This window comes from Daphnia pulicaria, chromosome 1 (assembly GCF_021234035.1).
Source record: "Daphnia pulicaria isolate SC F1-1A chromosome 1, SC_F0-13Bv2, whole genome shotgun sequence".
Lineage (NCBI taxonomy): Eukaryota > Metazoa > Arthropoda > Branchiopoda > Diplostraca > Daphniidae > Daphnia > Daphnia pulicaria.
Genome location: NC_060913.1, coordinates 20,368,750 through 20,427,574, shown reverse-complemented (window position 1 = coordinate 20,427,574; position 58,825 = coordinate 20,368,750). Strand labels below are relative to the sequence as shown.

The 58,825-nt window shown below is 38.0% G+C and overlaps 1 protein-coding gene and 1 long non-coding RNA gene across 4 annotated transcripts; one reads left to right on the top strand and one right to left on the bottom strand.

The window, feature by feature from the left end:
• Positions 1–12,156: 12,156 nt before the first annotated feature.
• On the bottom strand, positions 12,157–13,591 carry LOC124321180. 3 transcript variants are annotated; one of them, XR_006914175.1, is made up of 6 exons: positions 13,480–13,591; positions 13,134–13,224; positions 12,971–13,061; positions 12,806–12,898; positions 12,634–12,726; positions 12,157–12,570 (listed from the first exon to the last, which is right to left on the bottom strand). It is a non-coding gene; the product is annotated as an uncharacterized LOC124321180 (long non-coding RNA). The 3 variants fall into 3 exon arrangements; XR_006914176.1 differs by having other exon boundaries at positions 12,634–12,903; XR_006914174.1 differs by having other exon boundaries at positions 12,634–12,898.
• A 19,007-nt stretch (positions 13,592–32,598) lies between these two features.
• Positions 32,599–33,863, top strand: LOC124320761 (charged multivesicular body protein 6-B-like). The gene is made up of 5 exons (XM_046783650.1): positions 32,599–32,887; positions 32,987–33,096; positions 33,171–33,294; positions 33,357–33,473; positions 33,531–33,863. The coding sequence occupies exons 1-5, from the start codon at positions 32,825–32,827 to the stop codon at positions 33,738–33,740; spliced, it is 624 nt and encodes a 207-aa protein (XP_046639606.1). The 5' UTR covers positions 32,599–32,824; the 3' UTR covers positions 33,741–33,863.
• Positions 33,864–58,825: the final 24,962 nt, after the last annotated feature.

The following is a 58,825-nucleotide window of genomic DNA, read 5'->3' as shown; positions in this document are numbered from 1 at the left end:
TCGAAAATATCGCGTTTCACTTACCGTTCTTTTACTACGGTCATTATTTTGTTGTCAAAGTTATTTATAATTTTTCTAATGTACAGTTCCTTGGTTCCGAAAAAAATCAAAAAGGAAAACATAACATTTTGCAGAGACTGTTTGTTTATTGTCGTTGTTTGAATTGATGATTTCCCATTTCAGTTCACCGCAACCATGCTTACTGAAATCAAGAAATGCTTATTTTCTTTTTATGTAGCTTGTTCTCTTTTTTTTGCGAAGTAGAATTAGATTTTTTGTTTTTGGTGAAACGTGATATTGTATTTATGTAAAAGATGCATTCGAAGTAAATTTAACTCTTTTTATTGCCAAAAAATTACCATTTGTTGGTTGTACGCAACACTAAAAATCTCTCGTGATAAGCGTAATATATTTTTGAACACCTCATTTTTAGTTTTCGTTCTTATGGGGGAAATGGCTCTTCTGACTTTACTCGTAATTTTTTATTCGTCGCCTTTATTTCGTCATACTTACCTGACGTCGTGTTCATTCAAGCAAGGACACGCTAAAAAATTATAAAATAATTTGATTGACTTGTCTGTAAAATATTTTTTCAAGAAACCCTTTTTCTATCTTCTAACTTAAATATTCTAACTTAAATATTTCCGTGTGATCACTCGTTGGGAGTGTGGGAACTTGTTTCTATGACGTATGCGTCCAATAACTGAGGTGTGTAAAATTATTAAGTTTTATATTTGCCGTTATAACAAACATAATTAAACATCCTGGAAAAAGCTCCTAGCTTTTCTTGTGAATGGAGGGGGAAGTGAGTGCTGTACCCTAGAGGAAATTGCTCAAGTTGAGGAACTGACTTGACTCCCTCCTAATATCAATTATTGTGTGAATGCTGGTCCAAGCTGTGTCTTATATTTTAAAAACATGTTTTGTCTAACTTCTTATTATCTTTGGCATTTAGAATGAAGGAAAATTGTGTATAACAGTTTGATTTCCTGTTTTTTTAGCAGTATTATCATATTTCTAGACCAGAAATTCTGGTATTTTGATAATTATTGTTACCACCCTTGTATGCTAAGTTAGAGAAGCAATCTTCTTCTTAGCGTAAAGCAAGTTAAAAACAGCTTCAATACCGGTGTGTTAATTTTATGCTATTTAAATTAACTTATTTGTTTTCGAAATACTACGAAATACTCAAAAATTTCCTCGTGCCTATTTAGTAATATCGAGTCGTTTGTGTAGTTTACTTATTTAGCTTTATGCATGCTCGTTGCATCATTTGTTGTATTGCTGGAATAGTAAGAGTGTAGTTGCAAACTTGCTCCCGTAGCAAAAGTTAATATTTGGTCAAGAATTTCTTTATTTTGATTTGCTCGAAAAGAAGCAGTACAAAAGTAATAACAAAACGTGCCCGTTACAAATAGCCGTCTGATGATAACCTTCGTTCTATATAAATGAATTTTATATCGTGGATAATAGCGCAGTGTGTCTAGGAAAAGAAAAACCACCAACTTCCAAAGGTTTACTTCCAACACCGCTTTTTCCACCACGTACTTTTGTCTGATCGGCTGCTTCACGGTGTATCAGCAACCCGAGAGTAAAAATAAAAAACAGGCTGGACGACGTACAACACCTTCCGAAAAGAGGCTCTTGAGGCAGATTACAAAAGATCACTGGGATACGACCTCGGAGGAAGATCTTCTTTTTGGCCATCCATGCTACCTATCATAACAAATATTGCCGAGACCCAAACGTATGCAAGATACGTCATATACAAGGGACATTCATTTTTACCAAAGGATAACAATAGTGAATGGTAACATTGTTTATATATTAATATAATTAACTTCCCTTTCAAAAATTATTAACAGTCGTGATCATATAATAATAATTCACAGGTGTTTGAAATCTTTGGCAAATTCGTTTTCGAAGTATTTGTTGGTGCCCGAGGGAAAACTAAAAATTCCTGGAATAGACACCGTTGAACTAATTATCGGTGAGGCTGGTAGCCTAACAGGTTGGCACGTCGAGGATTTGAATTTTGGTAGTGTCAATTATCCAGTATCTGGCAAACCTAAAATGTGGGTTGAGTAAGTATAATATAGCACCACAAATTGCACAAAAGTTCAATGATTAATCAATAAAATTTTTATTTTGCAGAGTATCTTACAAATACCAAAACCAGGTAAGAGCCCTTATGTAAGTAAAATATCCTGAACTGTTCAATGCTTGGCCAGCTGCAGATTTGTAAGTAGTTATATTTAAAAAAAAATATATATAACTCTTCTAAAAAAATACCCATCCTCGTTACAGACACAAGACTACTGGACTGGTTTTGCTACCGAAAGAACTGTTGCTGGCCAACATTCCATTCTGGACCCTGAAACAACTACCAGGCGACTATGTTATTACACTTCCGACACGACTTAATTTTGTAATAAATTCTGGCAAGCAATACAGCAGAAGCAACTAACTATGTATCTGAAGACTGGGTGGAGCACCGCAAAACTTTCCCTCGGGGAAACGCTTAAGGAAAAAAAAGTAAAACTATTTTTTTACGAGGGCAGGCAACTAAAATAATTTTTCGGCACCGATTGATTTTTCTTTCCATTTTTTACCCCTGAAATAAGCACTCTTTGAATATGAAGTATATTTTAACAAGAGATTTTATTTGCTGTAAAACACACAGCCACCAATAGGATTAGTAGGAAAGAGGAGAATGTCTTAATGTCTTGGAGAAGATTTTCTCTAAGATATTGGAGGAATCGATTGAAGCTTCATAGTTGTTTTTATTGTATAATGTGAATGCCGTGTAAGGTCTATTAAGAACTGATTTGTGAAGCTCCTGAAGAAGGAAATCTACATTCAGTGATGGCCCATAATAACATAAAACAAGTGCAAAATGCACAATTTATGGAACGTAAGGAATTTCGTCTTGGTCGTGGTGGATTTTATAATTTGCACCTGGGTACAACACAATTGAATTTTATGTAAATAACCTGGGTCTGCCCAGCAACTAATGCGTTTGTCTTACCCCGATTATCCACCATTAACATAAATTCCCTCGTATTATCTTTTTCCAGAGATTAGAGTATCTATAAATACAATAAATCATGATATTGACATAGCTTTCAAAATATTTTTAGATCGAAATCTAAACTGTTTTTTGGACCACAGAAATTATAACCAGGAATTTTGTATCCATGACTAGATACTGGTTATCGTTTTTTAAATTCATCATGCCCCCGCCGATTTTTTAGTTCATTTTGATGATATTGTCTTACCCATAGAGAAAATAGTTCAGCATTAGGAGCAATTTGTGTCGAATTTGAGTAAGAAACAATTTAAATCTTGTATTCCATATTCAAACATCCTTCCACGGGACTTTTCTGTTTCTTTTTTATCTTTTATCTAAGAAAAACCTTACAGTTGAGCAAGCATTAAAGTTCGTGCTTCCTTGTTTTTCCTTCTTCATTTCAGAAATAATAAGGTTCTGTTTTATACTAAGTCCATCTTTTATTTACCATACAAGTTTTGATAAACCAAATGCCATTATAACAGTTTCCATAAGCTTACTATGGCCATTTTGTTATTGATAAAATATCTCTGGCAAATCCAGTGGTTGGTTTACGAGTTGTTTCAATAACCATACTGAGGTCGAATTCTGAAGGTAAGCGCGACGGCTGACAAGAAGGATAAAGCTCTTTCTTTGTGTGGGTTTTTGGTTTGACCCACAGACTACGAAATAAAGACGGAAATCCCCTATAACTCTCTCTAAGCGATGCCTGAGCTTGCCGCTAGGGCGCAGGTCCATAGAGTTGGAGAATTTTTTTAGGTATATTCACTATTTTCCCCGTTTCCCTACTGATTACGTGCTTCACACACACACAGGATGTGCGAATGTTCTATTAGGTGCAATTTTTTGAATATTGCACAATTATTATCTATTGCATTTCACAATGACCCGTGAATTATTTCATATTTTATGAAGAACTCGAGGGTTAGTCTGGGTTAGTTTTAAAAATACCCCATTTCGTCCTTTTTCTTGGATCTTTAGAATAAATCGTGAAACACTGTTTGTTGTTGAAATACATAACAGAAGGTGCACGGTATGAAGTGCGTAGACGGTCGTTGAAACTTTGTGGCCGACGAATAGAATAATTCAATATTTTTACTTTTACTTTCTAACATTGAAATGTTATTCCGACATTCAAAATCGCAGTCGGGCATTTAAAAAAAATACCAATACCAAGATTTAAATGTTAAAATTGTTGTTATGTATAGGCAAGAAGTAAGACTAAATAACAATAAGACTGATTCGGTTGAAATTGTTTTTTTATTTCAATGTTTTATTTCAAATTCAATTAGAATTGTATCACAAAATTGTTAATCTATAACATCACATGTTTGGCCACATATCACAATGTTACAGTATATAATTTCCTAGCATATTTTCTTAATTTCTTCATCTTCATCCTCGCATGTTGCTCGCAGCGTTTTTTTCAACAATATCGATGAACCTTCCTTTCCAAAACACCGAAATCTCAAAGTGAGATACTGAAAAATGACGTCCGACATTAGACTAGTTTGATGCATTTGGCATCCAATTAATGGCAGTTTCGACCCAAATATCAATAATAGTATTGCCTCATATGCGTCTTTCATAAAGACGTGATCATGTTTGGCCAATTTGAGAAAGTTTTCCTCAACAACCCAAATAAGCTGGAACAGTTTGAAGGAGGAGAAAATCAGATAACCGCGCTTCTTGATTTCAGTCAGTTGAGAAGCTGTGAAGTTGGGTGGTAGTTCTTCTGGGCTAATATTCACAGTTGCGAGACAGTTTTGACAAAATGACGATTTCACCCGTTTACCTTTTTGCCTAAAAGAATGCACCATATACCCACAAATGTAATAGATGATGTCGCAGTCAAGAACATTGATTCTAGAGGAAGCAGGAGTATGTCAATCAGTAGAGTCATCAGCATTTTTGGTAGACGGGTCTGCATTTTGCGTACTGTCTACGAGAGCCATTTCACGCGTGATACCACTTAAAAGGATATCACGGAAAAAAATACGTTTTTCTTCCATCAGTTTCTTGTTTTTTCAGAATCTTTTCTTGATGCAGAAGCTGTAAGATGTCAAGATGACACTTCGTTCCTCAGCGTCGCAGTTTGCCCCACGCAAAACCTGTTTGGTCGTGTAATACATGGTCAGCAACCGGAATAATTCGAGAAATGATGCCGCAGTTGGTTTATCACCACACCGACCGCTCATTTGGATGGTACCAAAAAAGCGCTACAGAAATAATGTAATATATTAGCAAATAAGTCATGATTCTGACAACTGAAATAATTACCTCGATGCAGTATTGGTTCAATTTCCCTGTTAGAACATATTTGTAGTTCTCACGAAGAAGTTTCTAGACCACGTCTATCGTACTCAAAATTTTCACTCTCAAACCATTTAGAGTAATTTTGGAGAGAAATGGCTCATAGACTACTTCAGCCATATCTTCACATTCAGTTTCTGGGACGAAGATTCTACATCAACTGTTCCGGCCCAGGAACACCATTCTAAATTGATTTCGACAACGGGCGTTTCCTGCACCAAACTGCTCTTGTTAACTGACAGCTCCTCTCGTTCTTTGGAAAAATCGTTCAGGCAATCTCCAGATAAAAGCACTTAGTCTTCAAAGTCGTACCTCCACTATGCAATCGAACAATCTATAAAAAAGGGAGAAAAAATTTATTTTTAAGTTTCGAAAATTGTTGAGCAAAATTCAACACCTACATCCATTTTTCCAAAGGCTATTATAACGGCCTCACCTTTTGCCCAAACAGACAACACAGGCCCGGAGAGGATATTGCACTTGTCATAACGAAGACCAGTGTCACATTCCCCAGTCGTTTGATCACATTTTCCTCCCCTGCAAAAAGTATATTTTTTTTATTTTAATGTATGGCAACTAAAAAAGGAAAGATAATATTATGTAGCAGCGCTCATGGTAACACATTGTTTTGGAAGTTTTGAATTCAGCTTTCCAAAGTGGTTTAGCTTCTTCTATACTTATCATCCTAAACAACTTTCCAACATCAGCTAATGTTTTCTGCCTTAGTAGAAAGGACTTCTACTCACGTGATGGTGTAAATCCGGTTGTGTCACTCTTTGCAACTAATTGCACTGTTATCGGTTTCTATAGAAACAAATTCCACATTCAAGATATTCCTTTATCTATCAGAAAGTTTTGTAGGAAAGTGTCCGCAGTTCCAGTTGAGTGGCGGATGGTGAACTTCAAGGTTTTTCTTCTTTGTACTTTTTTGGGGGCAAATTCCAAATCCAAGATGCCAAGATCAAAATTACCATTTTCTTTGGCCCGATTTTCGATGCTTGCCAGGGTTTCAGTAAAATATTGGAATAGTATTTCTGTAGGTCAACTGGCATGCCTATAGAAGGCGGTTTAAAAATACCGTAACGTTGATATCATTGGAATCTGTGATCCCAACATTCTTCAGTCCAACTTTAGCATCTACAAAGAAAATAAAACATTCTTTAGTGAATGGCGGGATAAAACAGGATGAAAATAATGCAAATTTACCTCTAAAAAAGTTTCCTGTGTAATCAGCAGGAGGTGATACAATTGGAGTAATATTACGACCCATCACTGCTTCCATAATGGCTTTGACCGCCGCTTGATCATATTCAGTTTCCCCATTTAACTGACCAAGGTCTTGCTGTTCATCAGCACGACGATCACCGTGAATAAGTGCATCTAAGTTTTGAAGATGTTCGGCTAAACTAGATACGAATCTCTGCTCACCAGCTAATTCCAAGATTGAGAACTTAAGCGATTTCCCTAAAAAAATTAAAAAAATTAATAGATTATCATTCCTCAAATAACTCTGAATGGCTGGTCGGCGAACTGATGCTAAAGTCGGGGGAAACAATTCAACCTACTAAAAATTCAGATTCGTTGATAAACCCAATCGTAGAGAAAAACAATCTATTTAATTTTCGATAAAAATTAATTTGTTCTTTACATATGTATAAGGTGCCCCGAAACAGAATACTGACGACCAACACGATTGGTAGAGCAGAGCCAAGTTTTGCAGTGATGTTGTGTCATTTTAGTATGTTGGTTGTATGCTATACATTTTTCTGTTCGGATTGACCTCTTGTTTATTTCTCACTCACCATTAAACAGTATCAGACTGTTCCTTGAGGAGTTTGCCTTGCTTCTTGAGCGGCTTGCCTGCTCGAATGTAAAGACCCTCATTGTTGGTGAGGGAGATGTTTTTCAACTCTTTGTTTGTTTCAAAATCAAGCTGTTCAACTTCAACATCCACTTCAAAAAGCAGAACTACTGCAAAAGTGTCCCTGCTGAGTTCTTCTCAGTCTATGGATCGTTTAGATGAAATCAGCATTATATTGGTTCAACTCACACTGAGGAAAACACCTTAGACTTGGTCATCGCTCGCACGACCGACAGACTGATTTCGAACTCTGTTGTGGCATCCGAACTTCAGATCTATCAAGAAAATTTACATAGAGGCTTTTAGAGAGAGCCACATGGAGTTGCCACTTATGAAAGACCCAGCAACCGAGGAAGATGGGCTACTTGACCAATACATTGATGGCTTGGCTAGCTTTCTGGTAAAGTAATCTGGTAAAGGGTAAAGGATCTAAAAGTAAAAGTAATCTACTAATTTTCAATCTTATTTGCAGTTCAAGCATACACCGAGAAAATAGAAAGCAACGGTTGAACGAACAAGCTATTCGATTAATAGCCCTTGATTGGCCGATAAAAGGGACCGACTTGAGTCCAATTGAGAACCTATGGGGTTATTTAATTTTTAGTTTAAATGAAGCTCATTACAGTGACGGCATTCAATTTCATGCCAAAGATGCAAGAAAGAGTGATGAACTGTTTCTATTTGTGTCTGAAAAATGGAATGACTTGAATGCAACTGGAGAATATCTGGAAAAATTGGTTGATACCATGCCCGTCGTCTTCAAGCTGTAATCGATTAGGAAGTAGAATGGACCGAATTCTGAAAAATCTTTACTATTATTCCAGAAATTTCTTTCTGGTTTCTAAACCTTTTATTTTTATGTTTTAAATGCAACTGTTTTATTAAGAACGAATAAATGACTCATTGGTTTTCATGAAAAATGCTAATAAAATTTCCCTCGAAAATATCGCGTTTCACTTACCGTTCTTTTACTACGGTCATTATTTTGTTGTCAAAGTTATTTATAAATTTTCTAATGTACAGTTCCTTGGTTCCGAAAAAAATCAAAAAGGAAAACTTGACATTTTGCAGAGACTGATTGTTTACTGTCGATGTTTGAATTGATGATTTCCCACTTCAGTTCACCGCAACCATGCTACTATGGGGGAAATGGCTTTTCTGACTTTACTCGTAAATTCTTATTCGTCGCCTTTATTTCGTCATACTTACCTGACGTCGTGTTCATTCAAGCAAGGACACGCTAAAAAATTATAAAATAATTTGATTGACTTGTCTGTAAAATATTTTTTCAAGAAACCCTTTTTCTATCTTCTAACTTAAATATTCTAACTTAAATATTTCCGTGTGATCACTCGTTGGGAGTGTGGGAACTTGTTTCTATGACGTATGCGTCCAATAACTGAGGTGTGTAAAATTATTAAGTTTTATATTTGCCGTTATAACAAACATAATTAAACATCCTGGAAAAAGCTCCTAGCTTTTCTTGTGAATGGAGGGGGAAGTGAGTGCTGTTCCCTAGAGGAAATTGCTCAAGTTGAGGAACTGACTTGACTCCCTCCTAATATCAATTATTGTGTGAATGCTGGTCCAGCTGTGTCTTATATTTTAAAAACATGTTTTGTCTAACTTCTTTGTCTTTGGCATTTAGAATGAAGGGAAATTTTGTATAACAGATTTGATTTCCTGTTTTTTTAGCAATATTACCAGATTTCTGGACCAGAAATTCTGGTATTTTGATAATTATTGTTACCTAATTATTGTATGCTAAGTTAGAGAAGCAAGTGTCTTCTTAGCGTTAAGCAACCCAGTTAAAATCGGCTTCAATACCGGTGTGTTAATTATATGCTATTTAAATAAACTCATCTTTTTTCATTTTTATTTTTAGAAAAATTCAACGCAGCCAAAAAGAAAAACAAAGCAATAGATGGTGTGGATATATGGATCGAATATGGCCACTGGCGCTGATCACAATCTTTATGGAAAGCAACCACATAACGTCTACTCACCAACTATCAAGTGAAGATAAAATTGAAAGCAGTGACATCAAGTACACCAATACCATTTTTAAACTACCCACAAAGTTCTGGCTGGGAACTTCACAAATTCTTGCAAAATTTGTTATTGATTGACTGCCATCACTGTATCATTATGTTTACAATTCTATTCAACAGCAGGGTGTCGTGTAACAAAGCCATCTATTGGCTTTTACACATATGGTAGCACCTCACACCCCAGTTAACGTCAACCGCCAGTCAAGCCATTGATTATGGTAAATAAAAATGTATCAAAGCGTTGGATCAGTAACCGTCAATGGCCGTTCAAGCTGAGCGATTTTGAACTCCACAAGCACGTGATAGTAAAAAGGTAAACGCCGTTTACCTTTAAGGATAGAGCATCAGATATATTTCCATCCAAGGTATTTATTGAAAATGTCCAATAATTGGAAATTCCAGCGTAATTTCACGTTGGTGTGGATTATTATTCTTAAATTTATTGGCTTCGTAATTTAAGCTCGTGTTTTAATACAGTGTTGGAATTTATTTCTTAATTTATAATGCCTTTCCCACATTTCAATGCCAAACATTAAAAAAATTCATAGTTTCGTGAATTTTAATGGGATCGGGGTGGGGGTGTTACTAGTACGAAAAAGGTTTAATTACGATGGGATATGGATAAAAAAAAGAGTGATCCAGATAACAAAGTTTAACAAAGAAAATAGAACGTCCACGTTTGGATGTCATATGGAACAATATTTGGTTACGTCCACAGGCTGATCAATCCCGACGTCGCACGGTTGTGGATTAGGCTGGGCGACACCCGTCCTATGGCCGTCAGCTTGGAATTCTCACTCTAGTCGGATGTGTCTTCTATCCTATGCATAGGGGTGTGCTACCAGGGACATGGTCTAAAATGTAGTGTACACTGTAATGGTACTGTACACTAATATGACAGTTCATCTTTGACTGTGTTTCTCATTTTTGATTTTTTTCGTAGTTGCCTTTGGTGTTCCTTTTCCCACACAGTCCCCCGTCTCAGCAGTAGAAGTGGGGGATGCTGTTTCGTTCAATGCAGTTAACCTTGCTGGATGTACAGGTGCGCCTTCTTTTGGAGGAACTAGTGGAATCAGTGTTTCATCAGATGCATTTTCCAGCTCAAGTTGCGGTACAGTACTCTTATATGACAGTTCATGTTTGACTATGGTTCTCATTTTTAATTTCTTTCGTAGTTGCCTTTGGTGTAACTTTTCCCACACAGTCCCTCATCTCAGCAGTAGAAGTGGGGGATGCCGTTTCGTTCAATGCAGTTAACCTTGATGGATGTACAGGTGCGCTTTCTTTTGGAGGAACTAGTGGAATCAGTGTTTCATCAGATGCATCTCTCAGCTCAAGTTGCGGTACAGTACTCTTATATGACAGTTCATGTTTGACTGTGTTTCTCATTTTTAATTTCTTTCGTAGTAACCTTTGGTTTACCTTTTCCCACACAGTCCCCCATCTCAGCAGTAGAAGTGGGGGATGATGTTTCGTTCAATGCAGTTAACGTTGATGGATGTAAGGTATTATGCTCATTCCGTGTGGTCAACAAAAACATTTAAGGAAAATTCACACATTTCTGAAAAAAATTTCAAATTACAAGATTGAGTGCTTTGTTTGAAGCTAAGACGGAGGCTAATGCCAAAGGTAATAAATTATAATAATTTTTGTATTTTCATTTTTGGGTATTAAGTGCATTAATTAATGCTTGCGTCGAAATTTTTCAAATTATTATTTTACGTTGTAACTATTCTACGTCATTCTTGTAGCTCCATCATAAAATAACTAAAAAGTATTAATCTTAATTTATCTCCTTAATATAAACGAGATTATTCATGCCCTTGCGGTTTAATGCTCTAAATATATTTTAATCTAATTGATTTAAAGTAATGAATTGGCCAAAGGAATTTAAAAAAAAAATGTTCGTTAATTCTTTATTGTGAATCCGAGTCGTTGATCTTTTTTATAGTTGAACCGATTATTATCTTGTAAATAGATGAATTTTAAGTCGCTGCTGTTTATTTCACACAGATTGAGGAGCTGATCGGTGGCATTTGCGGCCAAGAAGTGAATCCAAAATACAACACAATTGTGTGGCATGTAAAAAAATTAACTTTTACACGCAATTTCCGAACACAGATTGATTTAACTTTAATTTGCAGAACACACCTGATTTAAATTCTGAAGAGTTGCATATTGGAATCTAAAACATACGTTGTCTAATTCCATGCGTCAGGGATTGCAAAGTTCAACAATAATTCCCTCGGGGAAACGTTAAAGGAAAAAAAAAAGTAAAATTATTTTTTTTTACGAGGGCAGGCAACTAAAGTGATTTTTCGGCAACGATTGATTTTTCTTTCCATTTTTTACCCTGGAAATAAGCACAATTTGAATATGAAGTATATTTTAACAAGAGATTTTATTTGCTGTAAAAAACACAGCCACCAATACGATTCCCTACTAGCACACTTACATAAATAGAATGTAACATGTATGTACATTAATGGATGTGCGACATAGATTTCGTACGTTCTCTGGACATAACCTAACCATCCAATTTACCCCTCCGTTCGATGTGGGATGCGTACGTTGTATGTATGTACGAAGAAGAACAATGATTAAAGGAATAAATTGGCCAACAACGTACGTCAATGTACATCCGATTCAAATCGGATTCTATATGAATCGGATGTACATTGAATCAAACGGTACATACCCTTTGTATCCAGAGGGTATGTACCGTTTTACATACCAGGTATATACAGATTCGGATTGAAAAATAATGAGTTTATATTTAGGATATTCGGATGTAAATTGAATGGACCCAGTACATTTAATGTGTATCGATAACGAACGAATAAAAACGCTTAAAAATTCTGGTAACCAACTTTATTAATTAAGGACAGACATACATGTTAATACACGTGAATGTAATAAAGTTACTAGGCAACTAGGGGTTTCTGCACGGCACGGCGCGCCAACTTGACATTCTTGATTCTTCAACATATCTTGATTTTGGATTTTGAATAATCCATGAGAAGTGATTCTTGATTGGTTGAAATTGAATTTGACTAAGTGGGGTAAGGCATGATGGTCCTTAACTCACAACTGAAACGACGATTTTCAATCCACACCATTGGGAAGTTGTGGATGATCAGACGTGCCTGCTGGGCGCTTCTTCGCTCGAAGTTTAGTGCGAACTTTTTCAGGAGCGCGGACGAAAAACTTCCTGGTCTCATGTTCAAACACCGCATCCTTGAGATCTACGTACGTTGCGTTCATTCTGATTCCCTCTGTAACGAAAGAAATTACAATTAATATAATAAGCGAAAAAGTGAATAAAAAGCATTGTCTACCTGATTATGAATTCAATCAATGAATGTTTTGAAACAACGTATCAGGTCTTGTTGATGAGAAGTTAAACAAGTCAGTACCACTAGCAATCTGGCCTACACAGGTATTCATAATAACAGTAAATAAATATCACCGGGTTTGAAATTTGAAATTAAACCAATAAAAATGAGGTACCTATTATGAATTCAATCGGTGAATAAAGTTCATTGACAAAGGTATCCAATGTTGACTTGAAGGTTATCGAGTCAGTACCATTAGCAATCTGACCTATACTTGGATACATAATAAGAGTCAGTAAATCTCACCACATTTGAAATTAAAACAATGTAAATGATGTACCTAGTATGAATTCAATCGATGAGAGTTCTATGACCAAGGTATCCAATGTTGACTTGAAGGTTATCGAAACCAGTACCACTGACAATGTGACCTATACTTGGATACATAATAAGAGTCAGTAAATCTCACCACATTTGAAATTAAAACAATGTAAATGATGAACCTAGTATGAATTCAATCGATGAGAGTTCTAAGACCAAGGTATCCAATGTTGACTTGAAGGTTATCGAAACCAGTACCACTGACAATCTGACCTATACATGAATTCATAATAAGAGTAAATAAATCTCACCACATTTGAAATTAAAGCAATGTAAATGAAGAAACTAATTATGAATTCAACAGATAAATGTCCAGTGACACAGGTATTAATGGTATTATATCTTTAAGAAATTTATCAAGTGAGTACGACAGTACCACTAAGAATTTTGTATAAGCATGCATTCATACCAATAATAAAAATACATTTTATACTGTCGTTTAAGTTAATTAATTGTGTTTTTGTATACCTGATTCTGAATCAACCGATGAATGTTCTGTAGTTCTGTGACAAATTTATAAGATCTATCAGAAAAATGGACAGGACAATGGCGACTTGTCCATGCTTTAGAAGACGCTTGCCTTTGCCTAAGACAGGAAAGACATTTATCCCTGAGAGATTTTTAAAATTCTTATTTTAAAAAGCCGAAGGCTTACCGCCTTTTAAGGGTGAGAGATTTGAAGAAACAAAAGTTCCGACAGCGCTCCAAATACCATTAACCATGAGAGGTCCCTGGGGAATTGGGCGGGGGAGACGAAAACGGTTTTTCGAATTTTGACGCTCTCGTGATCAACCGATCACGACGCGACCTATCGCATTCGACGGGGAATGACGTTTTATACATATAATGACTAATTTTTATAAGTATAAACGAAATTAACGGGGTGATAAAGGGTAAAAAATACAAAAAAAAGGGAAAACTTCTAAAACAAATAAAAGATAGCTTGCCAAAAATTTAGAGAATGCGATTGCTTCTAATTGAAAGAAGAACTATTCCTTTAACATTAACACAAATAAAAAAATTGTGTGATTTCTTCGTTCGCGAGATATTTGCGAAAGAAAAAGACACCTAGATTGACTTTTAGTTGATTGTTTGTTGACTAGCAGACGACGATAACTTTTATCGGTGTGTCGTGGGGGTACTGGGGCGACTAGGTATTCATTGGAATTCAATCGATCTAATGTAAGAATGTTTGTGTTGGATTAATTTCATCTTGTGAAACACTGTGGTTATCTTTAAAATTTTTACTATTTTAAGAATTTTGAACCAACACTAATTTGAAAAACAAAAGACGGAGTTTTTATTCCACACAAGAGGTGCAACAGTAAGAGTATAAGATGACAAACAGACAGAACAATACGAAAACTAAACTATTAAATTTCCTAATCAAGAAAAAAAACGAAAGGAGACTTTTAAAATCTCGAAGGTGCCACAAAGGGGCTTGATGGTTGCCAGATTTATGGTTTTCAAATTTGCTTTGAAAACTCGATTTTTCAACATAAATATGGAATTTTAATATTAGTAGCTTAAAAAGGATTTTATAAATATGGTTTTATAAAAGAGAGATATAAAATGTAAATGGAAATAAACCACACTCACGTCATGCAACGCTGTTGCATCAATTAATTGATGGTTTGAACGTTAACGTACGCAATTTGATAATTTAAATAACAATTTAGCCAATGCATGTTTTTTGGTACCATTTTTTATATACTGGCGTCATCCAACTATGAAGTAGTCAAATGAATCAGACTACATACAGATGTGTATGTGCACTTAACATTCGTTCTCTGTCCTAAACAGGACAGAAGAAGAGCTATTTTCATGTCCATATTTGTGCGTAAAAAGAATACTATATTCCATATCCAAACAGTATAACATGGATATACAAAATGGATTAATCGGGTCATGGATTCATAATCCAATTTCGGACATTACGAGCATGTACAATAGTGATCCAATCGCATTCACTGTTTTAACATCCAAGTTTGTATGTACCCATCATATCCATTGTAGGATAAGAAAAAAATTTAAAACTACATCCGCTATTGTACATTACGAGCATGTACAATAGTGATCCAATCGCATTCACTGTTTTAACATCCGAGTTTGTATGTACCCATCATATCCATTGTTGGATGAGAAAAAATTTTAAAACTACATCCGCTATTTTACAGTCATCTAACGTAATAAGAATATACAAAGTAGAATGTACGTTATTTATTTTATTACGTTCAATTTTGTACATTTATGTTATATACCGTGGCCATCCCACACGGATGAGTATGGAAAACGGATGGAAGTACATTCATGTTATGTTATTTGGATCCTATGTGTTAGTAGGGTTAGTAGGAAGTAAGATTTTCTCCAAGACATTGGAGGAATCGATTGAAGCTTCAATGCTTCATAGTTGTTTTTATTGTATAAAAAGTGCAAATAATTTCACGATGACAGCGGCTAAGTCAACCAAAGATGAAATTGAACAATGCATGTGAATGCCGTGTAAGGTCTACTAAGAACTGATTTGTGAAGCTCCTGAAGAAGGAAATCTACATTCAGTGATGGCCCCTAATAACATAAAGCAAGTGCAAAATGCACAAGTTATGGAACGTAAGAAATTTCGTCTTGGTCGTGGTGGATTTTATAATTTGCAAATCAAGAACACTCGCAAATCCCGTGTGTGTCAAGCACGTAATCCGTAGGGAAACGGGGAAAATAGTCAAAAAACCTAAATACATTCTCCAACTCTATGGACCTGCGCCCTAGCGGCAAGCTCAGGCATCGCCCAAGCTGTTCCATAAGCAAATTCCATATCCCCCCTCTACGAAGTTCATTTAAGATTTGATAAGTGGGAAACCCCGCGAACGACGATAAAAAGAGTTTACTCTAAATTAATTTGAGATTTATTCAACATTGTCAGGTCAATCATTTGTCGTTAACTTGTTTGCTTGAATAAATGGCATTGTCTTCATCACTCTTTATCAGCGCATCGGCCGTCTTCGTATAAGTTTACCTCGTTTCAATCTTCGTCTCAAATGGGAAAACATGTCAGCTGTTATGATTGTCCTTCCTATTTATATAAAGGAAAATCTCGTTAATAATGGAGTCGAAGAAATTTCAAATATCTCCAAATATTTATTAAATACCCCGTGGATATCGTCAATGAAACAGTGCTTCCACTTTCAGGGTTTTTGGACCCATTTTTTGTAAAGTTAGGGTTTAATAACCTTCTCCAATGTATCCAGTAATTTTTAAGGTTTGATCAGTATTCGTTTAAAAAAAAAGGCTCCAACGCTGCTAACCGGCTAATTGGAAGTTTATATTTTGCTATGCCTATGACAAAAAACCGCTAGTCTTCGCACTGTCAACACTGTCTGTCACTGTCTCTGCTTTTGAGTCGTGACCTGGTTCCTTCGAACAAATGTTTGAAAGTAATTCAGAAATGTAAACAAAAAATTATGTATAAAAAGCATACAGCATCGGCAAACATAAAAGAAAGTAAAATAACGGTTTATTTTTAATTCTGTTGTTTTTCAGGGTTTTTTTTGTTTTTTTTTATTGAAAAGAAAGTTAGGTTGGGTTTTCTGGCAATGTCCCGGCGTATCCCAGAAACAAAAAGTGGAAGCAGGTCGCGTCCAAAGTACAAAAAAGTTAGGTTTGGGCATGGACTACTAAAGCTAGAGGACGGACCTCACGTCCTATCCCGCCGTGTTATAGCTTGTCGGGTGGATTTTTAATCATATTTTTTTAAGAAGGGTCAATCGATAGAGATTTAAAAAGCTATTCTAAGTCTCCAAAGCACCTTTCTTGTGAAGATATTAAATTAAAAGATATTTGCGGTTAAATTTTGAGGGGAAGGGAGAGGTGTTCGTTGGTTGTCTCCACCTAGCGCTAAGAATTCTAAACTATGGTTTTTAGAAACAAACAGAATCCAGAGAATCACCAGAGAATCACAGATAGCAGACGCACTTAATCAAACCAAACCAAAACAAAACCAGAGAATCATAGAGTGGTAAACCAACAATCACCGCTAGGCGGCGACAACTAACGAACACCTACGTCAATTTCTAATTAAAATATCACCGAAATTAAATATTTACCGCATAGGGATAATTTAATAGACTGTAGCTCATTTTTGAAGCTCGATTCATTAAAGTAACAAACAAAAAATGGTAGCCGACATAGGATTTGACGAAGTGACCCGTCCTCTAGCTTTAGTAGTCCATGGTTTGGGTAGCCTAGATGAACCTTTAGACAACTAATTTTCACGAATTCCTGGCTTCCTATTGGTCGAATATTAGAAATCGATTTTTAATATGTTTCTTCTTGTCTTCGATGAAATATTGTTGCGCTGCCAAACATACTTAGAAAAGAGCCACTATTCTACCTGTCGTCTGCCAGAACATAAAACAGATAAACACTGAAACCATGGATGGTGTCCTAAATTTCCTCTTGTTTGAGGACTGTTGCATAGATATATATTTGTTCAATCATCCTACTATTCGGTCTCTATTTCAGTGGCGCGAGCATCATTCGCAGTTATTGCGTATTTAATTGCATTAAAATTTGTATAAACAATGGCACATATTTGAAAAAGCGCTGAGCTGGTGATGTGCTGGTTGTTATAATTATCCAACAATTTAAACAGTTTTCACATAACTCTCGAAAAGTTGTTTCGTGTCTTCGTGATATCTGTACCTGTTCCAGCATTTTGGTGCACAAATAAACCTGTACAGCTTCCTCACAGAGAACTTCGAGTAGGATATAGAGGTTGAGACCTCTTAAACTAATCCTTATGCCAGCGTGATTAGCGGGGTTTGTGTGCCTTGAATTAAAACCTTGAATTCTTGTCCTCTTTGGCGTCAGAAATCATGTTTTTGAAGGATGTTGCTGCTGTAGAAATTGTAGTCAATCTCGAAGAAAAGATTATCGACGGCTCAAGAAAGGTGCTATAGCAAAATTAAAATAGGTAATTAAGTAAATAAAATATCTCAGAGATGTAATAGACGCAGTAAGTAACCTGAGTTTATGAGCAGAAATTTCTTCGGTTTCCTTTAATGCGCTCTCTGTAATGTAGCCATAACCACTAAGTCGCACAAGAACAAACATATAAGTTCTTTCAAGGGTTGCCCATTTATACTCTGGCGGAATCGGTTCTATTGGACGGAATTTCTCATGATCAGGGAGACACAGAGCTTGAATAATATTGCTATGAATGATATCTTTCGGACACCCGTTCTCACAGTAGAAATATTGTGTTCTTCCTTCTTCATCTAAAAAATATAAGAATCGATTCTAATTTTACAATCATTAATCAATTATGGATAAATATATCACACACAGACAACGAAACCCTACGCGCCGTCGAACATACATAGTAAAATAAGGTAGTCGAGAGAAAAATGGTAGTGGGGGATACAGTAATACAGAGAGGACAAGCCATGGGATATACGCAAACCGGTCATTAAGGTGGCTAAAAAAAAGAAAAAATGCGAGAAAATCTCTGTTTGATAGTTGATCTAAATGTCAACTTACGAGTGCGCGTTTCTATTGTTGTGACATTTCGGGTTGCATGGAAAAGAAACTAAACTCCGATTCAACATGCGGTGCGAACTCTAGACTAATTTTTTAGGAGGCAGAATGTGTGTCGAGGAATTACGTAGTGCAGCTAAGCTAGGTAGTAAGACAATTCTAAATTAGGTAACTGTAGGGCAGTTCTTGAGTCTTTAAGACCGCTCATTCCTCAATTCTCAATCCCACTCCTACAACGAGCGTCGATTTAGCACTAGCTAGAATAGTAAAAAAACAAAATGGGGCGGCTTAAAAAAAGAAAAACACACGAGAGCGTGGACTGGACATGCGGTCATCAGCACAGATCTTCAAGCCATTGGAGTTACCGACCAGAGGAAGAATGTTAGACATCCCTCCCCCCTTCATCGTCTATCATATAATCTTCAACGTCATTTGACGGTTGTTTGAACCTGAAAAAGAATAAAATTGTTATCTTGTTATTTTTCTTTTTAATTGATCGCTCAAAGTTATATTGATTGTTATTATTATTATTATATTATATTATATTGATTGTTGGAATAATTATTTTTAGATTTATGATTAAGCGTTTAAAGAGATACTGATTGCTTAATACCTCATGCATGAAGACTGACTAAACTTTAGGAAGCCATAGCAAGCTGTCAATAAAAGTGTTTTTCATATAATCATACAGCTTTCGCACCATTATCCGCAACTCCTGGTTTTTAATACCACGGAAACACGATCTTGAATTTGTAAAGGCAGTTGGAATTTTGCCATTTTGGTAGGAGGTGCAGAGACATCAATTTCCTGCGAAATTACGTTGATATTAATATTAATTTATATTTTTATAAAAAATACTCACTTGTAAATCACCCGAATTACCGTATCTGAACGGTTACGGTATGCTCTTGTCCAACCTATCAAAGAATTTAAATATAGTTAAGTTACACTTGTTATTTATTGTCATTTTATTATTTAGTTATTTAACCTAATGATTTATGTTTCGAAAAATGCACCCAACAAATCCTTTTGTGTTCTGCTGGAAATGAGAACGAAGATTAAAGGCACCATTTTCTTTTCATTCTTGTAATGAACGAAGGCGTGAATCGTCCACATCTGCATGAATGGTTTATTGATGATGCTAAATGTACCATCCATGTACCATCTTTTTGCAATAAAATCATCCGTGCCAGTTTGTCTGTGTAACACAAAATGTGTTGTCGCAAATGTTACCCTTAATTTTATTTTTGTTATTGTTTAGATTGGTTAAATTGTTAAAATAGTTACAGATTTTATTTATAGTTATTTATGGTTACATTAAATGTTACTTATTTCAATATATTATATTATTACTTCTTCCGCTCACAAAGTCATGAACATGAATGATCCAGAATTCCATCGCCTGAAAGAAAAAATCCAACGTTTTCGGGTTGACCGGACGTGTCTTAGCTCTAGAAAAAGTCCCCTTTCTAATAAAGATATAAGTATGAATGATCGAAAACGGTATGAAATACCTGGCCATGTTGACTTATTTGCAAACTTGTGTTCTATTGCAAGGCAAAATTTGCTGCGATGGTGGGGTCAGTAATGGCCTTTGCAGATTTCCCATTACTTTTCAAGCCTTAACACTTAGCATCCATATAGCTAACTAGAGACTTATAAACAATTGCTTGTTTGGGACAGGAGGCAATGTGATCTCCTCGCTGGATGATTGTATTGCCTGGAAGTTGAATATGATGGAAAATATTAATGCAAGTAAACAAAATTTAATTAGTAAGTAGATACTTGATTGCAAAACTGAGCATTTACAAGGATTGAGATTTGGCCGAGGGTTACACCGGTAAAGAATACCATCACTCAATACCTTCCAGACCCCAAACTTGTATCCATGTTTTCTGTCAACAAGGATATTACTCAACCTAGATTAGTACAATAGCACGTTAGAACGATTATCAAAGTAGAACAACGGAGTTTTTCTTACATTCTTCCCCGCCTTTTTAACATTTTTTTCAATGCCTACCTGTAAGACGGTGGCGTTTATGTTACCGAGACTGTTGATGAGACTGGAGATTGTCTCTTCCCCTAAAGAAAGATTACTCTTCGTCACATGTCATTCTGATTCATCATCTCGAGGGCTTCCAGATAGAGATTGCCTCTCGGCGGAATGGTGATGTGCCCAAAGACGTTCTGGAGAAGGCGTGCCTGAAGGTGAACGACAACGCCGACGGCTTCATCTATCTAGAGTCACTTCCCCTTCACTCTCCACAACTTAAATGAAAATCATCACTTTGGCTCTATAAATCTAGTAAATAACCGCCTCAAGGCGAGCTTTGGAAAATGATCATCGAACCATCGTCAAAGTTAGCTCAAGTTCGTCAATGATCCCCTAATCCGTGCCTACTGCTACCCCTCGTCTCAGCTCTCTATCTTATCCACCATCAAGAGTTATCTGCTGGCATATGAAGTGGATCTAAAGAAAGCCTTGATATGCTTGGATGCAAATGCTGAGCTAACAATCAGACCTGGAACTCACTAGTTCTAGACAAAAAGGGAAACCTTGCTAACAATCTTTCATCTTACCAACGTATTCCTGCTATCCATATTCGACGACTGGATATACATTTTGGTCATGCATCGTACGTTGAATCTCCGTCTTAACATCGCACATCTTTCTTCGTCGACATCTAAATTTTATAAGATATCCAAACGTATATTAAATTATATCTGGCAACCGTTGATGTCGATAGTATTACATTTGGATGAAGGTAAAACACGCTGTTCGTTATGTTTTGGACTCTCCACCCTACATCCATTTTAGCCAAAATATGTACAGCCAAAATTTAATTTAATTTAAATAAAGATGGTCATCAATTAGATTTAATTCCCATTGTATTTCCCACTTACAAATATACAGCAATAAGTGTAAGAAAATTACATATTATTTACTGTGTTGATACAGGTTTGGTAGCAACAAGGAAGGTCAATGCAATATCCGAAAAGACAAACTACAGGCATTTTTTTCAAGAATAGACTGTTGTCGATGTGTTTTTTTCTGAAGATCGCATCAGCTTTGTCTTGATACAAAAATTTGGCTGACCATTTCAGCTGTTTCTCTTGAATGCCATACACAACTGTAAGGATACACAATAACACGATGAAAGTTAAGATCTAAAAATCTATTTTCAAATCTAGCATACCTTGTATTCATCCAACTGAAGTTTCATCGTCAGCAACGGCAGCAGCGGCGTTCTGTTTCCTTTTTTCCCGGGGACGTGCTTCACTGCGAATTTAATAAAATTTTTCAAGTCGCTCTTGTTCGCACCGGAAAAATTATCCGTATCAATCGTTTCTGAAAAATAAAATTTTGATTTGTAGTAATTATGAAATAGATGAAAGATAACTAAAAAAAATTCTCACTGAATACTGCTGCAGTAACTGTGGAATTTTGTAGGCCATAGCGGAAACGGTGCATAGCTCCATTATTCTAATGGGACACTTTATTGGCCACCTGGAAAAAGTATATTTATTTAGTCACGATACTGAGAGCTGATGAAGACAAGAAATAATTATTCTGAGCAGTTTCGTTTACTACTGCGGTGTTGGGTTTGCTGCCGGGTGGCACTATTATGTACCCATGAATCATCAGTTGGGTAGAATTGTTGTTGAGAACGTGGTTGAATGTGATTGCTGGACATAAGAGAACTTTCATGAAGATAGTCACCTGCTGGTGTATGGTTGTCAATTGAAGTGTCTCCGTCGAACAAATGTTCTTGAGTAAAAGACTGCTGACGAGATGGTGGCATTATCTCTGGCTGGTTCAACTGATTTACTCATGCAGCTGTTGGTTGGCTTCTTCTTATATGATTGACAATAAGTGGAAACGTATAGACCTGTCTATCAGGTACCGCAGAAGATTGTGGGGGTAAATAACATGTGACAGTTTAATCTAAATTGTACAAAAAAATTGGAGGTAAAAAAAAAGAACTAGAAAACCTACTTCTCGTTTTCATCTAAAGATAGCTAATGCCAAATTGGACACTAAATTTCATCCCGGTGGGTAAACCTTTCGTAAATGTTACCTTAGTTGTAAGCGTCTTAAATCCAAATCGCTGGTACTTTCTGCAAGACACTCCCTATCTGATTACCCGTAAATCCTTTTTTAATTCGTCAAAACTCTCAAATCACCTAGGCCCCACAATACCAAACTGCCAAGAGTCGACGAAATGGACGCCGACCTCTTTAACAAAACTTGAGCAGAAGAGCTAGCAGTTTTCGACGCCCTTCAAAAGATCCCGTAAGCGAACGACATTGATAGCTACTCCAAGTCCATCATATCGATAATAATTTAGAGCTCCAATCTAACTTAAAAAAAAAGAATTCAGAGACGCAGCCCCCGCTCTCTGGCCATAGAGTGGACAGAAGAGCTGGAAATATTGCGTAAACGCACCAGGAAAGCACATATATAATTATATATTGCATAAAAAATTGTCTCGCTCACGTCAGACGGACGATAGGCTGCTCTTCAGTAACAACAAAGAAGTGTTCCAACACTGCATTCGCAAGCAAAAATTGATTCTTTCAAGGAATTCATTGAAGAAATGAATGAAAACGCAAATAGTGCGTTCAAAGAATTAAAGAAAACGCAAAATTCAGCTCAGTCATCTGCACAATCACAAATGGAAAAAAATGTAAGCGGAATTCCAACAACGGCCTCAGCTATTATACTAATCCGCTTAAATGAATATTTATTCCTACAGCACCTCACCCAAGGTGAGGTCCTGATGGCATCAGTGCTGGAAAAGAAAAATGGAATTTATATTCAGCAGGGTCTTGGCGTGAACTTCTTTGCTTTGCTGTTGCTGTTGTTGTTGTCTCTATTTTTTATGGTGATTTTATTTTGGTTGGAAATGTAGGAGGTGAGAGAGGTGTCCAGGATAGCCAGAGACATTGTCAAGACGGAACTGCAGCATCACGAAGAGACTCTAGTGGCCTCCACCAGGGAAACCAAATTACATGACCCACCTCCCACCGCGGGATGGTGTGGGAGTATGTGAGATTTTTTTGCGGCCATTTACGAAGTAGAGGGAGGGGTACCTTTTTGCACACTCATGGTCTTCTACTGCGTTTAACGTGATTTCAGCTTGGATTCATTACTCTGTCTGTGCAGTTCGGTTCAATTTTCTCTCTCTAGTCTCCACGACGTTGATATTCGCAATCCGGATGGATATTTTTTTTATTGCCAGCCAATTTATTCGCCGATTACGAGTGGTCAAACTAAAAGCTAAATCTTCCGTCGTTGTTTCTTCGCTGTGCAGTTGTCTGTTTCGCTGTGCCTTTACCCCCCACGAACCATGGCTTTATCAAAAGGGGCTACACCGATACGTATTATAGATCATCCAAATCCAAGAACTGTTATTTGGCGACATTTTGGTTTCGTTCCACTAGATGATTGTGGTATTGTAATTGTAAACTTTGTTTTCATACATTCGACACAAATGAAATCTTTATTGGGATTACCGGGCTATTAAAGGTCCATTTAGTTAACTATCACCCGGAACTCATGGACACGTCAGTAAAATTTTTTCACGTGTTTTATTTATTTTAATTATGAAAATTTTCTCAAATAGTATTTTTTTAAATTTATTCTTCTGTTCCAATCATTTCGCCCATGAGCAATCTGATAGCGGAACGAAACGTATTATTGGAAACTAAACAAAAGCATGTTCATGGTTTATTTAGAAGTAATAGTGCGTAAATTTCAAATCAATCGCCCTTGCAAGATATTCCCGAGGTCAATGGAGAGTGAAGCCATGAAACGCTGGGGAGTAAGTTTCAATTTTCTTTTGCTATTTTCATTTGGCTACATCGCAATATTTTATATATATATTCACAGAAACTGATTGATGAGAAACGTTTGCCTTACATCCGTTTTATGAATCAATTTAATGCCCAAATTGATATCAAAGTAATGAAACTGGATGAAGACATAATACAGTTGAGGAAGGGTGAGCGGGTTTCTGCAGGCTTTTCTCAACAAAAGCCACAGAGAGAAATGAATAATGTGCCAGAAAAGAAAGAAATGTTCAACCCAATCATCTGGTATGTTAGATGTAAGAACAGACAATGTACTTGCTGTATTTTAATGTTTTGTTGTTCAACCATTACATATAGAATGGAATTGGCATCACACCACGAATTGTATCACAATTCCCAGAATTTCAATTGGCTTGAAAATTCGATTAAACAGAGGGAATACTCAATTGAGAAATGGCATTCCTTTGAGTGTTAAAAAGAAAACATAATATATTCAGATGTCTATAGATGATATTCAAACCAAAAAGGAGTAGACATGTAAAAAAGTCGTGCGTAGTTTACGTCGGTACGCCCCATTGCAGCCGATAGCAGAACTAAAATTTTTATTACGCTTGATACTTAACGTAGCTGTGTTGACAGAGCTACGTCATCTGTCTAAAGGGAGAAAAGTAAAGTATAAAAAAAGGGGGGACCCATACTTTCCTCTACTCCCCTTTCTTCCCTTGAGCCAATGGAGCAGTTACACATCCTGCGTTGCCAGGTCTGGAAATCTCAATTGTGTCCAAATTGGCCAATCAGCGTACAGCCTCTTTAAAACCCTGTACGCTGATTGATCGTTTTGGACGCAAATGAGATTTCCAGACCTGGCAACGCAGGATGTGTAACTGCTCCATAGGGTTGGTGCATGTATAAGGGATTCCTTTTAAATAAATATCATTAGAATAAGTTTTCACGCTGATTCTCATGTTTTTTTTTTTTTTTTTATTTTTTCAGAGCGATAATCTCTGTTCAAAGTTCAGTTAGGCTCCCCCCACTTTAAAACGAATCCCACGCCATTTTTGGTGGGCGGTACCTTTTATATGATGAATTTTGCTCTCCCCTCCCCCCCCTTTTCACCCTTTTTCGTGCTGCCTATACCCCCTCTTTTGCTCTTAGGGCCGAAAGGCGAAAGACGAAAAAAGGGGAAATATTTGTATGTTCGAAGATAAGTACTTTGCTCAGCGTTAAGTAATCTTTAGAAAAAATAAAATAAAATAAAATATGTTTACATAACAAGTACTATCAGCAACATACTCATCATTAAATTAGATTTAATCTACTTCAATTTTCACGTAACGTGTGATTCAGCTGATTTCACGCTATAAACCATGCAATTCCCGTGCATTCTCTTATTCCAATAAACTAACAGATAAACACATCTTTCATATCTTGAAACAAAACAATACATAACTAAGTTAACATGCAGATACAGTTTACTTTATTATAGTGAGAATATCAAAAGACATTTTACAATTGAATTGTGAGTGCGAAAAAATACTTGGTATTTTCGTGTTCAGTTTCACTCGGTGCTTTGTCACAACATGAATGAACTGACAATGAAAAAGTAATTGATTTTAAGAGGGGAAAGAATCGGCACATGGTGCGGCTTCAATCAAAGATCCTTTAAGAGCGGAATATGGAAGCGCATTGTCCTTTGATGATGGGTTGCTTTGGGTTCAAACGCCGCGGAGATAATCATAAACGATGTTAACCACTTCTCTTTTTGGCTACCAGTATTTTCTAACAACTATCTCCCTTATATAATAATGTTGGAAAAAGAATATTCCTCCATAGAGTTCAGTTAGTATTGCTAACTTAACAATACTAACTAATTTCCGGCTTTTATATACTGGCTATTTGTGTTTATTAGTGAAATTCAAATATTTGATTGTTATAAATACATTGCAAATTCATTTCTTACCTTTAATTGAATTTTTAATGAATTCAAAACCATTGTAAAGTCAAAACACAGACTCAGTCGCTATTTTCCATTCGTATTCATAAATGAAGTACTACATATTTCCTTTCCGGAGTGCAATAGCCACTTTTGACACTAGCGCGCTCCGGACTCCGGATTGTGATAGGCGTGACCGTATTCTATAGCTCTGGTCGTTATGGTGAATAATCAACTATGGTGCGTCGTTTGTAGCAGCGAAATATAGATACTTTTTTTCTTCATACACCCTCTTTGTCTGCTATACTCGTCTGCTTACAACATTGCCATGTATTCTATAATGACTTTTTTTTTAATTTGATGGTTAAATGCATGGTAAATGCTATACCCTATAGTTTCCAAAATAAATAAACCGAAATAATTAGAATTATTCTTTAATATTATTTTGTATTTCCCCCTTTTTGCAGTTTTATTCTCAACTAGCAATTATTAAACGAAGCCACCCAGCGGTCGAAAATATAACCACACGACGCATTCAATTTCCTCTTTATAGCTAGAGATGATCCCGTAGGGTCGGATAGTCTGGGAGCTGGGCCCCAAAAACATGACAATGATTTAGAAAAAGGTTTGAGGCTAAAATATGGTAAGGGGGGGGGGGGTATGACACACACGAAAAGCCACGTCTGTCGACTGGCGGCCGGGGCGTTCAAGCGTGACGCGATCCCGAAGTCGGCGTGAACGGTAAAAAAATCAACTTTGTTTAGCAAGCCCAAATTTTTTCTAGGAAGCAAGCTAATATTATGTTGATCAATAATCCCGCAAGACAGACGTCGAATTGCGGGACTATAATATCAACAGACCATCTTAAAAATTAAAAATACAGTAAATTTTTACACTTTAATTAGAAAATCCAATTTTTACATTAAAAAATAGAGCAACATTTTATTTATAATAATCCCGGTAGACAGACGTCGATATCTGAGGCCTTGGGGGCACCAGACGTCGGTGTGTAACGGTTTTTCACGAACTTTCACTCGTTATTTGATACCGGCAACGCTGTTTCTGATACCGGCAATGCTGTATCCAAGGCGCTTACTTTTAAATAACTGGCGTTTCTTGGGGAAGATAATGACTAGGAATTCATTAAAACTGGTTATTTAACACTTATAAATCAATTTAGTAATTGGATTATATGTTTTATTAATAATTAGCTGCTAAGGCAGCATACAGACGATATGGTGTCAGATTTTTTAACGTCCAACGACGGACCGATCCTCTATCCTCACTCCGTCGACCGAAATGATCTGATCTTTATTATAAATTATTTTTATGGGGAGAGAATCTTATCGATGCATAATTAGTGACAGTACCAGTCGACCCTCACAAATTCCCAATGACGTCCCTATTTCAATACGCGGGAAATAAAAAATTGATCGCCATCGTCGTCGTGACTGATGCTGGTGAAAGTTGCTGCCGGCATATATAACTCGCACATCAGATTCCTAGTCTAAGTTCTCCAGTACGTCTACATAATGGCAGCAACAACAACGACCATCTTCATTGAAAAAAAGGAAAAATACACGACGTCCACATAGTCGCTGGGGATAAATATCTAATGATTATAAGGGAAACCTCTTTTTTTTTTTTTTCAGTATATATCCCGACCGGTTCTCTGCTATGTTACTGTAATATTATGGCCGGGCTCATTTTGGCCGTCTGTCTGAATTCTCAAAGCTCGCAAAATAGGGAAGAGGAGGAGGACTACATCAGGAGCTATAGCGTCTAGCTATAGTCGTTATATTTTCATTATGTCCTATTTTCTATTAAGCTCCAATTTATCAGCCAAATAATTTAAATGACTGGGCACTTCAGCACTTGTCCGTCATGTCCTGGATGCATTTTACCGGGGCTCAAGTCTCTAGTATTATATAACAAAGTGCAAATACATAAGTGATCACGACCGTCAACTCTAAACTTTTTTATAGCCAGTCCAGCATCAGTCAACATCATGTAAACATTTAGTAAAGGCGCGATGCTGGTGGCGCTGGAAGGTATTTTGGCTGCTTTTGGGTCCTTCTTGTACTGTATAGATATTTGGCCAGCAGCGCAGTCCCTGTGATCTTGTCGAGTTGCGCTGATGCCAGTCGCTTCTATGTCTGTGTGGTGCTGCTGGGCGTGTATACAAGGCTACGTGAGTTGCCACACAGCCGAAAGTCGAGGATTATATTGTGATGATGAATAGATTCAGCGTTGCCATCAGAGCTAAAAATGTAGCCGGGCCGTAACTTTCTCTCCAAATAAATATCAGCTGGACGGCTGTTATATTACCTTTCACTTATTTCTTATTCAGGGTCCATCTGCAGCAGCATCGGATGGGCTATGTGCTGAATCGTTTGATGCTATTATCGATTCCGCTCCAGATAAATGTAATATTATTCTTGGCTGGCTGGCCTTATTGTACACCGTAGTAGCTACCCACTTGCGAAAACAGCAGACGGGCCAACTTATATAATCAAATAAATATAAGAAGAAGCATCTCAAACGGAGCCCTGGATTTGGGTGTCGTAAGGATCTTGTGTCTATAAATGGAGCGCTCCTTACATCAGCAGAAGGAAGGAGCCAGTCTCACGTTTGACAGTCCTTAGAGATATACAAGTACTATAGTCGTGAGTTGAGAGAGAGAAGACGGCCGCGGAGCATATAGGAAGCCGAACGACACGTCATTTCGTTCTGTCCCGCTGGCCAGCAGCAGCCAAACTCTCGAAGCGACGAGCTGGAAAAATAAAGAAGAGCTCACACAATGAGCAGGTTCACACAGCTATAAAGCTGCTCCTGCTATAGCTCCTGATGTCGTCGTTGAAGTATAGCTATAGTCGTTGAAGCTATGTTAGTCGTCGTCTCTTGGATGTTGCCGGATGTGGGGCTAGAAAAGTCCAGCAACCGCCAGAACTTAAGAATGAGGGTTGTTGCATGGGGCAGCAGCATACCAACTGTCCTCCCTGACCAATGCGCATCTGTTCCACGGCATCAGCTGGCCTTTTTTCTTTCTTCGCTTCCGCCGTTCAGAACACAAACCAAAAATTCCGGCATGAAAGAAAAATAAACTGCAAACGTAAACCTCAGCACCTAGTCGCTTTAGAACCCTAGAACCGACGACAGCAATTGATTATGGAAATTCACTCGACCAGAGGATAGAGGATCGGTCCGTCGTTGGACGTTAAAAAATCTGACACCATATCGTCTGTATGCTGCCTTAGCAGCTAATTATTAATAAAACATATAATCCAATTACTAAATTGATTTATAAGTGTTAAATAACCAGTTTTAATGAATTCCTAGTCATTATCTTCCCCAAGAAACGCCAGTTATTTAAAAGTAAGCGCCTTGGATACAGCATTGCCGGTATCAGAAACAGCGTTGCCGGTATCAAATAACGAGTGAAAGTTCGTGAAAAACCGTTACACACCGACGTCTGGTGCCCCCAAGGCCTCAGATATCGACGTCTGTCTACCGGGATTATTATAAATAAAATGTTGCTCTATTTTTTAATGTAAAAATTGGATTTTCTAATTAAAGTGTAAAAATTTACTGTATTTTTAATTTTTAAGATGGTCTGTTGATATTATAGTCCCGCAATTCGACGTCTGTCTTGCGGGATTATTGATCAACATAATATTAGCTTGCTTCCTAGAAAAAATTTGGGCTTGCTAAACAAAGTTGATTTTTTTACCGTTCACGCCGACTTCGGGATCACGTCACGCTTGAACGCCCCGGCCGCCAGTCGACAGACGTGGCTTTTCGTGTGTGTCATACCCCCCCTTACCATATTTTAGCCTCAAACCTTTTTCTAAATCATTGTCATGTTTTTGGGGCCCAGCTCCCAGACTAGGAATGCAACGGCAAATTCCGTACCTGCTCCCCGGCGGAACTCGCCTGCCAAAACGCCATATACATAGACAAATCAGATCACTGAGACAAAAAAAAAAAAAAAATGCTGCGACTAGTTGGGCGAGTAGCGCGTCTGCTATTTTAGTGCTATGCGCCGCCTGTCCGCTGTTACAGGCGGGTATCTACGCGAAAATAATTAGTTCAAAAATTTTGCGCTAGAACAAGCTCAACTAAGAGCGCAGGGTGCTAATCATTAAGTTGCACACGATAGTATCGATTGAGCGCAATTCATTTCATCGTATAATTTACGAAACGCGCAAGCCCTAAAATAAATATTTAGCGTTTTAGCCCTTATTAAAGCGCAGCGTTTTAAATTTAATTAACCGGGCGCATATCTAGCATTTTTTTGGCTTAATATTATGGCGCTAGTTTTTCACCGCTTAATTCCGGGCTGGCTAGACTGCCCCTTGTCGACGACACCCAGAGTAGCTGATCGTCAGCGACCCGTCGTTCCTTTATAGCCGTATGCCCTCGCTTCCAATAAATTAAAGATGGCCAACCTCCAACACCGGCAGCGGCTACTGGCCAGCACCACACAGGCGAAACATTTGAAAAACTCAGCGGCCACCGCTCGCAGCCATTTGCTATTGAGAGCGAAGAAGGCGCTTTCCCAGTTACATCTGGCTAAAATAAATATCTGCAAACCATGCTAAGTCACCTGAGTTTTTGAAATTTTTCACCTCGGTGTCGCTGGCCAACAGGGGCTACTCCAGCTCGAACCGCTTCCGGTGTTGAAGGTGGGTTATCTTCAATTTATTTATTGAGCAGCGAAGGCATGTGGCCGTAAATAGGAAAAGCCGTCAAAGATGGGCCGCTCCTGTTCATATGGGACAGATCAATCGTCGACAAATTCATCATTCTATATTCTGGGTGTCGTCGACAAGGGGCAGTCCGGCCAGCCCGGAATTTAACGGCAAAATATAAACGCAATTTATTTCAGCCGAGGATTTTCCTTCAATCATATTTTATGTGATGCGCAATTTTTAGCGCTTAACATTTATTTTAGCGCTTGCGCGTTTCGTAAATCGTAGTCGAGTTAATCACAGGAAGATCACTAACGTCATACGCGCTACGATATCGCTAGATCCAACGCGAACCATTTGACATTTTTCGCCCAAAAGGGCCGCCTAAACAGTGGACAAGCGACGATAAGCGCTAAGATAGAGAAAGAACTCGATAGCGACTAGCGCTAATATAAGGGACGGGCGCAAGCAACTCGTCAAGTCGCCACAATTGTTTTTCTTGTCGCAACCGTTAAATAACCGAAGCGCTGGCACGTTTTATAAATAATGCGATGAAGTGAATTTCGCTAAATATAGCGCTTCGCGCGCAAGTTAATCAAAAATAAATCACTAGCGCCAGGTGCGCTTATCTAGCGCGAAACATTTAATTTAATTATTTTTCTTGCGAGCCGCTAAAAACAGCGGACGGGCGATCGACAGCGCAAAAATAACGGACGGACCCGCGATAAGCGCCGAAATAACGAAAGGGCACGCGCTACTCGCCCAACTAGTCGCCACAATTATTGGTTTACTTTACACGCTCGTTTAATTAAATTTAGTGCAATGCGTGATATATGTAGCGTTAAATATTTATTTTAGCGCTTGTTCTTTTCGTAAATTATACGATGGAATGAATTGCGCTTAATTGATCCTATTGCGCGCAATTTAATCAAAAGTGCTCTGCGCTCTTAGTAGAGCTTTTAGTGCGAAACATTCAACCTTATTATTTTCGCGTAGATACCCGCCTGTTACAGCGGACGGGCGGCACTAAGCGATAAAATTGCGGACGGGCGGCACTAAGCGATAATTAGCGGACGGCGCGCGCTATTCGTCCAACCAGTCGCCGCAACGGCGCACCGGTTTTTTGTTGTCTCAGTGATGCGATTTGTCTACGCATAGGCGTTTTGGCAGGCGATTTGCGTCCGTGACCTGGTGTGGTATCCGTCTTCCCAATCGTAATCGTGGGTAACGTCCGGTTTTGGTGGATGCTGTGGCCGTTGCCGGATTCCACTTCCCGTTCGTAATATGCTTCTCTACATTTGCCGGGATTCGTAGGAACCGGGCGAGAACGTCCTCGCTTCTTTTGAGATGATAGGGCTCAGCGCTCATCCCTAGCCACAAAGGGGGAGAGTGAATGTGGCTATGTTTTGGACCGCTAGGTGGCTACCCGTTTGAATATCTTTAATGGGTTTTATGTAAAAAAGGAGGGAAAATAAAAAATAATATTAAAGAATAATTCTAATTATTTCGGTTCGTTTATTTTGCAATTAAAGGGTAGAATTTAAATTAAATTAAAAAAATAATCACAATAAAAAGAAAACATGGCAACGTTGTTAAGCAGACGACGATAGCAGAAAAAGGCTGGGGTTGACGAAATAAGTATCTGTATTGAGTGTATTCGCTCCTACGAACGGCGCATTAAAGTCAACTGTCAACTGACGCATTGGTCTTCTGCAGTGGACTCGTCTCGGCATTGTCTGCAAGAAAAAACATCTATTTCTATTCTAAAAAACTAATATGTGTGATATAAATAAATATCACTAGTGTAGTGCTATAAATCTAGGTGGCCATCTGTTCATAAATAATGGGAAACATATTTGGTAACAAAAAGACAACTCGGATTACTGAACAAGATAAAGCAGTGTTGGTGAGTTCATGTTCATAATTTCATATACAACAGAATCTGTGAAAAGTGTAAGAATGTGAGTATGTTTTCATTGGTTTAATCATTTTCATTTTGATGCAGCAACTTAAACAACAAAGAGATAAACTCAAACAATATCAGAAAAAAATTCTTACAGTTATTGAGAAAGACAAAGAACTAGCCCGGAAGCTTCTCAGAGAAGGGAAGAAAGAGTGAGCTTATCCTATATTGTTGCAAATACTTCCTGAATCACAAGTTATATGTACCTCAATATGTATTTCCTTAGGCGAGCTAAACTTCTGTTGAAAAAGAAACGGTATCAAGAACAACTAGTTGAGAAAACTGACAAGCAACTGGATACAGTTGAACAACTTGTTCATGATCTTGAATTTGCTCAAGTTGAAATGGAGGTAAAGCATTATTTTAATTTTTAATTTTATGCCTGTTTGAGATAATACTAAGCATTATTCAGGTTTTGAACAGCTTGAAAACTGGCAATGAATCTCTAAAGGAAGTCCATAAACTTTTCTCTATAGAGGATATCGAGCAAATTATGGAAGAAACTAAAGAAGGAATTAAAAAACAAAAGGTTCTAACCTTCAATCAAATTATGATAACCCAAAATTTCATAAAAAATTTTTTCCAGGAAATTGATGAAATCTTAGCTGGAGTCTTGACAGCTGAAGATGAAGAAGCCGTAGACATGGAGTTTGCTGAAATAATAAGGCAAAATCTACCGGATGTACCAGTGTCCGATTCCAATATTTCCGAAGTTGAACTGCCTTCTGTTCCCACAGAAGAACCAAAACCCAAGAAAGAGAAAATCATTCGAAAGCCTGTGCCATTATCAGCCTGAAATAATTATCTTGAGTCTTCTGTATATTATTTGTTTATCAATATTTTAAAATTCTCTTCTTCCCCAAACATTAGTTATTAGTTCTTAAACCAAAAATTTAATAATAAATCTATTTCAAGGTTAGTTTTATAACATCATACTATTTAAATTACTATTACATTACTGATCTTTAGGTCAATATAAATATTTTATATAAAAATAAAATTCATTCACTTGTTTCCCTCTAATAAGACTGATCGTAGTCTGGGAGTGTGAGGCAGTTTGAAGTATATTTTTTAGTAAAAGGCAGACAGGGCGGCGATCATAAATGATGTAACGCGACTTTCATGATTTTTTTACCCCTCCCTCTCGTTGTAACAAATTGTTGGAGCAGGATTCAAGTCCGAGATGCGATAGCTTAAATGCGTCACTGGTTCCACATTGTCATAAAGTGACAGACAGGTCCCATTGTCGAATCATTCCAAAGACATGTGTGCCGAAAGTAAATGTAACCGGTCATTTAAAATTCCGGTATTTGTGGTTATAGATCCAACGCTCCTATGTGTTACCACGACCTAATTTAGTAATTTCCAAACGACTTTATGTTCCAACGACATATTGGCAACGTACGGAACTAGTGACGTTTTTTAGGGGAATGCGTAGCCATCTAACGCTCAGTCTTATAGATATAATGATGCATACATGATTTCGTAGTTAGCAGCTTTTTTTGTTTTCATTTTGCAAGCAACGTAGGATTATGACTGTAGATGCCAAATACGGAGTCATTGTCGTAGGGAAATGTCATGAAAAATTGTTTTGTGATCTATCAGATTCTTCTTACAATGAATGGATCCAGTTGCCGGATTCCTTCTTCGCTGTTTTTGGTGCCCCCGGAAAATTGAAGGGATCCAAACGCGAAGCGTGAAAAGCGTTGGAGCGCGGAATTTTCCACCGAAATTTTGCCTTCGATTAAATTTTATGCGATGCGCAGTAAGTGGCGCTAAATATTTATTTTAGCGCTTGCGCGTTCCGTAAATTGTATGATAAAACTCATTGCACTAAATTAAGCCAATCGTTGTTACAGGTAAATCTGGCGCCATACGTGCTTACACAGCACAGTCTTTGATCAATCATTAGCGCCATGGACGCTACGATTGCGCTAGATCCAGAGCTAAAAATATAACATTTTTTGCACAGCGAGCCGCCTAAAACAGTGGAAGGGCAATAATTAGCGCTAAGATAGCGAACGGACTCGTGATAAGCGCTAATATAAGGGACGGCAGCGCGCTACTCGTTCAGTCGCCGCAATCATTTTTCTGGTTGCAACCATTTTGTAAAATTATCAAAGCGCTTGCGCGTTTCCTAAATAATGCGATGAAATGAATTGCGCTAAATATAGCGCATCGTGCGTAAGTTAATCCCGAATACATCACTATATAGAGCTTAGATAGAGCTAGATCTAGGGCGAAACATTTAATTTAATTATTTTTTCGCAATGAGCCGCCGAAAACATCGGACGGGCGACGCTTAGCGCTTAAATAGCGGACGGGCCCACAATAAGCATTAAAATACGGACGGGAGCGTGTCGATTGTCGCCTATAGGGCTATTATATTTAGGCTGTAGTAAGCGCGTACTAAACAAGTAACGTACTTACTTCTTTGTTCTTACTCCATGATGTTTGAAAAAAAATGTCCGGATTGCCAGCACCTGCTTCTCCGTGCTGCGTTGCCAGATAAAATGATTAAATAAAAAAGACCCCGAAGAGCCCTATATTCTGGGCACAGATAAAGAACACTCGTATTTATGTATGATCATGGGCATGGAGAGACCTAACCTCTCCATACCCCTGGTATGATTCTGGGTGTCGTCAACAAGAGGCAATCTGGCCAGCCCTGAATTTAATGGCGAAATATTAGCGCAATTTATTTCATCCGATGCAAGAAATACGACAGTAGAATTAAATTAAGCGTGTTTCATAAATTATATGATAAAACAAATTTGCGCTAAATTTAGCGTATTGACCGCAAGCTAATCGCAAAAAAATTACTAGACATACGCGGTTAGATCGCGGTAGATCTTACGCGAAATATTTCACTTTTTTTAACGTTAAATGGGTTACATGCGCGTTTTGTAAATTTTACAATATACTTAATAAATTTAGCGCATCGCGCACAAGGTAATAAGAAATTCATCATTAGCGCCATGCGTATACATATAAGCGCTAGATCTATTGGCTTGATTATTTTTCGCGCAGCAATAATATTTTAGATAGAAATTAAATTCATTCGTTTGTTTCTCTCCAGTAAAAGGCAGACGTAAGGGGCGTTCATATATATGCAACCAGATTTCATGCCGCCCCCCCCCCCCCAATTGTAACAAATTGTAACAAAAATTTGAGTCCTGGAGCCACAATGACATGGATTTACGATTTACCCCATAAGAATAACTTTTTTTAGGTTCTTAAAATGAAAGGCAACATAAAGTTAAGTAAAAAAAACCTTGTCTTGACGACGGGCGATGGGGCGTTTGGGTGGGGAAGGGATCAAAAATAGGAAAAATGATCGATTTTTGTGGAAATTTACCCCATAAGAATAAAGCCCCTTGGGCGCCTTCGGAATTTGGAGTTAGTTAAATTTTAGATCTAAGTTTGTAATTTAAGATATGGGTGGGATTGACCTAACGTTAAAAAAGGCCACTCTATTTTAACTGATTCTTACTATGGCTTTTTGAGGGGTTTGATATTTACTTAATGTAGCGCCATCTGTTATCAGATCTGGGAAAACCACAGCCGTCAAAAAGTAAATGGCCGCAAGTTCACTTTTTAAATAAATCGAAAAGGTTAAAAGAATCACATAGTTTCTATTTTTAGGTTCAGAAGTATCTAATAAGCTCTATACCTAACTTCTTCATGCCTTATAGTTAAAAACCAAACCTTAAAAATAACCTAAATCGTGTTTTTCGGATTTCCTAGATTCTGATTGGTCGAGAAAATTCCCAATAAAGACTTTCGGGCCTCGGGGTGCCTCTCTCAGCAGACTACTGTAACTTGTGCTGCATTAAAGGCCCCTAAACCTTCGGTAGTTTAGTAAACTAAATTCCTCAGGGATAAAATTTATAATTAAGCTTAAAATTTAGAGAATATCAAATAGAATTAAGTTACATAAAATCTGACATGAAAATCTGGGGTTATCATGTCATCAGATAGCGATTTGTAGCCCAACGGCTGATTTTTTAAACTTTGCCGTAAATGGCAATGCAGCATTCGTGGCGCAAATTCAAATTCTTCAGGAGCAAAATGATAAAACAGGTATACCTGACAATTTTATAAGCTTCAAGAATGTATTCCGGATTTTGTTATGAAACGCCTTCTCTGAAGACGTTGCTGGTTACAGAGTTAAAAATCTTAAAGTTAAAAAATTATTAGAAAATAAAAATTTAAACGACGTCGGACAAAGAGCAATCGGACTCATCATCGCTTGACACATCAGCGGCATTCTCGTCCATTTGGAGATATGATTTTTGATTCCTCTAACGAAGAAGAAATGGACGAGAATGCCACTGATGTGTCAAGCGATCGACCCTTTTGCGTGCTTTATCTATGTGGCAACACTGTGAATCTGCCACCATTTACAAAAAATTGTAAAAACAAGAATAGTATAACCATGGTGGAAGAGATGAATGGTGGAGCCACGGGATAGGGATTTTGCCTGTCAAACTGAAACGTATGCTGAGGCCGGCCACTACGGCGCCACCGTCGTTTCTCCCGGTTTCAAGAGCTCTTATGGCACATTTACATGTAAGGGTATTTGGAACATTTATTTTTTATAGTAAGACAGGTATGATCGTAAATGTACTTTAAAAAAAGTAAGTTTATTTATAGGACAATATTTTAAAATTATCACGGAAGATAATTCTCCAAGTCATAATGTAGAAATTTAAGTTTGAAATGTCGACGTTCGAGGCAGTAATAGAAGGGATGCTATTTAGAAACAAGGGAAACTGACAGTTGATGAAACAAGAAAGGGGTAGAGAAAACCAAAACATAGGTGATTAGATGGTTTCTAAACAGCATCCCTTCAATTACTGCCTCGAACGTCGACATTTCAAACTTAAATTTCTACATTAGGACTTGGAGAATATCTTTCCATGATAATTTTAAAATATTGTCCTATAAATAAACTTACTTTTTGTTAAGTACATTTACGATCATACCTGTCTAAGTATTGAAAATAAATGTTCCAAATACCCTTACATGTAAATGAGCCATAAGAGCTGTTGAAACCGGGAGAAACGACGATGGCGCCGTAGTGGCCTGCCTCAGCATACGCTTCAGTTTCATTGTATGGCGTGACTCCACCATTCTTCTCATCCACCATGGTATAACTGACAACTGCTTATAAAAAATTACTTCTAGTCCTTGTTCTTTTTTTATTTATATAATTGCATCTATGGATATTTTAAAACTTCTTCCCTGAATAATTGACAAGGCTGGTAAACCATTTTAAATACGTTGGGCTCAATTTTTAGAATTTCACCACACATTTGATTCAATTTCAGATTACTGACGACAATTAAGCTGCTTGAAGATCATCACTAAATTAAAGTCCATAGTTGATGGTTTTGCGCAGGTAGGCCTGGACTCTCTTCAGTACCTTCCAGTGCTCCATGCCAGGGTTTTGGGAAAAACACGAAGTTTGTCCAACGGCATATGAGATATCTGGTTGCGTCAGCTTAGCAAGATGCATTAAGGAGCCGACCCCTTAAAAAAACATTGACCATAGAGATAGTTTTTCCTTAGTACGAGGGCACATGGATGGTAAAAGTTTGACGCAATGGTCAACTGGAACGGTGATAGAGCTGTAGTTGGTCATGCTGAATCTTGCAAGAACTATTTTACAAAGTTTGGTTGAGAGTGGTGAATAGTCCGTTGAGTGCAGTTGCGTTCATTGTTGATCGGTCAGCAGGATTTAATAACTCAATAATTTCCATCAGAACTGAAATTGTGGTTGTTCAGGATCAGGTCGTCTTCTATGTGCAGGATGAAGAAGTTTGCTTCCTCATCTGGCTACCCCAGACTGAGGTGACGGTAGAAAATGCAGGGACAACATTTAAATCTTTTGAGGCCGAAAGCCAAATTCGTTAAATTTGACATTTCAAACACGGGAGGCCTAATTTAAGCCTTAAAGACTTTTGACAAGACGACACACCTCCTCTTCTTTTCCAGGAACAATGAAGCCTTCGGGTTGTTTCATGTGAATTTATTCTTCCCGTTGTCCTTAAAGGAATACGGTTTTGACGTCGAGTTAGATCATTTCAAGGTTCTTGTCTGTTGCAATGGCCATAATCATCCAATAGGAGTTGGTCTTCGCTAGTGGTTCATAAGTCTCGGTGTAGTCGAGACCACGAATTTGAGAGAATTCTTTGATCACGAACCTGGCCTTGTATCGTGGGGTAATTGTCTTAAAACTGGCTTGTACTTTAACACCCACTTGCCTACGATTGCTTTTTGGTCAGCTGGTAGTTGGCATAGTATCCAAGTATTGTTCTCGAGAGTTGTATATTCTTCATTTATCCCTTTAATCCAGAAATCAGTCTCTAGACAGTTTATGGCCTCGTGATAAGTCCCAGGCTCCGTTGGATTGAATATTGATTCTTGATTGACTGGATTATCGGAAAAAAATGATTTCTTTGGTGACTGACCGGACCTGTCTTGGTCTAATACGTGTATAAGTGTTGGACGGCAAGGTTGATTGGATGCTGCTGTTGACTTGAGGAACTTCTGCTGCAGCTGGAGTAGCATTGTGGGAATCTTGATCCATGACTATTTCGGTTTCCTGAGTAGCTTCGTTGTGAATCAGACGGTAAGTTCGAAGAATTGATCCTCCATGAAATATTTCTGTGACGGGGGGGGGGACTGCTTCTTCGATTGCAGCTACTAGACAAGCTTCGTCTTCGTTAGGAGCTTCATTTATGATTTAAACGTAAATTTCTATTGTTTCCGTCGATGCTTCTTTATTGCTATCAGCGAGCTGTATTTGGTCATTGTGGAGGAAAATGAGGTTGTGTTAAAAATGAATAATACAAAAAGTTATATGTGAATTTACCTTTAAGGGTGGCTGGTCCTTTGTTATATGGTCACGGTAAAGAATGGTTTCGTCGATTTTGACGTCTTTGCTTACTACGATTTCTTCTGTAGTGGGAATGAAGATTCTAGATTCGTTTTGAGTTGAGCATCAACGTCTGACAAAGAAACCTTCTTGACTTTTGGGTTCCAATTTTGACGGGTTTCTAATAAAAGCTTTTGATCCAAATATCCGGATATGGGTCTTGTTGGGTTTCCTTTCGTTCCAGTATTCATAGGGAGTAAGTTGAACAGTTCTTGGTAGAACCCAATTCTTTATGTGTGTGATCTAAGAGATGGCTTCCGCCTAAAAGCAAGCGGGTAGTCCGCTTTCAATTATCATATATCAGATTAGTTTTAAAAGGGTCCGGTTGAGACGTTTGCTGAACCATTTTGTTCTGGCGTGTGAGGAGCGTTGGCTTAATGACGAATCCATTGTTGGGCGAACCCAGTGTTCGGAAGATCAATTGAAAATAAAAATTAAATAAAAATCAATCAATAAAAAAAAAGAAAAAAAAAAGAAAAAGAAAAATCAATCAATCCATCACGATTTTTGATTTTGATTTAAATCACGATTTAAATCACTCGAAACTATAGTTGTATTAAATATTAACATGGATTTACAGATTGTGAATTATTTTAAGTAATACAAGTATTTCTAGCAATAAATCTTTAAGGCGATTTCTTCTAGCAGTTAAAACTAGAGGTGCAATACGAAATAGTCTTTCGACAGGTGCACTGGAAGGCAAGGCAGTGTTGAAAAACAAAAATTTTTTCTTCATCGCAGGGTGTCTATCGAGCATAGCAAGGCTCTTATCTTTGTCAGAAAGATAAGAATCTACCTCGTCTTTAGTGTGAGAAACATCGTTGTCGAAGTTGAGGGGATCATCCTCACTTTCTTCACTTGTTCGTGGAGACACCATAACGAAATTTACAATTCTTGCATTCAGACGATCCTTAGAGAACTTTTTTTCAGTGTCCGTTTTGAGCCAGGAAAATTTAATTTTCGGGTGAAAAACTGCTGCCAGAAGATAATCGTCATCTCGGAATAAATGTCCAAATCTATATTTAAATATGAGTTTGTATTATTAAATAAGATAGCTAATTGAAACAAATATTGGTAACCAACCTATCGCCAAGCTTTGTCAATATTCCATCTGGGAGTGGGACTAATTTATGAAGTTCCATTGCCTCCAATTCAGTTTTGATTTTCATTATGGAGGGCAAAACGAACCCTAAAAAGCAGTTTGTTTATCCTTGCAATAAATCTAAATAAATAGAAATTGGTTTCATGATGCTGACGTACTCCAAGAAAATCTCATAATCTTCATCGTCCAGCTGAGGAATAAAAAGTTTAGTGCACAAATCATTAAGCAGCTGTTTGTTAATGTTGAGAAGAATTCTCAAACAATCAAAGGGAGAATTCCATCGGGTTGTGCAGGGCTTTGGCAATTGACGACCAATTGTTACTTCAGTTAAATCAGAAGCCTTGGTGCTGGCACTTGCACTTTTCATGATGTTTGTGTTTTGGAAAAAGCCTTTTTGAAATCTCGTTGGATGGAACTTGAAATATATTCAGTGCTGTTTAAAATTTTTTCTTTGTCGCAGCCTGCGAGTAGAGCTAAAGTATGAGCCGCACATCGAAGATATAAGCTGGAGGCCAAATGTTGATTGTTGGCTGTTGTTTTTCTCCATACACATCAAAGTTTTCCAATATGTCAAAAAGTGAACTAATGGTGATTAGCGTTGCTTCGTCATCTTCACTTATTTCCATTTCAATAAGGTCATCTTCAGACTGATCGCCAACAGTGACTTCCGCAGTGTTTCCCATGGAAGGGGAAGACATATATTCTTTCATGGCCTCAACGAAGTTGGAACCGTTATCAGTTACTATGCTTCACTTTTCCTTCAAGTTGAAAAGTCTGTATAACAGAGTGCAGCAATGATACAATCCGGTCGTATGTGTGAGCCCCTATGTATCAATGATAGTTTATCAAATAATAATAAAAGGCCATCTCAAAGAATTGTCATCAATTGTCACCTTTAAACCGTTTTATGGCAATTGCACGTGAAACCCGGGTTAGATTGTTTTTTAGCCAATGCAGTGCCACTCCAAGAAAGCTGCGATTTTTCGAACTCCAAATTTCCGCCGCCGACAAACAAACAACGCTTACGGTGGAAAAAGATGAAATTACGTTTTCTCTAAATGAATTGAACTGATTTAAAACGAGAGTCTTTGCATGTTTTACACTCATCATTGATGATCTTTTGTTATGCTTTAAGAGCATTGCCCGAAAAAACATTGACTCAACCGTAGAAAGAGGTAAAGCATTCGCAATTATATAATCAATAATAGATTGGTGTAAACAGCCTTATACAGTTTCCGGTAATTTGGTTGATTTTCGTGCGAAGAACTCTTGTTTTTATCTTAAGAGCTTGTTTCTGCTCATCAGACAATCGCGTCTTGGATGGTGTCTCAACTCTCTTTCTCTTCTGAGCTTTGGATTTTTTTAATCTTGCTAGTTCTTCTATATACTTATTATATTCCTTTTTATGGGTAATTGAATGACAGATGTAACATTAATGCGTGACTTAAATATAAAAAAGTTTAGTTTTATCAACCTTAAAAATGGCGCTGCCAATTTGAAGTAGCTGCACGAAGCCCAGATGTTTCTATCCCACACACAACACACTTCCCTTTAATATTTTCATCTTTCTGTGGTTCGTTCTTTTTAAGTTCATCAGAGAACACATAGTTAATTAAAATCCCTATCTGAAACCACTGAACAACCGTAGCCTGATTAACACTAGCATTAGCACAATGGGCTCGCCGCGAGCCCATTGTCGTTTTCTTTGTTGACGTATTGTCCTATTCCATTGTCTGAACGAAGTGTAAGCATGTAAAAATCGATTTCGTTTAGGAGTAGAGTTTTCATTTAGGAGTTTTCATAAAGTGGACTGTCGTGTATCTGCTATAGTGGCCATTACAGGAGACAAAGTCACGGGCCCCTTCGATGTTTGGTGGCGACGAGACCTCATTCGTCCCAGTGGGTGATTCGCCGATCCTTGTTGCTCTGTTCCTTCTCGTTTTGAGAGGTGTCATAGAAAATTTGCCAAACTCGTAGTTGGAGCAAAGTGTCGCTGGGAAGTCGTAGTCACCATTGATGTTTAGTCCAATTGTCAGATCTTCTTTTACCATCTTTATTAAGGATGTGGGGTAGCTTATATGCTGAAGTCATGATGCCAAGTGATGATTGACGCTTGAAGATCTCTTCTAAGAGCGACGAGAGTGAGAGGTTGGATGTTATCACTCTGGGTTGAATGATTCTCGTTTTGTCTCTTCCCGGTGAGGATTAGAGCATTTTCAACTCCTACAGTTGGCAGACGAACCTAGGATTATGTCTTTGTCATACCCTAGTGTCTACCGAATGGCTCTTTTCTCCTTTGGATTCCCTATAGTAACGTAATGCATCCAACTTCTATCAATTATGGCAGTTCAGTCCAACAATGCCTTTAACGATGTTGGGCATCTTGTCAAATTTAATGGAGAAAATTATAGTGAAAATCGTTGCGAATTCTTGGCCATGATGGAACAACTCGACTTAAAAAACATGCTTGATGCCAACACAAATGCAGGGGATTAAATAGAAGCACGGGCAGCTGAGTTAAATTTAAAAAACCTCGTGGGTTGCTTCAAGTATTTGAATTTGAATAGTGATCTCATACTGCTCATATTCAATTTTTTGTTGTTGAAACCGTTACACAGTTTGCATGGTGTTAACACACTCAAACATATTTTAAAAAATTGCGTTAAGCTCTTACATAGTTTGCTTGGTGTCAACACTCTCAAACTCATTGTCAAGAATTAACCTTACATAGTTTGCTTGGTGTTCACACACTCAAACTCATGTTCAAAATTGCATGGGGTACTCACATCGTTTGCATGGTGTTAACACATTCAAACTTAAAGTGAAGATTATATACGTTGAATTTTTATATAAAGCCCAGTTATTTGTTCTCTCAAACATTAATTTATTTGTTTTTCTTTCATTTATCTTCTCAGACTCTGGTGAATGGAATTGTTACTAACCAAGCTTCAATGGACCGATGGAAGAAAAGAGACGTAACATGTAGAAACTACATAATGGCTACTAACTAACCCAGTTAAAAGAAGAACATTTATGGTCTAGCAAGTGGAAGAGAAATGTTGCTAAATATCGAGACCCAATATGACCCACACATTGGGTCATATAAACCACGCAGTTCATCTCGAAGCCAACTGTCTGAAAAGCTTATATAACTTCAAACATGATCCTGGAAAAGTCATTATGTGTCACATCAATGGAGTCCTGACTATTACCAACAAGCTACGTGAAATTGGGAAGACCATGACATGACAGAACTGCACATCTTCAACATCATTACATCTTCCCTTCCCGAGTCTTACGCCAGAGTACGGTCCAACTGAAAACTGTTACCTGAAACCGAACGAACTATTAACAACCTAACAAGTAAACTGAAGGCAGAAGAGACCATCATTGCCAGCTACCTGAAACCAGCTAAAGAAGACACGGCCCTCCCTGCTTCAGGGCAACAGACTGATCACAATGAAAGAATCGCAGGTATTTCTATACATATTTTCATCTTCTCAGTATATACTTTATATGTATAATATATATATATATAATATATTCACAATATATATACTATATTTTATCAGTTACCCAATGTCTATCACAGATAAACCGTGACCATCGTTTATGCCATTGACAAACTATCCAATGGAGGAAAGTACCTCCATAGAGTAAGCAGATGCAGAATCAACAAATTTCGTGGAGGAAGAGGAGGTATCAAAGGATCGTTGGGTCCCCCCAAACTCAGAGAAGGTGGACAAGAATACGAATGCCTATTCTGTGAAGTTGACACACACAAAACAAGAGACTGCATGAACATGATCAGAGCAAAAAAGGCAAGAGATTAGACCAAAACACAAATTAAAAATAAAAATTCTTGAAATAAATAAACTGTGTTTTGAAGTATTTTCTCGTCACCACTCATTTTTTTATCTTCTTTAAAAACCCCTCAGTAGTTTCCAAAAAGGGATTTTATCTTCCTTTGGTGTGAGTATTACACTCATAAGACCATCGATTATATTGAAATGAAACGGGCAAAAAAAGGAAGCTAGTGAATATGGGAAAAATCATGATGCTGATGCATCTTATCCCGCATTTGAAAATTTCCAAAACCGAAGTCCACTAGACTGGTTTGCAGACTCGGGAGCGTCTTGACACATGACACACAACAAAGCACTGCTACGAAATTTCTAACCAATCACACAACGTGCATGGACTTTTACCGGCATCAAGAACACAACACTTAATGTTCACGGAATAGGTGAGGTTCATTTAACCACACAGGTGATTCAGCCCAAAAGCCAATAGATGTTCAATGAACTAACGGTTTAATTCTAGATTGAAGGTGTTGAGCACAAACAAATATTGCAAGGCGTGATCTATGTACCAGAAATAGAAATACACCAATTTTCGATTGTGCATCGACTGAAGCTGGAATGGAAAAATCTTAAAAAGATAATCAAATGACAATCTTCATTAACAACGAATTAGTATACTATGTAGAAAGAACCGGTCTTACTCTCTACCATCTCTACACTAAGTCCAACATCGTATTCAATGATGTAGCGAATTTTTTCGATCATCTAGAAATTATTCCCATAGCACACCGACGCATGGGGAAAATCAATATGAGAACACTCCGGCGGATGCACCACAAAAATATTGTTGACGGCCTGAATCTAACCGACGTAACTCAAGTACAAAAGACCCCACCAATATGCAGCGGATGGGCTAAAGGCAAAATTCACCGGCTGTCATTTTCTGATGGGAGAAAAAAAAATATGCATCATCAGAGAATTAATTACATTCCGATTTTTGTGGCCCAATGTTTTATACATCAATTGGAGGCGAGCAATATTTTGTCATACTCAAAGACGACTTCAGTGGTTTTGTTGCAGTCTACCTCCTAAAGAAGGTATTTTCGTACTACCGATTATTTGATGCACTCGTCAAAACCCAGACTGGTTGTGATATATTGACACTGAGATCTGACGGAGGGGGGAATATGATAACAATGAGTTCAAAACTCACCTAACAGAGAAAGGTGTCAAACACGAAATGAGCTGCCCATACACGCCATCTCAAAACGGAGTTTCAGAAAGATCAAACCGCACTATTATGGAAGCAGCGCGTAGCATGCTACACTCAAGCAACTCACCACTTTGGCTCTTGAGTGAATCAGTCAAGTATGCTTCCTATATCTTGAATCGTGTACCATCAAAAGAAAAACGGAAAAACCCATTTGAACTGTTTTTTCGCATCACCCAACGTGTCAATTATCAAAATTTTCAGATCAAGAACTTTTATCTTTGCCTTGGGCAAAGAAAGGAAGAAAATTGATAACAAATCTCTGGAAGGCATTTTAGTAGGCTTTGATGAAGAAAAAAAGGGCTATCGAGTGTACGTCCCATTTGAAAAGAGAATAATTGTCAGTGCCCACGTCAAAATTGACGAGAACACAACCAGGATGCTGACATGAAAAACCTAGAGCACGGGATGAAAAATTCCTCGGAATCAGATAACGAAGAAAATAAAGAACAAGATATTCATGAAGTGGAAGCCGAGGAGAAAATGCCAATTGTTGAAGCCAACTTCCCACTAGGGGTGTTCATCCAGAAGCGGAACCCGAAAACAAGAGAGAACAATAAAAACTCCCACAAGAAAATCATGAAACTCCCTAACGCAGATCACACAGATCACGCAAAAAAAAATTAAACTCCTTGGCTTACCAACATCTGACGACGAGGCCATGAGCGCTATGATGATTGATCACGACCTTTCGAAGCCCTTCTCCCCGGCAAGCGTCCTAACAATTGATGATGACGTCACATTCCAATGAGTTACAAAGAAGCTGTATTGCTTGCTGCCCTGAAGCTTCTTTTTGGAAGGAAGAAATCAAAGATGAACATCACTTCCTCATGGAAAACAAGACTTGGACCATTGTGCAACTGCCAGTCGAGAGAAAAGCCATCAAATGCAAATGGGTTCTTGACTATAAACCGGGGTACAAGAATGTCGACTCCCGTTACAAGGCGAGGTGAGTAGCAGGTGGATAAGCTCAATTATTTGGTGTTGACTATCTGGATACATATGCCCCGGTGGTAAAACACGTACTATTCAATCCGATTAGTTCTTGCCATAATCCCCCTTAAAAATTTAGAAATTATTCACCTTGACATCAAGACAACATTCCTGTACGAAGATCTCCAAGAAGAAATCTACATGACACAGCCTGAGAGCTATGTTATCACTAGCAAAGAATATTATGGTGTCGACTATTGAAGCCGATTTATGGTCTCAAGCAGGCCTAACGCTGCTGGTACTAAAAATTCAACGAAGCAATTCTTTTATTAGGATTCAACCGATGCCTACATGGCCCCTGTGTGTACTATCGATTTACTGCGAAAGGAAAGCCACTATCATGGTCATTAACGTCGATGATGGACTTGTCAGCAGCAATATCCCGGGTGTATTGACCGAAATAATTGAGTTTCTGAAAACTCACTTCCAGGTATACGTTATTTACCTGCCAACCGCTTTGTCGGACTTAACATCTCCCGGGATCCCCAAAAGCGAACGCTCTCCATTAACCAATTGGACTTCATCAAGAGTATGTTAAAAAGATACGGAATGGATCGATCCAATTAGTATCCCAGCTAATCCAAACTGCCGACTCAAACCAGAGATGTCCCCCAAGACAGAATAAGAACGGCATAAAATGAAAAGGTGCCATATCGGGAATGTATCGTTGTCGTTAATGTACTTAATGGCCATTGCAAGACCGGACATTGCTTTTTAAATATGACCCAATATCAATCAAGCTGCAGCTTACGTCTCTGACCCGGGAAAAGAACATTGGACTGCAGTAAACGAAATCCTGGCCTACCTCAGACGAACCAATCATCACGGTATTTGCTATGGCGATCGCCCCAACTCGACTCTACTCGGCTACAAGACGCCGACTGGGCCCGTGAACTCAAAAAACGAAAATCAACCACTCTGGTGTTCTATTTCTCTTCAATGGTGGAACAGTATATCATATGGCAGTAACGTCAACGAGCAACCGCCTTATCCCTTTATCGACGTGAGCCGATAAAAGTTTTCAACTTCTAGACGCCACGTCAACAAGGATTAAGAGAGGATTCCCTATAGGGTTTTGTCCCGACAGGCATTAGAACGATCCAGAGGATCTCGCCACGAATGTCCCTACGGCCGAAAAAGGGTTATCTACCCGAGATTCTGAGTTCTACTCAGCAAGTGAAGGCGCAAAAGAGTTCATCTAGCTAAAAAGCTTACTTTTTGAAATCGGTTTTGATGTTGGTCGACAGGTCGAGTGTCAATTCGATGCGATAGCAAATTTTCACTGGCGCTAATCAACGGTGAGGAAAGCAAAACAGCAAAATACATCGATGTAAGGTATTTTATCACTCGCGAGCAACATGATCTGGGGAATATTCTGGTCACCCACATCCGTGGAAAGGAACAACCGGCCGACATATTTACCAAACCGATACCTTGAACGATGTTTGAAAATTATCGTGAACTAATTGGAGTCCAACATATTACAGAAGACAACTAAAATAGACCAGGCTCGGCAGGTCGGTTAAGTCCATTTAACCAGGTTGATTTTTGACTCACCATGATTCCCTACACTACACTTTGTATTAGCAGGCGACCCTAAAGGATTATGTCTTTGTCATACCATAGTGTCTACCGACTGGCTCTCTTCTCCTTTGGATTTCCTATGGTAACGTAATGCATATCATCATCATTCCTTTATGTTGCCGACGCCTAGAGTCTCTGATGGGAAGTAATTAAGATGGGAAGTAATTAAAAGAGACGCAGGCATTAGAAATTGATTCGATAAGAGGCATAACGTGCTCGATACTAAGCTTTAGCCAGATCATCAAGAGACCATCTGATCCTGGAGTGGAGGTATTTTTTAGCTGTTTTAGGTTCTCTTGGATTTCAGCCAGAGTTATAGGTGGAGAATAGTCTAATGGGAGGCCGCTGTTCAGTTGTCTATAAACTTCGGATTCTAACTAGTAGTGTTGAGGCAATGTGATAGGTTGTTTTGGGAAGAAGTTATCGGCGAGACACTACATAATTTGGTTCTGAGAGCTGAAAACAGATCCAAGAGAGCTCAGTTTTTGGGGAAGGCCATTGGAAGGAGGTGGTTGGGTTATTTTTTTTTAACGCTCCGAAAATATCACCATTGAAATTAGCAGAACAGAAATCTTTCCATGAGGCTCTCTTATGGGACCTCAGAGCTTGTTGGTATTTGGATTTGATTGATCTGTATTCGAGTTCTGCTTCGGGTGATCTTAGAAGAGACCTATTCTTGTACGCAGTCCTGAGATCGTGGCGAAGAGACCAGAGTTTCCTATTCCACCAAGGCATTTTTTTTGCTGGGTTAAAGATTGAGACGCTGTATTTTTGCTTTTGATGGCACACGATCTGATGTAATCCGTAAGAAGAGTGATAGATGTGTTGATGTCATTAATACTATGAAGACTGTTAGTAGACGAATTGGCAAGAAGATTATGCGACTAAGGGGAAGTAAAGTAGTGAAACGTTCAAGGTTGCACGATTCGGGGCGAGGGAGCGAGTTGCCTACACCTCGATGAGCGGTGCTGGACGAATCTAGAGTTTGAATGGACACTGAGAAAGCAATAAAAGGATGATCTGACAGCGAAGGGAAGTCGGGATATCTCCAGTTGTGTGGGTTAAGCGAGTCGCCGAAGGCTGAAACGTCAATAAACGACGTGTTACTGGGCTTTTGAGATAGGCTGTCCAAGCTGGCATTGGCAATGTTTAACTGAAAAGATTGAAACAGCGATTCTAGGTCCAAACCTTTGGAGTCTGTACCTGAGCTATTCCAGAGTTTGTTTTTGGCGTTGGTGTCCAAACCGAAGACTGAGTGTCTAGTATTAGCGCACAGTTCTGATAGCAGACTATTAAATGAAGAAGGGATGATGGGAAGACTAGGACGGAGATAGACGGAGAAGAAGAAGATCTCTTTGTGTTTGATATTGACTCTTATACCGCTATTGGAGTTTGTGGCACCCCAGGGACAAGGCGATGCCTTGAGGGAGGCTTTTGCGAAAACGGCAGCTCCATATGCATGATCTTTAGTTAGATTGTGGAAACAGACGTATCCAGGAGGGATATATTTTAATTCGATGCCGTTATTGAAGGTGGCATACGGTTCTTGGATAAGAATTATATCGAAACCGGGGTCCAAAATAAATTTTGAGAGGGAGAGAGCTGCTTCTCTACAGTGCCTAAGATTGATTTGAAGGCAGGATAGTGACGAAACCCTATCAGTCATAGGAAGAGAATAGAGCGGTGTATCTCGAAACTTCGGCTATCTGAGCACTTCAGCTCGTGTGCCCTGCCTCGTGGTTTCCTTGACCATTCGGGCATTTAAAACTTGATTTAGGGACCGTGCAAGTGGAGGTTTCGTGATCCAGAGAACAGCATCCACATACTGTCGAAGACGATTTGCAGAAGTGCTTGATATGACCGTATCTTTGGCACTTGAGACATCGCCTAACTTCTTTGTCGACATCAACATCAACCGCAAGATGGGCCTTATTTTCGAGGAAGATACGACCACCAGCTAAGATAGACTTTTTAAGTGCCGAGGAGTTAACACATAGACGGACTAGATAAGAATGAGAATTAGGGCTGCTTGTAAGAACCCTGGAGGAGACAACACAGCCCATCAGAGATGGGTTGCTAGACTCGACTTGGGAAATGAGAGATTTTTCCTTAGCTATTTTCAACTCGAGGTCATCAGACCGTTCTGCCAAGGAACGTTGAAGAAGGTTATTGAAATGGACAAGCAGAGGGAAGGGGGTGGTGGGAACGTTTTTTCTGTCAAAGAGTTGATATCCCTTCGATTGGTGGTTATTTATACGATTGTTGGCTTCATCTCTATCCGCAGCCATGTTGAAACGCATCACTAAGTTGCCATTTCTCTCGTTGCTTCAGTTGTCGTTTATCTCGTTGCACGTATGATATCCTGAACGGTATATTTGCGTTCAGGTGTACACAAATTTCCATATTTTTCCTGTTTCGCGCCGCCATTACTTTGTTAGAGTACCCCCCCCCCCTAAAGTGTCCTTTTTAATTTTGTGCATATCCTTGAAATCAAAAGACGCCCGATTTTCAAATTTTTTCCCGTGCAAAGAATAAGCTAAATTTTTTCTTGTGTAATCCAATTATATTTACCCATATTTTATTCCCTAAATTTAGTTGATTTTAACGCCCCATTTTTTTTTACTTTCTATAGAAAACTTATCATGGTCGAAAGTCTAAAGCTGCATTTTTCTACCGCTAGGAGCGCATGTTGCATGTTTGACGAGGCCACCCCTACTCCTACAGCTAGTCATTCTGTCATTTCAGTCTCATAAAGAAAATGTCTGCTGACTGTAAGAAGCTAATTGTTTGGACAGTATTTTTTTATTACTTCTTATTGGAGGATACAGTGTAAAGTTTGGAAAGATGAAAATTTATATTGTGAAAATTGTCGTTGTTTTTCAGTGTGAAATTTGCGATTTATAATAACTTAGAGTTCATACATTTTTTTTCGTTAATTACGTTTTACAGTTATTATGGTTTTTTCAGGATATAGTGCCAGCAACATTGTTTTTTTATAGAGATAAATTGAAAACATATTGCCTTTCTAAGGGCAGAAAACAGTCTAAAGAAAACACATCAAGATCCTGTCAATTCATAACAACCTTACTTGCAACACGTCTAAAATCTTTTAACACTTCTTACTGCTACTTTGATAATAACCACTAATCGATTATGAAAACTATGTTTTTTAGATGCAGAACCAAACATTGCATTTATCGAAAAATTAAATAGAAGGCTTAAGCTTGGTTAGCTGTTGGTGTACGTGGGTGAATCCTGAATTAATCAATATTTAGTATAACCTCCTTTTGCATCAATGTCAGCCTGTTACCTCCGATGCATTGAATAGATATACTGTTCAAGTACACTTCGTTATATTTCTCCCCTGAACTTTAAAAGCTTTCCCCATGCATCAGTTACACTAAGAACTGGTGGTGTTTTTTTTATGTTTATGTGAAAAAAAAGCATAAAGGTATCGGTGTAAGAGGGTACTCTAAAACGTGCGCTATGTCTACCTTTTTCTCCATGGAAATGGACAGAATTCGTCAAAATAAGTCGCGCTCCATTCTTACTTGTGTAGTTTTGTCATGGGCCCCTTTTTCTTCAGCTTTACCCCTTCGGATGAAAAGGTCATTAGTTTCTGTCGTTGAATAGGTTTTAGAAAAGATTCCAGATAATCCACGCATCGTTGAATGAAATCATTTCGAAGAGAGTCCCCCCCGTTTTTCTCTTATTGATAAAAGAAAATTTTTTGTGGTAAGAGAGGCTGCTTTTCCGGTGCATAAGTTTACTAAATTGTCGGGTTATCCTCGAAAGGGTTTAGGCATGACTTCACAGATTCCAACACAGAGAAGTTTTCTCCATATTTAGAAGATTGTCATGAAATCAAATGAGCCATCTTGCGTAGTACTGGTGGTTTAAAAATAAACTTGCGATACTCGTCAGCAAGTATATGAAGAGTTTGTAGTCAACAGTTCAGATTGCTCTGACAAATTGATGGTACAGCTCAATACTGGATAGCTCAATTAACTGGATATAAGTCATCCAGTACTTGGCAGTTGGACCATGATCGCCATTCATCGTTTGTTGGCAGAAAGATTGCAGAAAGAGTTCTTCTATTTCCATTGACAGTTTCATTGAAAAATTGGTCGGTTTTAACTGTTCCAGTATACCTCGGAACTCTTCGACAAAGGAAGGATCCATGGTATTCAAGAATTTTTCAAAATGTAGACTTCGCAGGGCCGCAGCAAAAATTAAGTGGACTTTTCTACATCGACTGTAGTGTTTTCCAGACAAAAAAGCGTCCATTAATCCCTCTGCTAATGCCGAACTTTCAGGTAAAATGTAAGGTACACAAGAATCTGCGATGAATTTTTCTACCGCCTTGAAGAAGGAAAGTTCTATATGGAACGATCCAAGTTGGATAAATATAATTTCAAATTTGGGACTTTCTTCAGATTGAATGCTGAGCGCAAACTTAGCAATTGCGAGATCATGTGTCACCGACATGTAATTTTTGTCGCACTCGTCCGCTAGTCGTTTTTGTTGAATGTAAACACGGAATCGACGTTTGAATCAACGTTTACTTAGCATACATACCAACAATAAAATCTGTACACCTTTTTAAGGATGGTACAAACAGAAACCACCTATTTCTCATCTGAGAATCTTTGGTACAAAGGCATATGTTCATATCCCTGGGGTGGAACGTAAAAAACTTGACGTGAAGAGTAAACTCTGCACCTTTGTTGGTTATAGTGATACTCAGAAAGCTTATCGTTTTTGGTGTCAGGAGACAAGAAAAATAGTAATCAGTAGAGACGCTATTTTTTGTGATAAAGACGAAACCGTGTTTCCTGCCAATCCGCTTTTTCCAGAGAAAATAAGCAACGAACTCCCTTCGTCCACTTCATTTCTACCGAAGAGAATGAACAACGTTTTTCCTCCATCTGACATCAACAAAGATGTTCCGTCTCCGGGGAATCGCCGAAATCCAGCTAGAGTGAGACATCAAGCAGTTCCAAGAAGTTCGCTTCCTGCTTTAAGTGCAGAAACTTCAACTACAGAGCCACTAAGCTACGACGATGCTATCTCGTCACCGGATTATTTGCTCTGGAAACAAGCTATGGAGGAGGAGATGGCAGCACTCAATCGCAATCATACCTGGACATTGACTACTTTGCCTAGAGGTCGTTCACCTGTAGATTGCCGCTGGATATACAAGCTTAAACACCGAGTTGGTGGTTCTATCGAAAGATACAAAGCTCGCTTGGTTGCTAAAGGTATCGTAAGTATCTGGGTAGACGATGGTTTGGTGGCAAGCAGCAGTAAGAAAATTGTTTTAGAAATCATCGAGTATCTGCAGCTCCAGTTTGAAATTGTATCAAGACCGGCTGATTTATTTGTTGGCCTCTTGATTAACAGAAACCGTGACAAGAAGTATCTGCATCTCTCACAGCCAACTTACATCAGCAAAATCTTGTCCACATTTTGTATGCAGGATTGTCACTCTAAAGCTACACCAGCCGATCCATTTAATAGACTGACCAAAGAGTCTTCAACTGCAGATTCAGATTCCAGCAAGTTATTCCCTTTTCAAGAAGCGGTCGGCAGTCTCCTATATTGCATGATCACTACAAGACCTGATATCAGCTATGCAGTGGGCCAAGTGGCTCAGTTCACTACTAATCCCGGAAAGTCTCATTGCGAGGCTGTAAAACGTATACTTTCATATCTGAAGGGAACAGCCACTTTTGGTTTACGTTTTCAGAAGACTCAGTCAAATGGAATTTTGTTTGCATTTACGGACGCCGATTATGCTGGTGACTTGGATTCCCGAAGATCTACAACTGGCTATGTGCTGACACTGAACGCCGGACCGGTGGCTTGGGGTAGCATCAAACAAAAAAGTGTAGCTCTCTCTACTACAGAAGCAGAATACATCGCTGCCTGCCACACCGCAAAGGAGATAGTTTGGTTGCGCAATCTACTTCATGAGATTGGTTTTGAGCAAGTTGATTCTACCACTTTGTTCTGTGACAATCAAAGTGCTGTCCGCCTTGTGTTCAATCCTGAATTTCACAAGCGAACTAAGCACATCGACGTTCAGCACCACTTTATCCGTGAAAAGCAGAATGATGGATCTCTTCATATGCAGTACCTGCCTACAGAAGAACAGCTTGCGGATTTATTTACTAAACCTCTTCCTGGCCCACGTTTCGAAAAATTACGCCGGCAAATTGGGATTGAAGATTTATTAGTTTAAATATGGTCTGACATTTTAAATCTATTCTTCAAACTCTTATACTGTTTAAGCGATTTGTTTTTTCCTTCTAAATTTGGAAGAAGTATTGTTTCATTTTCTGAGTGAGGATTCATCATCAATTTCTCACATTTAAATCTTATGTTTTTCCTTCTAAATCCAGAAGAAGTATTTAACTTCTAAAAAAAACAATACTGAGTTGTCTCATATGTCTCATAAAAACCGTATTCCTTGTTTAAGGAAGGGTGTTGAATGTAAACACGGAATCGACGTTTGAATCAATGTTTACTTAGCATCTGTATTTCCAAGTATTTCGGATCGTTTGCTAATCGTCTTTTCTTTCTCCCTCTTCCTTGTGGAAGAGAAGTTTCTGGCTTAGTGTCTTTCAAGCCCTCTTACAGAGATCTATCTTTTGATTCAGAAGGTTCAATAGAAATTTACTATAGCGTACAAAAGTGTGTTTGTCGTCTCTCGTTTTACTCTTATAATTCAACAGTTTTGACATTTTTAATGTCTCCAACACCAACACCCGCCACGGATGTCGGGGGAAACATTCAACTGTGGCAAATATGAAATCTTTTCCATTGGGAGACTGGGCCACGTATCTTCAGGAACGTTGCATGCCACCCAATCCACATAGGGGTACCTTTTACGTGAAGTGCTAAAGGTGACATCTAAATAAAGTCGAGCAGTTTTCCACGTTGAAGGTTGAAGGTATTTCTTCCCTTCTTGGGTCGGCAACTGGAGTCATATTTTCTCGTACCAACCGTGGTCTTTTGGTGTATGGTTCGAGAACTTCCGTAGCTTCCAGAAAATCCCGTCTCTGGAAAACTGATGGACGTCCGCTAGTTCCAGCTCCCACTGGTTGATCTTCACCTTCTTCATCCTGATATATATTACGGTTTGGGGAGAAACACTCGATGTCATCTTGGTAGACGATCCCGATATCATGCAGGGTATCTTTTCCCGTTAATGTTTCAACGTAACGATTGGAGTTGTCATACGCGACGCTTATATTATTTATAAAGGTTAAGTTAAGTCAGTTATAAATCTATGGATACCCAGAATATTTACTAGTGTGAAGGTTATTTTTTTGTTGTAATCCATGCGGTAGGAGAGTAGACGACTCGGAAGCAGCCTACGTTAGTTCAGTTTCTAGCTCTTGGGTTACATTGTAACTGCTGACACAATTACTTAACTTTTTCAGCATTTTGATTGCTTTCCTGCTGCCAGTTATCGATTTAATGACTAAAGCCAGAAGCATTTGCTTTTCCGGTTTGCTTCTGCCGTTCGTAACCGAAAAAATGGAATCTTCAGTCCATGACTTAATCCTGATACTTTTACGGGCACACATTTTTGTTGGATTTGTGCTTAGACCGTTTATGAGACATTAAAAAAACTCTTCACGCACCAATTGAGGTATTTGCACTTCGCCTCCAATAATGTCCTTTACCGTCAATTTACTGGGAATGTTTTTCTTGGTTGTTTCAAATTTCACTTCGAAGAATAAATGCGGCATCTCGAATATATATTGAAAGGGAAAATAGATTAATTTCATTACGCCTTTTAAGCGCATGCAACAAATCATCATTTATAAAGTTTAATGCCTTCATTGGAATTTTCTTTATCGTGTAAAACTTTGTACTTAAAGCTTCGTCCATTGAAAGCGTAGACTTAAAGACAATTTTACCGACTCCAATTGTTGGATGAATGAAGGTCTTGAGTTTTTCCTTGAAATGCATCAAAATTTTCTGTTCCAGTACACTCTTTCTCTTTTTCCCTAAATCCAAATCAGTGTCAGATAAACCTAATCTTTCTAGCGCAAGAAAATATTGGTTTTAAAGATCTGACATGCGTTGTACATCTCCAAAGATAATTATTTTCGTTTCTATAAACGAAAATTCAGCTTTAAATGCTCTTTCACAAATATCCTTTTTTCTCTACCATGAAGATTTTTCTTTTTCATTGTTCTCTTTAATGATAGATTTTTCTCGATCTGCATATTCTTGTTGACAGCTCCTATTATATTTGATTTCCTTGGCAATGAAATCTCCTATGGCACTTATTTTGCACAACAATGAGGTGTCATTTAACAGTTTTGCTTTTTCTTCTATTTTGTGTTGAATATTATTCTTTTGACATGTAGACATTACGTATCTCTCACTTTCGATTTCAAAAATTTCCTTGGTTTTCCAAAAAATAAAAAATTCTTGTCAAACGAAACGATTTTGGTCGAGTGAGGTTTTCACCAGAACGCATCAAACGTACTCCATAATCATTATTAGTATCTGTAACGGAAATTTCATATGTTCAAAATGCTAAATACATGAAAAGTAGATTATTAAAATTTATCGAATAGCTATTTATGTTATTACCAGACTCAAGTAATGGTGGTGTTGGTCCTTCTACGACTTGGAACTCCAATACTTACAATACGACAGATTCCAATACTTTCTGTAACTCACTTGATTTGAGTTTAGCATTTTTTATTTCCTCATGTGAAACTGATGTATAATTGGAGTAACACTTTGCATGATAGCTTGCAGTGTCACTCAAACAGGCTGGAATTTTTATTTGACAAAAACTCGACTCACGACGAAATCGAAACACAGTTTCTGAATCTTTGCATTTCTCTAAGGTTGAATTCGTAAACAAAAATTTTTTTTCTTTAACGTTTACCTTATTATACAAATTTAAAACACAAACAAGCTCCTCACTTGCAATATTGAAACTCATATTTTAACGCATGATTTACTGTAAGCTAAGTTAAAATAAATTCGTGATCATCATAACAAACGCCACTGAGTTGCCAATTATTCCAAATGAGGAATTCATGATAAATGCAGTTAACATTTGTTTATTTTGGTTTCTCATAACTCATTACAGAATTTTGACATTTTTAAAATTATTCCCATACATGCACTACTTTGATGTTCAAAAAAGGCGCGTAAAAAAGCGGCGTTGCCATGTATGAAAAATTGGTCGCAGGTGTAAAAATTGTGCTACACACCTGCATCTGGTTGCCATTTCGCACATATTAAAGACATCTGGTCTTTTACCAATAAAAAGAGCTTTTTTGCTCTATTTTATGGTGTTTTTTGTTTCCAACAGACTCGATTTTGCATTTTCACTCATATTAAGTGTGAAACACCTGCGTCTGGTCGTCATTTTGTACAAAAAAAACGTCTGGTCTATGCCAAAATATTTAATCATAGTTATCCCCAACTAATGGTTTTAAAAAATCTACTTGGAACTATTTTGCATTTTCATTGCGCTCACGCCGACTTCGGGAGCGTCTATAGGCGCAATCGCAACATTTGCCACGAACCAGACTTGGGTTTCCGAACTCGCCATATCTTTATTAACAAGAATATCTTTTTAAAACCTACCTGAAATGATTTTAAGCAAAAATTTGCTGGCTCTCGTACTAGAGCAAACTTATATCTTTCTCAATAGTTTTCCGAAGTAATGGCTTTTTAAGGGGACGCGGCCATTCAAAGTATCTTTGAAGGGATCGAAGGATGGAAGAATGACTAACAATCTGTTGTCTTCCAGCATTTTCCGGAAGGTTGAACTCGTTGAACTCGGAAGCATTTCCGGAGGTTTTTTTCGTCGATTGTGTTTTGAATTTTATTTCATGCAGCGGCGGTCATCTGTTAGTGATAACAAGCGTCGTCTCCCTACTTCGTTTTTGGTCGTTTTTCTTTTTCAAAATTTACGCAAGATGTTTGATACTGAATTAAAATGACATTTTACTAATTTAGCTATTTGTCGTGTTTGATAAATGTTTTGATACTCAATGATAGCTTCAAGAGTAATCTCAGGAAAACGAGGAGCCATTACTTGATTGTTTGACTTTCAATACCAAACTAAAAAGCAGATCATGCCCTCGTCACACTAAAATTTCCGTGGGGCATTTGTCATTGTGAGAATTTTTACACATCT

Excerpts from the sequence above, each read along its gene's own strand:
- LOC124320761 (XM_046783650.1), top strand. The coding sequence starts at position 32,825 with ATGGGAAACATATTTGGTAACAAAAAGACAACTCGGATTACTGAACAA. Across the intron at positions 33,097-33,170 it reads CTCAGAGAAGGGAAGAAAGA|GCGAGCTAAACTTCTGTTGA; the intron begins GTGAGCTTATCC and ends GTATTTCCTTAG. Across the intron at positions 33,295-33,356 it reads TTGCTCAAGTTGAAATGGAG|GTTTTGAACAGCTTGAAAAC; the intron begins GTAAAGCATTAT and ends AGCATTATTCAG.